This window comes from Cannabis sativa, chromosome 9, assembly GCF_029168945.1.
Source record: "Cannabis sativa cultivar Pink pepper isolate KNU-18-1 chromosome 9, ASM2916894v1, whole genome shotgun sequence".
Taxonomy (NCBI): Eukaryota; Viridiplantae; Streptophyta; class Magnoliopsida; order Rosales; family Cannabaceae; genus Cannabis; species Cannabis sativa.
The window spans coordinates 43338347-43410435 of NC_083609.1; the positions used below are offsets into that span (position 1 = coordinate 43338347).

At 33.4% G+C, this 72089-nt stretch overlaps 2 protein-coding genes and 1 pseudogene across 2 annotated transcripts in view; 2 read left to right on the forward strand and 1 right to left on the reverse strand.

Annotated features, from left to right (window-relative positions):
* Positions 1–16316: 16316 nt before the first annotated feature.
* Positions 16317–48360, reverse strand: LOC133031408 (thioredoxin Y2, chloroplastic-like). The gene is made up of 7 exons (XM_061104899.1): positions 48203–48360; positions 18682–18718; positions 18041–18091; positions 17074–17238; positions 16947–16955; positions 16437–16439; positions 16317–16325 (listed from the first exon to the last, which is right to left on the reverse strand). The coding sequence occupies exons 1-7, from the start codon at positions 48358–48360 to the stop codon at positions 16317–16319; spliced, it is 432 nt and encodes a 143-aa protein (XP_060960882.1).
* Positions 48361–65970: 17610 nt separating this feature from the next.
* Positions 65971–67758, forward strand: LOC115711541 (large ribosomal subunit protein uL30z-like; annotated as a pseudogene).
* Positions 67759–70693: 2935 nt separating this feature from the next.
* The window catches only part of LOC115710578 (uncharacterized), a 4149-nt gene continuing 2753 nt past the window's right edge, over positions 70694–72089 (forward strand). The window contains exons 1-2 of the mRNA XM_061103935.1: positions 70694–71092; positions 71982–72089. The exon at positions 71982–72089 is cut by the window's right edge and continues 170 nt beyond it. Of these exons, the coding sequence (XP_060959918.1) occupies positions 71987–72089 (103 nt within the window). The 5' untranslated portion in view covers positions 70694–71092; positions 71982–71986. The remainder of the gene's footprint in view (positions 71093–71981) is intronic.

Sequence of the window (72089 nt, forward strand, 5' to 3'; positions counted from 1 at the left end):
ATACAAAGTATCATAATTAACAAATATGCCCCTAAAACTCTTTCTTTACAATTTCGCCCTTACTTAGTGAAAAATTCACAAATAGACATAGTCTAATTTGAGAATTATAATTGATTAATCAAAACCAATTACATGAGTCTTACAAGCAATATTGTCTCAACTAGTGGGGGGACCATGGGTCTATATAATCGAGCTTCCAATAAGTAGATCAAGAATTTAGCACTAAAATTCACTAACTTATTAATTCTTCGTTGAATCCACGCATAGAACTTAGAATTGCACTCTCAGTATATAGAATGCTCTATATGTTCCACCATATAGACACATCATTAGTTATCCATTGTTATAATCCTAATGTGATCACTGATCCTCTATATGAATGATCTACACTGTAAAGGGATTAAATTACCGTTACACCCTACAATGTATTTATTCCTTAAAACACTTGACCCCGTATAAATGATATTTCAGCTTATGTGAAATGAGTACTCCACCATTTATGTTCGTTTGGTCAAGCTCGAAGGAGATCATCCTTTGCTTACTATTCGCCAGATAGAAGCTATAGATTCCATGTTTATGATAGCGCTCCCACTCAATTGCACTACCGTGTTCCCAAAAAGTACGTATCACCCTGACCAAAAGGTAGGCTTAACTAACAATTCAAGGAACACGAATAACCTTTCAAGATTGAGCCTAATCATAACAGGATTAAGATCATTTGATCTAGGATCAACTAGGCGATATTGACTTGAATAGATTTTACGGTAAGTTTAATTAAATCTAAGTCAAAGTTCAATATCGGTCCCTTCCGATGCATACTCCATGCATCCAACCTGAGCTTTACTTTAACCAATACTCTGGAAAGAACATAGCACTTCTCCAAATGCAAGTAAACTCTGTTGTAGATTATCATATCAGTAAAACCCTGTGTCTGATAAATCTAGGAAACTTTATTCACATAGTCATGTTTACTTTCCAATGTGTTGACGGCACAATAAACAGGATCAAGTATGTGAAAAGGGTTTCAGATGAATTTATACATTATGTACATATAATCATGAAATAAATCATGTGAACCATGCAACATTAAATGTTATTTCTGATCTATATTAATAAGTAAATCGTATTATATTGAAATGAGTTTTATTTAGGGCATAAAACCCAACAAACTCCCACTTGCACTAATATAAAACAAAAAGTGCGTTTCAAATAATCTCAACACCTTGATATACAAATCAAGTGTAGTAGTAGTAAACTCCTCGTAATAGGATCTGAAAGGTTGAATTAACCACAACCTTTTCTCCACCATTACTCTTCCTTAATCACAAAATCATGTGAAAATGTGAAATTCCTCTCTATATGTCTACTCTCTTGGGATACTGGATTCTATACCTTTGGCAACTACTTTTGGTTAATCAGGAAATTAACACTAGTAGTTTAAGGCAATTTGGAATGCTGCCAAAGATGTATAGAACTTTCCTTAGACTGAATAAGTACCTTTCCTGCAGCTTTAACATTCAGTCCCTTTCTGGTAGACCTAGAGACTTCAGATAGGTTTTTACGCTTCTCCAAAATCACTATTCCACCCCCAGAGTAACCACCATCTTATCAGAAAGATTTACTAGCACAAAGGCAAATTTCGAAATCTGATATGGTGTAGTCTAAGAGTTTCAAACACACCCTTATAGACTAACATATAGTTCCTCTTCTTTATCTTAAGATTTACTTGATTGCCTTCCAATGTTCTTCTCCTGGATCAATCTGATACCTACTCATTACTCCCACTCAACAGCAGGTGTCTGGTCTAAGGCATACAAAAGCATATCTAAGACCTCTCACTGTTGATATAAGAAATTCTTTCATTGCTTTATCTTTTCTGGAATAGTTAAGACTTTTCCTTAGATAAGTAAAATCTATACCTAAGAAGTTGTGAAGCTTCTATAGATTGCCATTAGAAAGAAAATGCTTCAGCATCTTACTAAAGTAAGTTGCTTGCATTAGAGTAAGTAATTACCAGGTATACCACAAGCCATAGGTTTAGATAAACTCAAACCTATAATACTAGGAACAGGAAGTTTTGTTAAGTCCATAGAATAGACTTATTAACGAAAATTTCCTTTTATGTCCTTGTAATAGAAAACTTTAGGTTATTCCATGTGAATGGATTAAACCATAGTTCTATTGGCTTTCTTCTTAGTTTCTTATCTTGACAATCCATTACTTGTTTAAACTCACAATGGATTTTAATCACTAGTGTCTCCCAAGTCATAAGAAGGTGAGTTCCTAGAAACTCTCCCACTACGACAAGGTACCGTGAATTATGTCAAAGAAAAACTAAATGGTATTGATCTCTTCGGTTGTGACAAGACAACAGAGGTAGTGGGATCATCATATGTTATATAAGATGATAGAACACTTTTGGAATCAAGAATTAAATATCTCCTTTATTTGCTACTTGTTTTCAGACTTAGTCATTTTCTTAGAAAAGTAGTATTTGTTTGAACAAACACTTTCTTATCTATTGACAATGGGATGGTCCACCCCTAATCACTTAGAATAGCTAAGAAAACATGGTTAACAGTTCTAGCTTTTCTTAAGATTTTGATTAGGTCATCCATGAATCTAGTAATGATTTACATTAAGTATACAACCATTACATCATTCTGAAATTGTATTACCATAGAAAGAATTAGGCAACGACTAGTAACTAATCATCAACATGCAACTCGAAATTTCTGGGGAGGTAAGTTTGGATATAATTCAAAAATCAATTTAATGATCTTTGAACTGCATATCAACTAACTATTTCTCCACCCCTATCAGTTCGCAAGATCTTTAACCACTTACCTTAATGGTTTTAACCATTGCTAGAAATTTAAGAAATTTTTCAAACATTTCAAATTTCTTTGCATAAGGTATAATCTAGAGTGATCGTTTTAAGAATACAACGAAAAACTCATATCCACCCCTGAATGTACATCCATCTGCGAATGAGATGAACTACTTTCAGTGGATATAGGCATATTAACTCTTTGCAGAGATTGATCTTGTCAAATCCACTATGAACAAGATACAAATGCCATAGATTGTAAAAAGATGTGGTAGAGTCTTTTGATGACATAGGTTTAGTTACATCAAAGAGTTCTTAGAATAGTGCAAGTGGATCCTGGTCACAGAATACCTAACTCATATTCCATACAGTTTGAATCCATTAATAAAAGATGGATATTAAACACTTGAGAAAGTGTAACTGTATTGTATTCTGGAATTAGAAATATAAGAAAATTTCAGTTTCGATTCTAAAATTAAAGTCAAAGACTTAAATTCAACCAAATATAATGAGTAATTCTTTCTTGGACCACCACTACTAATACAAACTCTAAGTCAGATTTACCCATACAAGTAGGAGATTTCTAAGATTGAGGATTTATATCAATTGGGAATAGAATTTCGGGATTATAATCATATACGTCATTTAATTTCTTAAGAGAAAATATAATGACATGAAATGATTTATAGACCATTCATCCAATGATATATTATGGAGCTAATTCGAAATGAATAAGCTAAGAGGAATTAGGATAATTTCGTTTAAAATAAGAATCCAACGATGCTTCGATTAGCGAAAGACAAAGTAATCTTATTTATGTAATCTTCTTGTTTCATATTGTAAAAATACTAGTCTAAGGTGTCATCAATTGATGAACAGTTAGATGTCGCATATACAATACTTATCTTTCGAGATCTTACACTATTATGTATGTCTAATGGTGAAAATCCACTAGGGATTTATCTCATTAGATAAACAAACATGTTAGACCAACAATGAAGATTCGAAATTAAACTACAACTTAATAACAGAAAATAACATGGTTCAATATAAATTCATACACAATTCAGAAATTATAAACATATAGCAAGTAGGAATGACTAGTGAAAATACTAAAACATACAATCCTAAATAATTTCCAAGGTTTTCAACAAACTGATACAGTGTCCCGGTAGGCGAGAGTCAAAGCATCATTTATTGAATAGAGTTGTCAGCTCATCTAAAATAGAAACCATTCTACCAACCTTTTATTCGATCAAAATAAGAATCCAACGTTGTCCCGGTAGGCGAGAGTCAAGGTTATTCTCATTTTATGAGCTTCCACCATTGTTTCATGTTTCATAAGTTTATCTCTAAGTAGTCACCGTAGGGGAGAGTCTAATAGAGACGAAAACTTACAAAACACTTATCAAATGAAATCTTACGGTGTTAAATGCGTTCAACGAATAACCATCCATAGGGGGACGAAGTCTAGCATCTCGAGGTTATATTGAAAACATTTAACTTTTGTAAGACCAACAATGGAGATCGAATATCTTAATAATAATCAAGCTCATTATTTAAAGTGAGTTGTATTTTCTTTGATTCTCTTTATTTAATTTATTTATTTTAAATATATATTTATTTAAAATTTCCAATTTAGAATGAAAAATTCTAAATATAAATTTTAATTTAATATTTATAAATTTTACTTAGATGAATTATTTCCATCTTAGTAATAATTTCCAATAAATATTTAGAAAAATATTCAATTTAAGTTGTTACAAAATTAATATAAATTAATTTACAACTCAAATTTAATTTTCTATAAATATATATTGCATTTCGAAAAATTAAAGTATTTAAGAATACAATTTTTGAAAATGCATGTTAAAATAAAAAATTAATCCTGGAAAAATTATTCTAATTTAATGTTGGCCCAAAATTAATTAATAAAATTAATTTACAACAAAAAATATAATTTTCCTATTTAATTAAATATATAAGAAAAATTTCAAATATTTAAGTATGATGATGAAAATCAACTTAAATATTAATTTTCTATTTAATTAAATACACTAGAAGAATACTTCAAGCAAAAATATCATCTATCTAGATTTTCCTTTGACTAATTAATTCAATTTCTAATAATATACTTTAATTCAATTTATTTTAAATTAATCAATAAATGAAAAAATCATTGATTTAAGTTGATCCAAGAATTAATTAAAATAATTAATTTACAACTTAAACTATTTTTCAAGATAAAATTCGAAATTCTAGCATTTAAGAAATGCAATTTCGAAAATTGATTAATAAAATAAAGAAAAAAAATATATTTTGAAAATTATTTAAATTTAGTTGAAAAATTAAATTTCAACTAAAAATAATTTTCTATTTAATTAAATGTCATGAAAAAGAAATATTTAAGTATGATGATAAAAATCAACTTAGATATTTAATTTTCAAATTAATTAAAAGTATTAAATTCAAGAAATAAATAATTAAGTGTAAAGAAGGCTTAATTATTAATTTATAGTTTAATACTAGGAAAAATATACTTAAAATAAATTGTACCAAAATTAATTAAATAATTAATTTCACAATTTATAATATTTTCCTATTTCATATTAGAAATAATAAGTAGTCTAGAAATAACTATCTAGAAAATATCTTATTTGACTAAGTATCCTTTCCACAAAATTTGAAAAAATATCTAATTTAAGTTGTATTAGAAAAAAAATCTAGAACTTAAATATTTTTCAAATTTAAATTTAATTAAATATCAAAAATTAAGTTGTAACCACTTAATTTGAAAATATTCCATTTTAAGTTAATATTCGAAAAGATATTAACTTAAAAAATATCTAAAGAATCTCAATAACCAATGCCTAAAATTCCTCAACTTAATTTTGAAATTTGAAATTCAAAAGATATTCAGATTTAAGTTGGTTAGTTGTAGATAACTAAATATCACCTTAAATAGGAATATTTAATGAAAAATTTAAATTAGGCTTCAGAAAGAATCTAGATGGTTATAATTCTATATTTAATTAAATACAAGAAAATACATATAGTTTAGCTTAGAATAAAGAATTCTTTAAACTATAATTTTCTTAAATTAATTTCAAAATAAATGAAATTAATTATGTTGCTAATCAATTTTATTAGGTTAAACTAGTTTAATTAACCTAGTACAGTTGTTCAAATCAGGCAAATGGGCCTTCACAATTGGGGTGGTTTGTGTGAGGGGGTGCTGGGTTCAGTATGTCGTACCCACTTCTATGGCTCCCAACTCTCACACAAGGCCCAAAAGAGAGGAATTTAACCTTAATAAGAACAACTGTTATTAATTGAATAGGCCCAAAAACTAAATGGGCCTAAATAAACTCTATCAATAACTATGATAATTTATTTTAGCAACAACAACCTATATGTATCTATAATAAAATTAAACACATAGGCTCACACAGGCACACTTTGGATGGGTCCTATCATGTTGCTAGGTCATACACAGATGAAAGAAGATTGTAAATATACCTGTTACAAATTATTAACTTGACCAAGGGAGCCATCAGATCATTAGATCTGGCAAAAAGTAACCATGGCTATTTGCAATCAAGTAATAATAGGTTTTGAAAACTTACACATAAGCTAAAACACATACTCCTGCAACCAGGTTAGTTAGATAGTTGGATGTAGGATTTATTTAATTTTAAATAAAAATTAAAAAAAAAATTCGAAAATTTTAAAAAAAATTTGAAAAAATTCGAAATTTTAAATAATAATTTAAAATTAAACCTACAATTTTTGAAAAATTAGGTTTCAACCAACCTAAATATCATTTCAAAAATTTGCTAACTACTTTTAAATTTTAAATGTTATTTTATAAATAAAAAATTTGAAAAAATAAATAAATATCTTTTTCAGATTTTAAATTTAATTTAAATAAATAAAATAACAAAATTTAAAAGTTAGCAAAATATCTTACATCTATTTAAAATTACATGATTATAAATATCTTATTTTAAATTTAAATAAGGTCAAAATATCTAAAAGGATTTTAAAAAAAAAAATCTTAAAAGATAAGATATAATTAAAAAATATCTTAAAAGATAAGATATCTTAAAAATATCTTAAAAGATTTTATAAATATTTTATAAAATCTGACCTTAAATTTAAAAAAATAAGATATAATAAAATTTAAAAATAAGATAGATTTTTAAGCAAGAAGATAGATACTAATTCTATTCAAATTCAAATTACACTAATATCTTGAATTAAATTTAAAAAATATTAAATTAATTCAAAATGATAATTAGAATTGAATTAGGAATAGTAATAGTATAAATACAAAACTATACAAAAAATTAGAAGTTAATTCCATAAAAAAGCATGAAAAATTGAAGAAAAACAAAAAATTTCGAAACTGTACGGACAGATTTGCGATCGCAGGAAAATATCAGCACAGCCCCGATTTTTTCAAATCTTCAAAAAATCATAACTAATTCAAATAAAATCCAAATTAAGTTCTGTAAAAGGTTAACTTGCTTAATTTTTTCCATACTATCCAATAAAAATAATTCCAGAGATAAAATCGCAATTATTTTTCACGAAAATTTCACAAACATCAATCAATCATCAAATAACACTCAATACAACATGATACCATCCAAAGAACATACAAACAATCGTTTTAAAGTCCAAATTTCTTACAAGTAAATCAATTACCATGGCTCTGAGGCCAGTTGTTGGAAATTATTTTACCAGGATCTTAGATCTACTCACAAGTATGTTTATTAACATCCTAAATAAGAACTTTCTAAAACGATAAATTAAACACATATAAAGTTTAAGAAACCTTACATTGGGTGCAGCAGAATAATATGACTCCTTCCGTTCAGATATCTAGCCCTTGATTCCTTTCTGTAGCAGAGCATTATCAATATCTGAACCTGGATCTCTTTCTCTGAATCTTTGATGCTGAAACTCCTTTTGCTGAATGTCTTTCTTCACGATCTTCCTCACTATGATTGAAGTATCACTTGCTGTGTGTGGGCACTACTCATACACTAAGGATTTCGAAATTCAAGAGGAAGAGAGAGAAGAAGTGGCAGCTAAAGATAGGGAGAGAGAAAGGCTCAGGTTTTTCTCTGAAGGAAAAATAGAAAATTTAAGTGTAATTTTCCTGAAGCCTTCACTATCTATTTATAGCATTCCACTAGGGTTAGGTTTGAATTATTTGGCATTAAAATAATGAAAATATCAGTTTAAATTGCCTACAAAAGTGGTTGGGCCATGCTTAGTGGATTTGGGCCTCACTTTTTGTAATTTTGCAGTTTTACCTTTTCTGCATCTGATTTTCTCAAAAACGACAATTTTCTAATTCAACCATTTAAATGCCAATTCTAACTATTTAATAACTATAAATAATTATTAAATAATATTGTCATTTATCATATTTATTAATTGAACCATACAAAGTATCATAATTAACAAATATGCCCCTAAAACTCTTTCTTTACAATTTCGCCCTTACTTAGTGAAAAATTCACAAATAGACATAGTCTAATTTGAGAATTATAATTGATTAATCAAAACCAATTACATGAGTCTTACAAGCAATATTATCTCAACTAGTGGGGGGACCATGGGTCTATATAACCGAGCTTCCAATAAGTAGATCAAGAATTTAGCACTAAAATTCACTAACTTATTAATTCTTCGTTGAATCCACGCATAGAACTTAGAATTGCACTCTCAGTATATAGAATGCTCTATATGTTCCACCATATAGACACATCATTAGTTATCCATTGTTATAATCCTAATGTGATCACTGATCCTCTATATGAATGATCTACACTGTAAAGGGATTACATTACCGTTACACCCTACAATGTATTTATTCCTTAAAACACTTGACCCCGTATAAATGATATTTCAGCTTATGTGAAATGAGTACTCCACCATTTATGTTCGTTTGGTCAAGCTCGAAGGAGATCATCCTTTGCTTACTATTCGCCAGATAGAAGCTATAGATTCCATGTTTATGATAGCGCTCCCACTCAATTGCACTACCGTGTTCCCAAAAAGTACGTATCACCCTGACCAAAAGGTAGGCTTAACTAACATTTCAAGGAACACGAATAACCTTTCAAGATTGAGCCTAATCATAACAGGATTAAGATCATTTGATCTAGGATCAACTAGGCGATATTGACTTGAATAGATTTTACGGTAAGTTTAATTAAATCTAAGTCAAAGTTCAATATCGGTCCCTTCCGATGCATACTCCATGCATCCAACCTGAGCTTTACTTTAACCAATGCTCTGGAAAGAACATAGCACTTCTCCAAATGCAAGTAAACTCTGTTGTAGATTATCATATCAGTAAAACCCTGTGTCTGATAAATCTAGGAAACTTTATTCACATAGTCATGTTTACTTTCCAATGTGTTGATGGCACAATAAACAGGATCAAGTATGTGAAAAGGGTTTCAGATGAATTTATACATTATGTACATATAATCATGAAATAAATCATGTGAACCATGCAACATTAAATGTTATTTCTGATCTATATTAATAAGTAAATCTGATTATATTGAAATGAGTTTTATTTAGGGCATAAAACCCAACACCCAACCCAAGCTTTACTTTAACCAATGCTCTGGAAAGAACATAGTATTTCTTCAAATGCGAGTAAACTCTGTTGTAGATTGTCATATCAGTAAAACTCCAGTGTTCTGATTAATCTAGGAATCTTTATTCACATAGTCATGTTTACTTTCCACTGTGTTGACAACACAATAAACAGGATCAAGTATGTGAGAAGGGTTTGGATGAATGTATAAATCAAATAGACAAGCAATTGATAAGATGAACCAAAACATACAAATGAATGAAAAATATTTCTGTTTCTTTATTGATATTGAATAAAATGGATTACATTAAAATGAAGTTTTATTTAGGGCATAAAATCCAACATTTATACTAAAATTTACAATAATATCTTTTTCAATGTATATTAACAAACAATAACTTAAAAATTATCTTCTACTTGTTAAATGTAGTTTCTACTTTAATGATAACTAAAAAATACCGCTATATGATAGCTATATAGAAACTTGAAGTGTATGTATAAGAGGTGTCACTTAAGACACTAATGGGAAAACTTATACTTAATTTTCTATATAAAAGATGGAGTAAAATTTCACGTGCAAATATATTTTAAGCTATATATATAAGTATATATGTTGATGTTGAAAAATAAATAATACAAACTCACTAGTTTGGTGAGATGAATAATGAATTTAAGTGAATAATATAAAGAGACACAAAATTAATAGTAGTTCACTCTCCATGTCGCGATGATAATATAGTTACATCTACTTTGAGTTTTTATTTCTCACAAAATTACAAAAAAACTTGCTAAGTATGGGACTCAAATTTCTAGAGTGAGAAAGTAAAGATAGATGCTCTAACCTTATAAGGATTTTAGAAGAATCTTCAAAATGAGCTGAAGGAGCTCTTCTTTTATAGAGAAAGATGTCCTATTAAAATAATAATTAAAAAAATACAAAAAATATGAAAAAATTATTTTGGGCTGATCTTGGCCATTGATGATGATTCATGATGATCCGATGGTGAAAATTTACTCTTGGTAAAAATCATCAATTTTTGAACTTTGAATCTTGTCCATCGGATTATTTTCGCGTTACCACAAATTTGTTGAGGACGAATTTTGGACCCAAAATATTCAGAATTTTGATGTGGGTGTAAGACATGACTTAAAAGATCTTTGAAATAGATTCACAATGCAAGCTGAATCACATCAATCGGATCAATATTGAGTGAGATATGATTGTTTTACTAAAGGTTATTTAGCACACTGCGGCCAGGTTGATATTTTGACGTCAACCTAGACGTCAGGTGAGTGTCAAAACATAACAGACTTGTATTTTTTGATGCCTAAGTGTTGTGTTGACACCACTTAGTCAGATTCGATGTTCCAGTAAAGTTGTTCACCAGTTCTCGAAGATGTCACTGTTTTGTAAAATCAAGAAGATTTGAAACTCCCTCATTTTGCCAATATCCCACCTTGTTGAAAGGGTAAAATATCAAAATGTGAATGTAATGACCGCATACTTAGAATTAGGGGTGTACATTGGTCGCTTTGGTTGGGTTATAGTATATTTTTACCAACCCAATATAAATGTCGGGTTGTAAATATCTAATTGTAATCCGTCCAATGAAAAATAAAAAAAGTGTAACCCGCCCAATGATTTTTGTCAGTTTGGTCGGGTTAACCTGTTTAAACCGATCTTTAGTTTTTTTTTTTTTTATTATTGTTGTTAGTTTTTTGTGTATAAATAAATAATTTGAAAAAATAAATGTATAGTATATGCCTTTCAAAATTAAAATAGTTATAGTTTAAATTAATGTTAAAAAATAAATATGAATTGAATAAACATTAAAGTATTAAAATATATTTTTCAAAAATAGAATAAAAAAATATACTTATATGTAAATTTTAAATTTCAACTTCAATATTCAAATACAATCAAAATTATCAACTATAAATTCTAAATTTTAAAATAAACACTATAAAATACAAACTTTAAATGTAAAATAGTTTAAATATTAAATGTAATTTATATATTATGTTATAAATAATTTTAGTAAAAAATATGTAAATTGATTTATTCAGTTTATTCGGGTTATTTGGGCGGGTTAGAATAATATTCAAGCGCCCAATATATTCATTGGGCGGTTCGAGTTTTTCGTAAAGTTATTCGGGTTGTATTTTTTGTCGGTTTATTCGGTTTAGTTTGGACGATTTATTTGGATTGGGCAGTTTGTTAATTTTTTTGTACAACCCTACTTAGAATATGGAATTATTAAGGCAATCAGTATTAATTAATTATATTAAATGATTAAATATGATTATTTTACAATGTATGTCATATTTTTAAAAAATAAGCATTAGAGTTATAATTTCTTAATTTTAGAGAAGTATCATATATGTGTTGGAATTTATTTTACTAGGATCTAGATTTACTTACATGTACGTTTCATTAACACCCTAAATATGAAATCTTCTAAAACAATGAAATTAAACACATAAGAGTTTAGAAAAACCTTACATTGATGCAGCAGAGTAATAATGACTCCTTCCGCTCAGATCTTTAACCCTTGTTCCTTTCTGTCCCAGAGTAATTATAAGATTTGAGCCTGGATCTCTTTCTTTTCTTCGGGTTGGTTACCACCGTCTTCCGCACTATGATTGAGTACTTGACTTGCTATGTGTGGGCATGTTACTCTATCACTATGGGTCGATTGATGAAGAACAATGATAAGGTGTGAAATTACTATAGAAAGGAGTCTCTCATCTACTAGTTGTCAGACATAGTTAGAAAACTAGATTTGGTAGGTTGAAAGGTTGGATGAGAATGAGAGCATCATGTTCCTTTTATAATATTTCAACTAGGGTTTAGGATTTAATAATATGGATTAAAAAAGAATAACATAATGGGCAAAAATACACTTAAGTGGTCGACCATTATGTGGGCCTCACTAGTTAGAATTTTGCCACTTTATTTCAACCACTTATCTTCTTTTAATAATACTATATTTTTTAATTTTAATCCTATAAATATCAAAACTATTTATATTAAAAATTCATTTTTTAATTCTTAGTTATAATTCTTGAATAATAAATTGATAATAGTCATCGTGGGATTGACCTGTATTTGTTGTTATATTGATGTAATTAGTAAATCTAAAAGAAAAATTATTTAGTAAATTCAGTATGGCTTATGACACGCATCAACGGCACCCACCTGAGCGTTTGTCGGGGGAGCTGGTGCACATCATCAACGGCAGCATTGTCACCACCATCATGAGCCATAGGCCTTGTAGTGGTGGGTTTGGTAGACCATGGTTGTTGATGTCAACTATGGTAAGTCTTTCTTCAAGCTCTCAATGAAAGTACCAAAATATTTACTGAGATTTTTAAAAACGGACTAATAAAGAAATTAAGCTTAAAGAAGAATAAATAGTAGATAATGTAACAAGGATTTATAGGTGGTTGGGGCATTAATAAGCCTTAGTCCACGAGTCAATATTATTAAAGCTCTTTGGCTATGGAATATTTTACACAAGTGTTCTTGCCAAATTTTTGTAGAGTTTCTAGCCAAAGTTCGTAACCCCTTGTGTTTAATGAGAATTTTAGAAATTGATTATAGTTATATCAAAGTTAAAGAAATAGATCAAAATAAAGAACAAGACAAGAGAATTTACATGGTTCAAGGATTAACGACCTCTAGTCCATGAGTCAATGTTATTTGGCTGGAAAAGCCTTTGAGTATTACACAAATGTTTGCTAAGTTTATGAATCCTAGAATTTGCCTTAGCTCTTAAGTATTGAGATTCTAACCTTTTGCATGAATGAGTTTTCTTATATTTATAGACTGAGGGTTCTTGTATGTAAACCTCACCCACTAATGAGGTAAATACAAATAACTTATTGACTTTGGGTCTATTTGGTTAGGAATGGAAAATGGGACAGGTCTGCCCCGACCCGCTACTAACCTGCCCCGACCTGACAAGCCATTGCCCTGCCCCGATTACCTCAAAAGTTTAATCGGGTCTGACTCGACTCGACTCGACCGGGTCGTATTTGACCCAACTTTTTTTTTTAACAAACACTCAACATTCAACAATAGTTTCATTACCCAAAAAAAATGACATAATAGAAAATTATAAAGTTTAGAGATTTCGTTTATTTTGTTCTTAATTTTTAAATAATTATCAAGGGCATAGGTTATTTGTTAATGTTTTATTATTAGTTATTACAATTTTACAAGGCAAAATTATTTAATACAAAACAAGATACAAGACATGCTTTTGGTATTTAATTACAAGACATGTTAAAATGTTAAAAGAGATTGACAAAATTCCTTTTACATCTCTTGGGTTTTATTTATTTATTTATTTATTTTAATGAGAAACATCTCTTGGTATTTTGCTTGCAAAATAATTAGACCAAATATGTTGGCTTCTAAAAGAATTTTTTTATTTAATTACTATTATCTATCTTAATCTAGTTGCTTGTTTTCCATGGATTCATTAAGACATGCTTAAAAATAAATTTCTAAGCGAGATTTTAAGTGACACAAATTTGTAAAGATGTTTATATTAAAATTAAACAATACCCAAAAAAAAATGAAGTTCTAAACAAATTTCCATTTATAATTTGAGTTGAGTTGAAATATCAATTACACTCATATTACTAATAACAAAGTATATTAATAATAAAAACTAACAATAAAACAACATATATTCTAATCATCAAGATCAACAACGTAAGGCTCCTGAAAAAAAAAAAACAAAGAAAAATATTAATAATAAAAATTAATAATTTAGTTGATAAATTACAAAAACTAAGCTAGTTACCATTATTGGATCAACATCAACATCTTCATCATTTATTGAAACTGTAAAAAAAAACAAAATCAATACTAATTATGAAACATATACATAAATATATATATAAATATTTATTTAATGATATTTACCTTTTTTTTCAGTTATCAACCAATTCTATGTGCACACTAATGCTTCTAATGTAGAAGGATCGAGTCTCGATCAATGAGGACTCACGTGTCTACCTCCAGTGCTGAATGTAGATTCTGAAGCAACAGTGCTATCAGGCACAGCAAACACATCCTTGGCAATCATACTCAATAAAGGGTATTTGAGGCCCATCACTTTCCAATAATTGCATATATCAAATGACTCTTCAGTCCTAGGTACCAAGTTCTCCTCCAAATATAAATCTAGTTCAGACTTCACATTTTCTACTCGATAGGAAGCTCTAACAAATTTGTCAAAGTTAGAAAGGGCATCCATTCGCCATGTCGTAGAAGATGATACATTATCTGCCTGAACCCTTCTCTCTCTCAAATGAGGAAACTTAGACCCATACTCCTCCAGTAACTCGCAACAAAGCTCACGAACATTTGCAATTTCAGTTACATATTGTTCATCTCCATAGATTATAGGAAAATAGTATTCGAGCAACATAAACTTGTACCTTGGGTCTAAAACAACCGCCACACACATAAGCTCGTGAATCTCTCCCCAATATTTTTGAAACTTAGACATCATTTGAATTGCCATGTCCTTAATAAAAGGCACATCTGATGACATCCACGAGTCAATGTTTGTCTTAACTTCACAAATTTTTTGGAAAAAAAATATTAGCGGTAGGGTGCTTTGTTCCAAAAAATAACTCTGTCACTTCATGAAACACATTTAACTTATCACATAACTGTTGAGCATTTTGTCAATCAATTTCCGAAGGGGCACACCTCAATCTCAACTCACGCAACCTTGTACGTTCAAATACTGTCTTATACGATAAAGTTGTGCTAAGCATTAGAAAAGTAGAATTTCACCTTGTTACACAATCAAGTGATATTTTTTTTGTGTATGGTACTCCAAGTTGACGAGCAGTGTCCTTAAATTTTTCATGTCTTTTTGGTGTGGCCGACCAATAAGCAACACTGTCTCAAATTTTGTCAACATTATCACCAATGACAGATAAGCCATCCTTGACAATTAGATTTAAAATATGTGCACAACAACACACATGTAGCAACTTTTCCTTCAAAATAAAACTATCAGGCTCAAATTGTCCTTTCAAAAGCTCAATCATGACATCATTTGCACTACAATTATCGAGAGTCACTGTACTGATCTTGTCTTCTATTTTCCATTCATTAAGATAAGATCTTAGTGCCTCAAGTAGTGCTGGAGCATCGTGAGGGCATGGAACATACTTAAAACTCAAAATCTGACTGTGCAAGTTCCAAGAATCATCAATAAAATGAGTTGTTACAGCCATATATCCCCTCTTCTGATGATTTGCAGTCCACATGTCACTGGTTATGGCTATTCTGCTCCTACTCTTTTCCAAACTTTGCCTACATTATTCTTTCTCAGCTTTATACATTTTCATGATGTCAGACCTAACTGTATTCCTTGACACCATTGGAAACGCGGGACACAAAGTACTTGAATATTCTATAAACTCGCTATGCTCCACCATGGACAATGGATAATCATGCTTAACGATCATTTGAGCCAATTTGATCCTTCCAAAATCAAGATCAAAATTGAAAGGAACTGAAGGACTTGTAGTTGGATTAGTAGCGACAAGTTGGGCCTTCCTGGCTGGCCACCTCTTTACATGAGCATTTAAAGGCGTAGTCCCCTGAGTACTTCCTCCCACCAACTTACGCCCGCAGTGATTGCAAACTACTTTAATTTTACCATCAATTTCTTGTCGAGTAAAATGGTCCCATGCACGAGAAGTTCTTTTTCTCCCTGTATTATGATTTTCATCTAATGTATCAGATTGTATTTCTTCAACATTAGTTGATGGCATAAAATCAACATCATCCTCAGAATTAGAACCGATTTGACCAGACATTATTCTTTAATTAACCTACAATAACATCATATTCTCATGTCTATCAATGCACGCAACTACTTAAAAAATATGATAAATATATTTAAAAAAAATCGGACAGTATTTTCCCTATTTTATTAACCTAACCATCTGTCAATTTCAATCACAAACAATCAGATAATACACAAGTTTTCATCCTTATAGCACCGCAGCACATAAATTTCACAGATCCTACTTCTCTATGGATGAATATATAAGATATTCAAACTCTTCTATTAAATTATGAGAAATACAATATTTTGAACATCAGTTTAAGAAAATATATGGATTTAATATCTAAAAATTCTTAAACAAAACAATGTTATATCATAGTAAAAGTACCTTAATCGCATCCACAAGCTCTTGAGGTGCAACCTTGGTGTTGAAAAACTCATCAACTTGTTTTATAGTTTACTTCCTATCCTGTCAACAAAACTAATTCAGCATGAATTATATGCTAATTTAAATAATACTGTATATTCTTTTATAGGGTGAGAAAATTACAAACCTTAGAATCATCAACAAAAGGAGCACAAATTAGAATGATTTTCATTTGATTTAAATAGACCTCTCCTTTAATCTGATTTAAATATGCCTTGTTTACATGAAATGGCTGACCTTTACAACCTGTTAATCAAAGCCAGACAACAAATGACAATTAGTAAAAACGACGTATTTAGAAAAAAAAAAAAAAAAAAAAAAAGAAGCTTAATTCAACTACCCTAACTAAGACTCAAGAGCAAACAATAACTTGAGCAAATGACTTGTGTTCATCAGCATCAAGAGCTGCCACACCAACCACACCCTTCAAGACAGTAGCTGCCCTCTCCCATATAGGTGTTAATGCTTGACAATGTCCGCACCACGGGGCAAAGAACTCAACCAGAACAACTTTATTGGAATTTAAAACCTGCCCGCCATTTAAATGTTTCAGTCTCTCCCCCCAACAAAATTCTAAATAACATACTTTGAATTGATGTCAATCTAATAATCAATGACAACAGATTTACTTTCTCAATCTCAACAACAAATTAAAGATATACAAACTCAGATTTGAAGACTATGCAGTTTATTTTCAAAAAAAATGAGTGAAAAAAGTAAGTGAAATCTGAAAATGGAATACCAAGTAATTTAAGGAACAACAAAAATGATCACTGCCCATTTGTGAAAATAAAGACAAATTTGATTAATTGATCCAAAAGATCAAATAAATGGGAAATGGGTATGGTGTTGGAACTTGTAAATATAGGCATATATATGATATACACACACACACACATATTTATACGGAAATTATACAAAGTATATTCCTGAAATGAATGAAGCAATATTATATCATGACACTGGAATAGAACACTACTATTCAACAAATAAATAAAATAAAACAGAATCGAAGGAGAGAAGCCACAAAATTATTTAGAAGGATAATGAAATCTCTATACAATTGAAAGATGAATACTAGTACGAATGATAGACCTGTAGTTTTCTATTCACTCCTTAGAATCCTCAAAACCTGTAACACCCTAACTAGCATAGGCGTGTTAACGTGATTTTCAACATACTGTGCAGCTCGTTGCTAATCAACGAGGTTATTAAACTTAAAATTTTCTAATCGTGATTAATTAAAATTTTCTTATTTAATTAAAAACTTAAAGTATTACATAGATGTCCCGAGGATCGTACGCTCCAGGCCTAACCGTCCCGACATGTACAATCTTCATCTGCTCGTCCTCATGATTCCTCAGCTTTAGCTTTGCCCTTACCTACACATGGAAATAGCATTGTGAGTCGACAGACTCAGCAAGAAAAGCATAACATAAACATACAACTAACCCAGGTTATAACCTGGCGCCCATACACCTGATCATAACCCTAATCCTTGTGTCCCACACGGTACTGAGTCTAGAACGTTCATAAGACAATACTATCGACCATAATGTCAGCCTATACTCAATATGCTAGTCATACTCTAGCCATATTAATGTGACAACATCGATCAGTATTCTAGCCAACATACATTTATCAATAATCAGTACAACTCTATGTATACTATTATTGCTATCAATGTAATCTAACAGGCAATAATACATGTACGCTAAACATGTAATAACATATGCATGATATTATACTAATCTTACCTTAATTCTGAATTCAGGTGTGCCGGTCAACCTAAGTGGAACAACTGCTCGTCGAATTATAGGCTCCTAAATCACATCGATATTAACACACATAAGTGACTCACTAAATCACAACCGGGACTAAGGTTTAAAACTAAAACCCTATTTACTGCAACTTAATATACTAATATCCCAAACTAGCAGGGAAAACAACAAATTAGAAACCTGAAACTGACACAAAACGATAAGCTGAAAAACCGATTTTCCTCCCTCCTGCAAAATCCAGGTAACCGATTTTACAAGCAGTGTAAAACCGGTTAGTCGGTTTTACCCAGAAAACCTACAAAAATCAAACCCCTAACCAAATCGTTTCCAAACTCAACCAAACTTTCCAGACCTACATATTATACCCCAATAAACATTTTCCAAGTGATAAAACAACTACCCATAAACAGAAACGAATTTCACCATTGATGAGCCAAGCTTGAGTTCAAAAACTCAAAGCTTGCTCATCCAACTAACTAACTATCAAAACCTGCCCAGATCACCTTATACAACCATAAATTAACTACTGAAAACAATAACAACAACTACAGCAACAACAACAACACCTCATGCAAAAAAAATTCATTTCTTTAAAACCAAAGAAAGTACAAGAGAAGGTTACTGTAACACCCTAACTAACATAGGCGTATTTCGTGATTTTGAAACATACTGTGCAGCTCGTTGCTAATCAACGAGGTTTATGGAAAAACGTGATTAATTAAAATTTTGCTTTTTAATTAAACTTATAAACAATATTACAAAAGACTCGGGATCCCGATTATAAAATCATTTACAAAAAGATTTGACTGTTTAACTGTTACATAAAATAAAAGTAGTCTAACGACCAGTTACAAAAATCAGCCTCGATGTCCCGATGATCATACGCTCCAGGCCTAACCGCCCCGACATGTACAATCTTCACAAGCTCGCTCACGGTCCATCAGCTTTAGCCTTGCCTTTACCTACACATAAACGTAGATCTGTGAGTCGACAGACTCAGTAAGAAAAGCATAATAATACTCATCTAACTGCCGTGTCCAACACGATACTAAGTCCCGCTACTGCCATGTCCAACATGGTACTGAGCCACTACTGCCATGTCCAACATGGTACTGAGTTCTGAACGTTCATAGGGACGGTACTATTGACACGTAAAAACCTGATCGGTCGAACCGGTCATACTCCGGCTGCTGGTCATACTCCAGCATGTACCGACGTGTTACTATACCCTCCTGATCGGTCAAACCGGTCATACTCTGGCTGCTGGTCATACTCCAGCCTATACCGACGGGATACGTCAATAGCACGGAACCACCAACCAAATGTCAGCCTGATTGGTCAAACCGGTCATACTCCGGCTGCTGGTCATACTCCAGCCTGTACCGACGTGACAGGGTTGGATGGTTCGAAGCCAACATACAACTAATGTAATCTAATAGGCTTCCTACATGCACGCTAAACATGTAATCTATATATGCATACTGTTATACTAATCTTACCTGGATTCCGAATTCAGGTGTGCCGGTCAACCTGACTGGAACTTTAGCTGAGCGGCGGATTACTGGCTCCTAAACCATAAAAATCACAACACTATAAGTGACACGCTAAATCACTTCCCGGGGACTTAAACTAGGAACTAAAAGTTTCCCTATCGATAAAAAGCATGGCAATACCCCCTAAAACATAAAAACGAGGAAAACTAGGATTTCTGAAAATTCCCCAACCGGTAGACTGGTTGCCCAACCGGAATTCCGGTTCTGGGAAATTCAGGACCCCCATCCGGAATTCCGGATGCACAACCGGAATTCCGGTTCCTCGCAGGCAGCAACATCAAATTTTCATAACTCAACCAATTCAACCCCAAATTGATTCAAACTTTCCAGACCTGTTCTATACCTTCCCTAGAACATATCCAAGGCATCAAAACAACCCAGAAACCTCAATCACGAAAAATGCCATTGGAGCTCAAGCTTTGAGTTCTAAACTCAAACTTGAGCAAAACCACCTAATCATGCATTTCCCTAGCTTAATTCTACTTAATCAAGCTTAACTAAGCCTCTGAAAACAATTAAAAACAATAACAACATCACAGAAACAGATTCACTATATTTCTTCAAAAATCACATATTTTGCTTAGAAAAATCATGGCTTTAAACAAGGTACTATACATGCATTAAAACCTAGATAATCCATTCATTTTAAACCTAATTAAGCTTCTGTAAACAACAATTAAACACAGCAACATACAGCCATACAAACTAACATGCAACCTACCATTTTCACCTCAAAAACATCAAGAACAAAAAGAAAGGTTGAGAACCACTTACTAGCAACTAAGGATCACAAAATCAACACAAGATGGGCTAGAATCACCAAGGAAAACTCCTCCTCCTTGCTGCTCAAAGAGGGCCGAAAAGAGAGAGGCTTGAGAGAGAGTTGAAAATTCTATTTTCCTAACTTAGTGTTTTTTTTTTGTAAAAATGAAGGGAATAACAAATAAAAGCCACTAATATCCTAAATCATTTCAGCCAATAATTAACTAATTAAACATTTATTTTTCAATTTAATCAATTCACTAAAAGACAAAAGTCATTGGGGCAAAAAGACCATTTTGCCCCTCCACACTAAAATCCCATAAATCATACTAAAGGGGTATTTTTGGGAAATTCTAAATTCCCGGCCATTCCCGACATTCCCAAAGTCTAATAAACCGTCCCAAACTAATAACATGCTAAGTTGTGATTTCTACTGAGCCAAACGTCGAGTTCCAAAATACCGGGCACCGGAAATGCAAAATATGAAAACTATTGAATAACATAACCATGCATTTCTGAATTCCATAAATAACAGTATAATAAATTATTTAAATAGCTATAAATAATTTCATAATTAATCACAATTAACTGATAATTTCCAAATTAACTAAGCGGGCTTTACAACTATCCCCCCCCCCCCTTAAAAGGATTTCGTCCCCGAAATCTAACCTGAATAACTCTGGATATTGAGCTCTCATATCTGACTCTAGCTCCCAGGTGGCTTCTTCCACCTTGCTGTTTCTCCAGAGAACCTTGACCAATGCTATGGTCTTATTCTGAAGGACTTTATTCTTTTTATCCAGGATCTGCACTGGCTGTTCCTCATGAGTCATGTCTGGCTGTAGCTCAAGGCTCTCATAACTGAGTATATGAGAGGGATCTGAAACGTATTTTCTCAACATCGAGACATGGAATACGTTGTGAACTGCTGATAAGGATGGAGGCAATGCTAACCGATATGCCACTTGACCTATCTTCTCGAGAATCTCGAAAGGTCCTGTAAATCTAGGGCATAACTTGCCTCTTTTCCCGAAACGTTTAATCCCCTTCATCGGAGATACCCGTAAAAACACATGGTCCCCTACTTGGAACTCAACATCTCTGCGTTTCGGATCTGCGTAACTCTTCTGTCTGCTCTGTGAGGCAAGCATTCTAGCTTTTATCTTCTCTATTGCCTCGTTGGTCCGCTGCACTGACTCTGGACCTAGATATTTCCTCTCCCCTGTCTCATCCCAGTGGATAGGGGATCTACATTTCCTACCGTATAACAGTTCATAGGGAGCCATCCCTATTGTACTCTGATAACTGTTGTTGTACGAAAATTCTATCAACGGTAGATATTTATTCCATGAGCCTTCAAAATCCATAACACAGGCTCTCAACATATCCTCCAATATCTGAATTGTCCTTTCGGACTGACCATCTGTCTGAGGATGGAATGCTGTACTAAATTTTAGCTTTGTACCCATTGCCCGTTGCAAACTTTGCCAAAATTTGGAGGTGAACTTCGGATTCCTGTCCGAAACTATAGACTTCGGTACCCCGTGAAGTCTTACTATCTCTCTGACATACAGTTCTGCCAACTGATCCACTGAAAATGTTGTTCTAACCGGCAGAAAGTGAGCAGATTTCGTAAATCGGTCCACCACTACCCAAATGGAATCAAATAAACACGTGGTCCTAGGTAACCCGACCACAAAATCCATCGTAATATCCTCCCATTTCCATTCTGGTAGGGTTAGAGGCTGCAACAACCCTGCTGGTCTCTGATGTTCAGCCTTAATCTGCTGACAAGTGAGGCATCTCGATACGAATTCTACCAAATTCTTCTTCATACCGCTCCACCAGAAGTACGGTTTCAAATCTTGGTACATCTTAGTGGTGCCGGGATGCAGAGAATACGGGGTAGAATGAGCCTCCTCAAAGATCTCATTCCTGAGTTCCACACTGTTCGGAACACAAACCCTGGCTTTATACAAAAGCATCCCACTGTCTGACACTGAAAAGTCCTTGGCTTGACCAGCCAACACCTCATCTCGGATTTTCACTAACTCCGGATCCGTCATCTGAGCGACTTTTATTCTTTCCAACAGATCAGATTGCAGCGTTAAGTTGTGAAGCTGACCTACCACAAGCTCAATGCTGGATCTAACCATATCCTCTGCTAGCTGAGGTGAGATCTGAACCATACTAGCTACTTGCCCGGGACCCTTTCTGCTCAGGGCATCGGCCACTACATTGGCTTTCCCGGGATGATAGAGGATCTCACAATTGTAATCCTTCACTAATTCCAACCAACGCCTTTGTCTCATATTCAAATCCTTCTGAGTAAAGAAATACTTGAGACTTTTATGGTCGGTATAGATCTCACACTTTTCCCCGTAAAGATAATGCCGCCAAATCTTCAGTGCAAAAACCACTGCGGCCAACTCTAGATCATGAGTCGGGTATCACTGTTCATAATCCTTTAACTGACGAGAGGCATAAGCGATGACCCGATCGGCTTGCATCAATACACATCCCAAACCCTGTTTGGATGCATCGCAATATACTACGAACTTCTCCTTGTCCGAAGGCAAAGCTAGCACTGGAGCTGTAATCAACCTCTGTTTTAGCTCCTGAAAACTAGCTTCGCACTTGTCTGACCAAATAAATCGCTGATTCTTCTTTGTAAGCTCGGTTAGGGGTATTGAAATTTTAGAGAACCCTTCGACGAACCTACGGTAGTACCCAGGTAAACCCAAGAAGCTTCTAATCTCTGTCACTGTCTTCGGTCTCGACCAATCCCTGACGGATTCGATCTTCCCGGGATCTACCTTGATCCCATCTTTACTCACAATGTGCCCTAGGAAGGACACCTGAGATAACCAGACCTCACATTTCTTGAACTTGGCATAAAGCTTATGTTCTCGAAGCCGTTGCAGTACCATCTGAAGATGTAACTCATGCTCCTCTTCTGATTGAGAGTACACGAGGATGTCGTCGATAAACACAATCACACAGATATCGAGGAAATCCTTGAATACTCTATTCATCAGGTCCATGAATGCTGCAGGAGCATTGGTTAGTCCGAATGACATAACCAGAAACTCGTAATGTCCATACCTAGTGCGGAAAGCCGTCTTTGGAATGTCCTCCTCTCAGATTTTCAACTGATGATAACCCGAACGGAGATCAATCTTAGAAAAGACTGTCTTCCCCTGAAGTTGATCGAACAAGTCATCGATCCTAGGTAATGGATATTTATTCTTCACCGTCAGCTTGTTCAATTCCCTGTAGTCGATCCACATCCTCATAGATCCATCCTTCTTCTTGACGAACAAAACCGGGGCTCCCCAGGGTGACACACTGGGCCGAATGAACCCTATGTCAAGCAACCCTTGGAGCTGAATCTTTAATTCCTTAAGTTCAGCTGGAGCCATTCTATACGGGGCTTTGGAAACCGGTTCCACCCCTGGTGCCAAGTCAATCACGAAATCAATCTCCCGCTGAGGTGGTAACCCTGGAAGTTCTTCGGGAAAAACATCCAAAAATTCCCGAACTACTTTAATGTCCTCTGGCCGAATGGTATCTGGCCGAGTGGTGTCCACCACCACGGCCAGAAACCCTAAGCAACCGCCGTGCAACAATTCTCTCGCTGACATAGCCGAGATCACCGGGATCCGAGATCCCTGAACTGAACCAACAAACACAAATGGTTCCTCACTTTCCGGTTGGAAGATCACCATCTTCCTTTTACAATCAATGCTCGCCGAATATTTAGATAGGAAATCCATTCCTAAAATAATATCGAATTCGACTAAACTCATCTCTATCAGATCAGCACTTAACTCTCTACCATCTATCCTGATCGGCATAGACCTAATCCACCTATAGGAGATAACCAATTCTCCGCCAGGTAATAGGGTTCCAAACCCTGATTCATATCTATCATACGGTCTACCCAATTTACTAAAGACTCTGGCCGCCACATAAGAATGCGTAGCCCCAGAATCAAACAGCACTGGATATAGCGAGTTGTTAATAGAAAGCTGACCTGTGACAACTGATGGGCTGGCATCTGCATCAGCCTGCGTGATAGCGAACACCCTGGCTGGAGTGGGTATCGCTGGAGCTCTCGGTGCCTCTTCGTGAAGTGTCCGGGCATGCCACAGTGAAAGCATCCCTGACCTTTGCACTCACCCCGATGGTGCCTCTTGCAGCTAGGGCACTCGGGATAGGAGAATCGGGTCTCAGTACCACCAGGACGACTCCCCTGTTCTGGTTCCCCCGGAACCTCTTGTTCTGACTCGAGCCACCGGAAGCAGTGGGTGCTCTCTTCCTCTGATCAATGGCCGAACCACTACTCCCCCTGCTATAGCCTGATGCAGGAGGGGTAGGAGCCCCGCCACTCACCGGAGTAGTGACTGATTCTGACATACACCCAATTGCGCCCTCAGCTCGCAGTGCCTTCTCCACCATCTGAGCATAGGTGGTGCTGTCGTCCGTGGTGATCATCAAGTCATGCCTGATCTTGGCATTCAACCCGTCCAGATACTTCTCCTTCTTGCTGAAGTCGGTCGGCACAATTCCCGAGGCTAACCTCGCCAACCGATCAAACTGAGTAGTATACTCAGTGACGCTCATGTTCTCACGCTGGGTCAGGTGAGCGAACTCTTTCCTCTTGGCGCTTCTGATCGCCTCGTTGTAGTACTTTGCATTAAAGAGTTCCTGGAACCTTTCCCAGGTCATGGTGCTGACGTCATGGATCTAAGACACCATGTCCCACCATACCATAGCGTCCTCCTGGAACTGGAATGTGGCGCACACCACTCTGTCGTTACCGGTGACACCCATGAAATTCAGTATCTTGGTGCTCACCGTCAGCCACTGCTCGGCTTTCATCACGTCCGGACCTCCCAGGAAAACCGGAGGTGCTTGCTTCCGGAACCGCTCATACAGAGGTTCCAATCTATGGGCTGCCACTATCTCGGCCTGGGCAGCAGGGCGGTGTGCCACCGGAACTACGGAGCACTGGGCTGCGGGAGCACCCCGCCGTCTCAACCTCTCGAATCTCGAGGTCTTGTTCTTCGATCCGGGCTTGCATCTCCGCAAACCGTAACTCCCACCCCGGGCTCCCTGATCGGCTGGGGGAGCCTGGGCAGCCTGTGGCGGGTTCTCATCACCCCGACCACGAGCCCTGCCTCGGGGACCTCTACCTCGGCCCCTAACAGGTGGGGGAAACTGAGCTCCCTGTCCTTGGTTCGACCCCACTGAATTGCCCTGACCCCTGGTGGTCCGCTTGGCGTCCATCTAGTTAGAACCGCCTGCGAAACCAAGAGTTGGCATATCAGGTCGTATTCAAGGAGAGCTTACTAATGCCGCTTAATTTGGAAATTAAAAACGAAACATGCACCTATTCTACTATCAGGCTACTAACATGCTTCCTAACAGGCTTTTCTTTTTCATAACTGAATAAAATAAACTACTAAAGCAATAAAGGCTTACTGAACCGTGAAACGAGCTAACTGCTGATGATGATTGTACATGTCGTGACGATCTTCGGAAGACAACCTGGCGGCTCTGATACCAAATTGTAACACCCTAACTAACATAGGCGTATTACGTGATTTTGAAACATACTATGCAGCTCGTTGCTAATCAACGAGGTTTATGGAAAAACGTGATTAATTAAAATTTTGCTTTTTAATTAAACTTATAAACAATATTACAAAAGACTCGGGATCCCGATTATAAAATCATTTACAAAAAGATTTGACTATTTAACTGTTACATAAAATAAAAGTTGTCTAACGACCAGTTACAAAAATCAGCCTCGATGTCCCGATGATCGTACGCTCCAGGCCTAACCGCCCCGACATGTACAATCTTCACAAGCTCGCTCACGGTCCATCAGCTTTAGCCTTGCCTTTACCTACACATAAACGTAGATCTGTGAGTCGACAGACTCAGTAAGAAAAGCATAATAATACTCATACATAATTCTAACTGCCGTGTCCAACACGATACTGAGTCCCGCTACTGCCATGTCCAACATGGTACTGAGCCACTACTGCCATGTCCAACATGGTACTGAGTTCTGAACGTTCATAGGGACGGTACTATTGACACGTAACAACCTGATCGGTCGAACCGGTCATACTCCGCCTGCCGGGTCATACTCCAAAGCATGTACCGACGTGTTACTATACCCTCCCCGGGATCGGCCAAACCGGCCATACTCCGTGCTGGTCATACTCCAGCTGTACCGACGGGATACGTCAATAGCACGGAACCACCAACCAAATGTCGGCTGATCGGTCAAGCCTGGGTCATACTCCGATCGGGTCATACTCCAAATTTCGTACCGACGTGACGGGGTTGGATGGTTCGAAGCCAACATACAACTAATGTAATCTAATAGGCTTCCTACATGCACGCTAAACATGTAATCTATATATGCATACTCGTTATACTAATCTTACCCGGATTCCGAATTGTGTGTGCCGTCAACCCGACCGGAACTTTAGCCGAGCGGATTACTGGCTCCTAAACCATAAAAATCACAACACTATAAGTGACACGCTAAATCACTTCCCGGGGACTTAAACTAGGAACTAAAAGTTTCCCTATCGATAAAAAGCATGGCAATACCCCCTAAAACATAAAAACGAGGAAAACTAGGATTTCTGAAAATTCCCCAACCGGTAGACTGGTTGCCCAACCGGAATTCCGGTTCGGGAAATTCAGACCCCCATCCGAATTCCGGATGCACAACCGGAATTCGGTTCCTCGCAGGCAGCAACATCAAATTTTCATAACTCAACCAATTCAACCCCAAATTGATTCAAACTTTCCAGACCTGTTCTATACCTTCCCTAGAACATATCCAAGGCATCAAAACAACCCAGAAACCTCAATCACGAAAAATGCCATTGGAGCTCAAGCTTTGAGTTCTAAACTCAAACTTGAGCAAAACCACCTAATCATGCATTTCCCTAGCTTAATTCTACTTAATCAAGCTTAACTAAGCCTCTGAAAACAATTAAAAACAATAACAACATCACAGAAACAGATTCACTATATTTCTTCAAAAATCACATATTTTGCTTAGAAAAATCATGGCTTTAAACAAGGTACTATACATGCATTAAAACCTAGATAATCCATTCATTTTAAACCTAATTAAGCTTCTGTAAACAACAATTAAACACAGCAACATACAGCCATACAAACTAACATGCAACCTACCATTTTCACCTCAAAAACATCAAGAACAAAAAGAAAGGTTGAGAACCACTTACTAGCAACTAAGGATCACAAAATCAACACAAGATGGGCTAGAATCACCAAGGAAAACTCCTCCTCCTTGCTGCTCAAAGAGGGCCGAAAAGAGAGAGGCTTGAGAGAGAGTTGAAAATTCTATTTTCCTAACTTAGTGTTTTTTTTTTTGTAAAAATGAAGGGAATAACAAATAAAAGCCACTAATATCCTAAATCATTTCAGCCAATAATTAACTAATTAAACATTTATTTTTCAATTTAATCAATTCACTAAAAGACAAAAGTCATTGGGGCAAAAAGACCATTTTGCCCCTCCACACTAAAATCCCATAAATCATACTAAAGGGGTATTTTTGGGAAATTCTAAATTCCCGGCCATTCCCGACATTCCCAAAGTCTAATAAACCGTCCCAAACTAATAACATGCTAAGTTGTGATTTCTACTGAGCCAAACGCCGAGTTCCAAAATACAAGGCACCAGAAATGCAAAATATGAAAACTACTGAATAACATAACCATGCATTTCTGAATTCCATAAATAACAGTATAATAAATTATTTAAATAGCTATAAATAATTTCATAATTAATCACAATTAACTGATAATTTCCAAATTAACTAAGCGGGCTTTACAGTTACTGAAGCTATACCTTCAAAAGATCCTCCAAGAATCACTCTAAATCAGTAAAAACCATCTGCAAATACACCAAGAAGCTGCCTTCCCCAAGGGATTCGAAGGAGAGAGAAAAGAGACCAAAAAAGCTTTCTTTGTTTTTCTAAATTTTTTTCTTTTTAGGAAAAAGAGTAAATAAATCTTGTTTTATTTAAAAACATCAGCCTATTAACCTAAAAAAACTGATTTAATTAACTTAATAATTTCACAAAAGACAAAAGGCCAAATGGGGCAAAATGACCATTTTGCCCCTCCCACATAAAATAACATAAAAAGGGTACTTAGGGGTAATTTGGGAAACTCTAAAATCCTGTCTATTCCCGACATTCCAAGTGTCTAACTATTGTCCCGCTATACTAAAACAGTACTAATATGTGATTCAAAAAGCCATATTCCGCATTCCAATGTTGCCGGGCACCAAAATATGCAAAATTATAAAATTTCTATATGTGACATAAAAATGCATTCTGAATTCAAATAAATCATCATAAATAATTAATTCAATATTAATAAATAATTTTCATAATAAAGCCCTACCCTAATTAACCGCTAATTTCTAAATTAAAGCTAAGAGGTCTTTACAACTATCCCCCCTTAAAAGGATTTCGTCCTCGAAATCTAACCTGAACAACTCTGGATAATGAGCTCTCATGTCTGATTCTAGCTCCCAGGTGGCTTCCTCCACCTTGCTATTTCTCCGGAGTACTTTGACCAGAGCTATGGTCTTGTTCCGAAGAACCTTATCCTTTCTGTCAAGGATCTAAACTGGTTGTTCCTCATAGGACATATCTGGTTGCAGCTCAAGATTCTCATAACTAAGTACATGAGCTGGGTTTGAAACGTATTTTCTCAACATCGAGACATGGAATACGTTGTGAACTGCTGAAAGAGCTGGAGGCAAAGCTAATCGATATGCCACTTGTCCAACCTTCTCGAGAATCTCAAAAGGTCCAATAAATCTAGGGCATAACTTGCCTCTTTTCCCGAAACGCTTGATCCCCTTCATAGGAGACACCCGTAGGAACACATGAGCCCCTACTTGAAATTCTACATCTCTGCGTTTCGAATCTGCATAACTCTTTTGCCTGCTTTGAGAAGCAAGCATTCTGGCTTTAATCTTTTCAATTGCTTCATTAGTTCGTTGCACTGATTCCGGACCTAGATATTTCTTTTCCCCAGTCTCATCCTAATGGATGGGAGATCTACACTTTCTGCCATACAACAGTTCATAGGGATCATCCCTATTGTACTTTGGTAACTGTTATTGTATGAAAATTCTATCAACGGTAGGTACTTACTCCAGGAGCCTTCGAAATCCATAACACAGGCTCGTAACATATCTTCCAATATCTGAATCGTCCTTTTGGACTGTCCATCAGTCTGAGGATGGAAGGTTGTACTGAATTTCAGTTTGGTACCCATAGCCCGTTGTAAACTTTGCCAAAACTTCGAAGTAAACTTCGGATCTCTATCTGAAACTATGGATTTTGGCACACCATGTAACCTTACTATTTCCTTAACGTACAAATCTGCATATTGATCCACTGAAAAGGCTGTTTTAACTGGTAAAAAGTGTGCAGACTTCGTAAACCGATCCACCACAACCCAAATAGAATCAAACAAACCCGTGGTTTTAGGTAACCCAACCACAAAGTCCATCGTGATATCTTCCCATTTCCAATCAGGTAGGGTTAACGGCTGCAACAACCCTGCTGGTCTCTGATGTTCAATCTTAATCTGCTGACAAGTTAGGCATCTCGATACGAATTCTACCACATTCTTCTTCATTCTGCTCTACCAGAAGTAGGGTTTCAAATCTTGATACATCTTGGTGGTGCCGGGATGCAGAGAATAGGGAGTGATATGAGCTTCTTCGAGAATCTCGTTTCTAAGTTCCACACTATTAGGAACACAAACTCTGGCTTTAAACAATATCATTCCATTGTCCGACACGGTAAAATCCCTGGCTTGACCAGCTGAAACCTCTTCTCTGATTTTTACTAACTCTGGATCGGTCATCTGAGCGACTTTAATTCGTTATAGCAAATCAGATTGCGGCGTCAAGTTGTGAAGCTTGCCTACAAAAAACTCAATGCTAGCCCTGACCATCTCCTCTGCTAACTGAGGTGAGATCTGAATCATACTAGCTACTTGCTCGGGACCCTTCCTGCTCAGGGCATCAGCCACTACATTGGCCTTCCCCGGATGATATAGGATCTCACAATCATAATCTTTGACTAACTCCAACCAACGCCTTTGTCTCATATTCAAATCTTTCGGAGTAAAGAAATATTTGAGACTTTTATGGTCGATATATATTTCACATTTCTCTCCATAGAGATAATGCCGCCAAATTTTCAAAGCAAACACTACTGCGGCAAGTTCTAAGTCATGAGTCGGGTATCGCTATTCGTAATCTTTCAACTGACAAGAGGCATAGGCAATAAACCGATCGGCTTGCATCAGAACACACCCCAGACCCTGTCTGGATGCATCACAATAAACCACAAATTTCTCTTTATCAGAAGACAGAGCTAACACTGGAGCTTTTATTAACCTCTGCTTCAGCTCCCGAAAGCTTGATTCACATTTATCTGTCCATACGAAGCGCTGATTTTTTTTTGTGAGCTCGGTTAAGGGTGTTGAAATTTTAGAAAACCCTTCAACGAACAGACGATAGTAGCCAGCCAGACCCAAGAAACTTCTAACTTTTGTCACTGTTTTCGGTCTTGGCCAATCTCTGACGGATTCTATCTTTCCCGGATCCACTTTGATCCCTTCTTTGCTAACAATGTGTCCAAAAAAAGACACCTGTGACAACCAAAATTCACACTTCTTGAATTTGGCATATAACTTATGTTCCCGAAGTCGCTGTAGAACCATCCTAAGATGTTGCTCATCCTCCTCTTCTGACTGAGAGTACACAAGGATGTCATCGATAAATACAATAACGCAAATATCGAGGAAATCCGTGAATACCCTATTCATCAAGTCCATAAAAGCTGCAGGAGCATTGGTCAGTCCAAAAGACATAACCAAAAATTCATAATGTACATACCTAGTACGAAAAGCTGTCTTTGGTATATCCTCCTCTCGGATTCTCAACTAATGATAGCCTGATCGGAGATCAATCTTTGAAAAGACAGTTTTCCCCTGAAGTTGATCAAAACGATCATCAATCCTAGGTAAAGGATATTTATTCTTGATTGTTAGCTTATGTTGGGTTTTATGCCCTAAATAAAACTCTATTTCAATGTAATCCATTTTATTCAACTTCAATAAAGAAACAGAAGTATTTTTCATTCATTTGTGTATGTTTTGGTTCACCTTATCAATTGCTTGTCTATTTGATTTATAAATTCATCTGAAACCCTTTTCACATACTTGATCCTGTTTATTGTGTTGTCAACACTTTGGAAAGTAAACATGACTATGTGAATAAAGTTTCCTAGATTTATCAGACACAAGGTTTTACTGATATGATCATCTACAACAGAGTTTACTTGCATTTGGAGAAATGTTATGTTCTTTCCAAAGCATTGGTTAAAGTAAAGCTCAGGTTGGATGCATGGAGTATGCATCGGAAGGGACCGATATTGAACTTTGACTTATATTTATTAAACTTACCGTAATATCTGTTCAAGTCAATATCGCCTAGTTGATCCTAGATCAAATGATCTTAATCCTGTTATGATTAGGCTCAATCTCAAGAGGTTATTCGTGTTCTTTGATTTGTTAGTTAAGCATACTTTTGGGTCAGGGTGATACGTACATTTTGGGAACACGGTAATGCAATTGAGTGGGAGCGCTAACATAAACATGGAATCTATAGCTTCTATCTAGCGAATAGTAAGTAAAGGATGATCTACTTCGAGCTTGACCAAACGAAAAATAAATGGTGGAGTACTCATTTCACATAGGCTGAAATATCATTTATACGGGGTTAAGTGTTTTAAGGATAAAATACATTGTAGGGTGTAACGGTAATCTAATCCCTTTACAGTGTAGATCATTCATATAGAGGATCATTGATCAAATTAGGATTATAACAATGGATAACTAATGATGTGTCTATATGGTGGAACATATAGAGCATTCTATATACTGAGAGTGCAATTCTAAGTTCTATGTGTGGATTCAACGAAGAATTAATAAGTCAGTGAATTTAGGTTATAAATTCTTGATCTACTTATTGGAAGCTCGGTTATATAGACCCATGGTCCCCCCCATTAGTTGAGATAATATTGCTTGTAAGACTCATATAATTGGTTTTGATTAATCAATTATAATTCTCAATTTAGACTATGTCTATTTGTGAATTTTTCACTAAGTAAGGGCGAAATTGTAAAGAAAGAGTTTTAGGGGCATATTTGTTAATTATGATACTTTGTATGGTTCAATTAATAAATATGATAAATGACAATATTATTTAATAATTATTTATAGTTATTAAATAGTTAGAATTGGCATTTAAATGGTTGAATTAGAAAATTGACGTTTTTGAGAAAATGAGATGCAGAAATGATAAAACTGCAAAATTGCAAAAAGTGAGGCCCAAATCCACATTGTATAGGGCCGGCCACTTTTATAGGTTTTTTCATCTGATATTTTCATTATTTTAATGCAAATAATTGTTGGGTTTTATGCCCTAAATAAAACTCATTTCAATATAATCAGATTTACTTATTAATATAGATCAGAAATAACATTTAATGTTGCATGGTTCACATGATTTATTTCATGATTATATGTACATAATGTATCAATTCATCTGAAACCCTTTTCACATATTTGATCATGTTTAGTATGCCGTCAACACATTGGAAAGTAAACATGACTATGTGAATAAAGTTTCCTAGATTTATCAGACATAGGGTTTTACTGATATGATAATCTACAACAGAGTTTACTTGCATTTGGAGAAGTGCTATGTTCTTTCCAGAGCATTGGTTAAAGTAAAGCTCAGGTTGGATGCATGGAGTATGCATCAGAAGGGACCGATATTGAACTTTGACTTAGATTTATTAAACTTACCGTAATATCTATTCAACGAAGAATTAATAAGTTAGTGAATTTTAATAATAAATTCTTGATCTACTTATTGGAAGCTCGGTTATATAGACCCATGGTCCCCGCACTAGTTTAGATAATATTGCTTGTAAGACTAATATAATTTGTTTTGATTAATCAATTATAATTCTCAAATTAGACTATGTCTATTTGTAAATTTTTTCACTAAGTAAGGGCGAAATTGTAAACAAAGAGTTTTAGGGGCATATTTGTTAATTATGATACTTTGTATGGTTCAATTAATAAATATGATAAATGACAATATTATTTAATAATTATTTATAGTTATTAAATAGTTAGAATTGACATTTAAATAATTGAATTTGAAAATTGGTATTTTTGAAAAAATCAGATGCAGAAAAGATAAAACTGCAAAATTTTAAAAAGTGAGGCCCAAATCCACTTGTATAGGGCCGGCCACTTTTGTAGGGAATTTAAACTGATATTTTCATTATTTTAATGCCAAATAATTCAAACCTAACCCTAGCGGAATGCTATAAATAGATACTAAAGGCTTCAGGAAAATTACACTTCTGATTCAGGAAAAACTGAGCCTCTCTCTCTCCCTATCTTTAGCCGCCACTTCCCTCTTCTTTTCTTCTTCAATATTTCGAAATTCTTAGTGTATGAGTAGTGCCCACACACAGCAAGTGATACATCAATCATAGTGAGGAAGATCGTGAAGAAAGACTTTCAGCAAGAAGAAGTTTTCAGCATCAAAGATTCAGAGAAAGAGATCCAGGTTCAGATATTGATAATGCTCTGCTACAAAAAGGAATCAAGGGCTAGATATCTGAACGGAATGAGTCATTATGTTCCGCTGCACCCAATGTAAGGTTTCCTAAACTTTATATGTGTTTATTTTACCGTTTTAGAAAGTTCATATTTAGGGTGTTAATAAACATACTTGTGAGTAGATCTAAGATCCTGGTAAAATAAATTCCAACAACTGGCCTCAGAGCCATGGTAATTGATTTACTTGCAAGAAATTTGGACTTTAAAACGATTGTTTGATGTTTTTGGATGGTATCATGTTGTATTGAGTGTTATTTGATCATTGATTGATGTTTGTGAATTTTCGTGAAAAATAATTGAATATCTGTTTCTGGAATTATTTTTATTGGATAGTATGGAAAAAATTAAGCAAGTTACTTTTTTACAGAACTCAATTTCGATTTAATTTGAATTAGTTATGATTTTTTGAAGTTTCGAAAAAATCGGGTTGTGTCGCTGCACCACGTGCTCGCGCGGAGGGGCTGCAAGCAGTCTCCTGTGCCTACGTTTCACGCCCACGCAGCCCCAAGTGCGCCCATGGACAGTATGCTTGGCATACTGTCCGTACAGCTTGCAATTTTTTCGTTTTTCTTCGTTTTTTCATGCTTTTTCATCATTCTAATTATCATATTGAATTAATTTAATATTTTTTAAATTTAATTCAAGATATTAGTGTAATTTGAATTTAAAAATAGTTAGTATCTATCTTTTTTGCTTAATAATCTATCTTATTTTTAAATTTGATTATATCTTATCTTATTTTTAAATTTAAGGTCAAATTTTAAATTTTTAAATTAAATCTTTTTTTTTTAAATAATTTGACCTTATTTAAATTTAAAATAAGATAACTATAATCATGTAATTTTAAATGGATGTAAGATATTTTGCTAACTTTTAAATTTTGTTATTTTATTTATTTAAATTACATTTAAAATCTGAAAAAGATATTCATTTATCTTTTTTAATTTTTTATATGATTTTTATTTGTAAAATAACATTTAAATTTTAAAAGTAGTTAGCAAATTTTGAAATGATATTTAGGTTGGTTGAAACCTAATTTTTCAAAATTGTAGGTTTAATTTTAAATTTAAATTTTTTTTAAATTTTCGAATTTTTCATTTTTTTTAAAATTTTTGAAAATAAATATTTTATTTAATTAATTAATTATTTATTTCGAAATTAATTATTTAATTTAAAATTAAATAAATCCTACATCCAACTATCCGGCTAACCTTGTTGCAGGAGTATGTGTTTTAGTTTATGTGTAAGTTTTCAAAACCTATTATTGCTTGATTGCAAATAGCCATGGTTAACTTGTTGACAGATCCAATGATCTGATTTTAACTCATGGCTCCCTTGGTCAAGTTCATAATTTGTAACAGGTATATTTACAATCTTCTTTCATCTGTGTATGACCTAGCAACATGATAGGACCCATCCAAAGTGTGCCTGTGTGAGCCTATGTGTTTAATTTCATTATAGATGCATATAGGTTGTTGTTGCTAAATAAAATGTCATAGTTCTTGATAGATTTTATTTAGGCCCATTTAGTTTTTGGGCTTAGTCAATTAATAACAGTTGTTCATTTTAAGGTTAAATTCCTCTCTTTTTTGGGCCTTGTGAGAGAGTTGGGAGCCATAGTAGTGGGTACGACATACTGAACCCAGCACCCCCTCACATGAACCACCCCAATTGTGAAGGCCCATTTGTCTGATTTGAATAACTATACTAGGTTAATTAAACTAGTTTAACCCAATAAAATTGATTAGCAACATAATTAATTTCATTTATTTTGAAATTAATTTAAGAAAATTATAGTTTAAAGAATTTTTTATTCTAAGCTAAACTATATGTATTTTCTTGTATTTAATTAAATATAGAATTATAACCATCTAGATTCTTTCTGAAGCTTAATTTAAATTTTTCATTAAATATTCCTATTTAAGTTGATATTTAATTATCTACAACTAACCAACTTAAATCTAAATATCTTTTGGATTTAAAATTTCAAAATTAAGTTGAGGAATTTTAGGCATTGGTTATTAAGATTCTTTAGATATTTTTTAAGTTAATATCTTTTCGAATATTAACTTAAAATGGAATATTTTAGATATTTTTTAAGTTAATATCTTTTCGAATATTAACTTAAAATGGAATATTTTTAAATTAAGTGGTTACAACTTAATTTCTGATATTTAATTAAATTTAAATTTAAAAATATTTAAGTTCTAGATTTTTTCTAATACAACTTAAATTAGATATTTTTTCAAATTTTGTGGAAAAGATACTTAGTCAAATAAGATATTTTCAAGATTGTTATTTCTAGACTACTTATTATTTCTAATATTAAATAAGAAAATATTATACATTGTGAAATTAATTATTTAAATAATTAATTTTGGTACAATTTATTTTAAGTATATTTTTTCCTAGTATTAAACTAGAGATTAATAATTAAGCCTTCTCTACACTTAATTATTTATTTCTTGAATTTAATACATTTAATTAATTTGAAAATTAAATATCTAAGTTGATTTTCATCATGATACTTAAATATTTCTTTTTCATGACACTTAATTAAATAGAAAATTATTTTTAGTTGAAATTTATTTTTTCAACTAAATTTAAATAATTTTCAAAGTATATTTTTTATTTATTTTATTAATCAAATTTCGAAATTGCATTTCTTAAATGCTGGAATTTCGAATTTTATTTGAAAAATAGATTAAAGTTGTAAATTATTTATTTTAATTTTGGACCAACTTAAATCAATGATTTTTTCATTTAATGATTAATTAAAATAAATGAAGTAAAATATATTTTTCTTTATTTTATTAATCAATTTTCGAAATTGCATTTCATAATGAAAGATGATTTTGAATTTATCTTGAAAAATAGATTAAGTTGTAAATTAATTATTTATTTTAATTAATTCTTGGATCAACTTAAATCAATGATTTTTTCATTTATTGATTAATTTAAAATAAATTGAATTAAAGTATATTATTAGAAATTGAATTAATTAGTCAAAGGAAAATCTAGATAGATAATATTTTTGCTTGAAGTATTTTTCTAGTGTATTTAATTAAATAGAAAATTAATATTTAAGTTGATTTTCGTCATCATACTTAAATATTTGAAATTTTTCTTATATATTTAATTAAATAGGAAAATTAGATTTTTTGTTGTAAATTAATTTTATTAATTTTGGGCCAACATTAAATTAGAATAATTTTTCCAGGATTAATTTTTTTTTTATTTTAACATGCATTTTCGAAAATTGTGTCCTTGGATACTTTAATTTTTTGAAATGCAATATATATTTATAGAAAATTAAATTTGAGTTGTAAATTAATTTAAATTAATTTTGTAACAACTTAAATTGAATATTTTTCTAAATATTTATTGGAAATTATTACTAAGATGGAAATAATTCATGTTATTTTCATATCCATCTAAGTAAAATTTATAAATATTAAATTAAAATTTATATTTAGAATTTTTCATTCTAAATTGAAAATTTTAATTAAATAAATATATATTTAAAATAAATAGATTAAATAAAGAGAATCAAAGAAAATACAAATGTCTTTAAATAATGAGCTTTATTATTAAGATATTCGATTTCCATTGTTGGTTTTACATCGCGTTTGTTAGTGAGTAATCATCCCTAATGGAGGAACGTTCATTAGCAATTTCGCACCGTTTAATCTCGAAAGATAAGTAGTTTGTAAGTTTTTTATATGGTATGGATCACCCTAATGGTGGCGACCATATTTGACTTGCAAATTGCGAAACAATGGTGGAAGCTCATAAGATAGAATTGCCTTGACTCTCGCCTAAACGGGACAACGCTGAATTCCAATCTTGATCGAATAAAAGGTTGCTAGAATGTTTAACATTTTAGATGAGCTGACAACTCTATTCAATGGATGGTAGCTTTGACTCTTGCCTAAACGGGACACTGATATCAGTTTGTTGAAAACCTTGGAAATTATTTAGTATTGTATGTTTTAGTATTTTCACTTGTCATTCCTACTTGCTATATGCTTATAATTTCTGAATTGTGTATGAATTTATATTGAACCATGTTATTTTCTGTTATTAAGTTGTAGTTTAATTTCGAATCTTCATTGTTGGTCTAACTTGGCTTGTTTATCTAATGAGATAAATCCCTAGTGGATTTTCACCATTAGACATACATAATAGTGTTAGATCTCGAAAGATAAATATTGTATATGCGACATCTAGCTGTTCATCAATTGATGACACCTTAGACTAGTATTTTTACGATATGAAACAAGAAGATTGTATAAATAATATTACTTTGACATTCGCTAATCGAAGCATCGTTCACTACAACAAAAGGGACCTTTTATCCCACTTTTTACATTTGATAAAATAAAAAGTGGGATAAAAACTTTTGATCCCACTTTTACATTTGCAACCTTAAACAAATGTTAGGAACAAGGGCCTTGTTTAGCAATCAGACAAAAAAGAATGTTGGAAATGAGATTTTTAAGCATTTGCCAAACGCAACCTTAGCATTTTAAGTGGGACTTTTTATCCCGGTTTTTATGTAAAAACCGGGATAAAAAGTCCCACCCTATTTTTTTTTACAGCTACACATATATAAGACACATTTAGGTTTAGGGTTTCATTATATGGGTTCTCTTCCGCCGCTCTCTCTCTCTTTCTCAAGATTGTAAGCTTCTCTCTCTCACTCCATGTTCTCTCTCTGCCGCTCTCTCTCCATGTTCTCTCTTCCGCCAAATGAAGGACCAACCCGACCGGCCACCTTTATCCGACCACATATGACCCAACGGAGGGCGAATCTGAGCCCCATACCCTCCAAAACCTCCAGGTATTATTTCATCTTGTTCTTATTTTTTTTTTTTTTGCTAAAACTCGATCATCATTCGGGATCTCTCTCATTCTTTCTTTTCTCAGGTTGACAGAGCTGTTCTGTGGCCATTCGTCGGTCACAGTACTTCTAGGTTCTTGGCGTTTCGTGGTGCACGAAGCTTCGTTATTGGTGGTCCTTGATGGGTTTTTTTTTTTTTATGTTGTGAACCCTTGATGATGTATTAATTTGTACATTATGATATAAATTTTTGAAATCTGATTGTAAAAACTGTTTCAAGGAGCTAATATAATTTTTTTTGGGTTTTATTTTTTTTAATTATAATTATGGCTTTTAATCCTAGTTATTTCATAAAAACTGAGATAAAAAAGGATTAATTGTAAAAACTATTTCAAGGAACTAATATAATTTTTTTTTGGGTTTTATTTTTTTATTATAATTTTGGCTTTTAATCCCGGTTATTTCATAAAAACCGGGATAAAAAAGGACTTTTTATCCCGGTTTTTCTGTAATAACCGGGATTAAAAGTAGCTTTTTATCCCAGTTTTTATGTAATAACCGGGATAAAAAGTCTCTCTTTTATCCCGGTTTTTCAAATACTTTTTATCCCACTGGCATATATCCCGATTTTTTATTTTAGCGAAAACTGGGATAAAAAGCCTTAAAAACCGGGATTAAAGGCCTTTGTTTGTAGTAGTGGTTGGATTCCTATTTATAAACGAAATTATCCTAATTCCTCTTAGCTTATTCATTTCGAATTAGCTTCATAATATATCATTGGATGAATGGTCTATAAATCATTTCATGTCATTCTACATTTTCTCTTAAGAAATTAAATGACGCATATGATTATAATCCCGAAATTCTATTCCCAATTGATATAAATCCTCAATCTTAGAAATCTCCTGCTTGTATGGGCAAATCAGACTTAGAATTAAATTAGTAGTGGTGGTCCAAGATAGAATTACTCATTATATTTGGTATAAATTTTAAGTCTTTGACTTTAATTTTAGATTCCAAATAGAAATTTTCTTATATTTCTAATTCCAGATACAATACAGTTACACTTTCTCAGGTGTTTAATATCCATCTTTTATTAATGGATTCAAACTTTATGGAATATGAGTTAGGTATTCTGTGACCAGGATCCACTTGCAGTATTCTAAGAATTCTTTTATAAATCTAAGTCATCAAAAGACACTACCACATTTTTTTTAATCTATGGCATTTGTATCTTGTTGATAGTGGATTTGACAAGATCAATCTCTGCAAAGAGTTAATATGCATATATCAACTGAAAGTAGTTCATCTCAATCGCAGATGGATGTACATTCAGGGGTGGATATGAGTTTTTCGTTGTATTCTTAAAACGTAACTCTAGATTATACCTTATGCAAAGAAATTTGAAATGTTTAAAAAATTTCATAAATTTCCAGCAATGGTTAAAACCATTAAGGTAAGTGGTTAAAGATCTTGTGAACTGATAGGGGTGGAGAAATAGTTAGTAGATATGCAGTTCAAAGATCATTAAATTGATTTTTGAATTATATCCAAACTTACCTCCCCAGAAATTTTGAGTTGCATGTTGATGATTAGTTACTAGTCGTTGCCTAATTCCTTCTATGGTAATACAATTTCAGAATGATGTAATGGTTGTATACTTAATGTAAATCATTACTAGATTCATGGATAACCTTATCAAAATCTTAAGAAAAGCTAGAACTGTTAACCATGGTTTGTTAGCTGTTCTAAGTGATTAGGGGTGGACCATCCCATTGTCAATATATAAGAAAGTGTTTGTTCAAACAAATACTACTTTTCTAAGATAATGACTAAGTCTGAAAACAAGTAGCAAATAAAGGAGATTTTTTTCTTGATTCCAAAAGTGTTCTATGATCTTATATAACATATGATGATCCCACTGCCTCTGTTGTCTTGTCACAACCGAAGAGATCAATACCATTTAGTTTTCTTCGACATAATTCACGGTACCTTGTCGTAGTAAGAGAGTTTCTAGGAACTCACCTTCTTATTACTTGGGAGACACTAGTGATTAAAATCCATTGTGAGTTTAAACAAGTAATGGATTGTCAAGATAAGAAACTAAGAAGAAAGCCAATAGAACTATGGTTTAATCCATTCACATGGAGTAACTTAAAGTTTTCTATTACAAGGACATAAAAGGAAATTTTCGTTTATAACTCTATTCAATGGACTTAACAAACTTCCTGTTCCTAGTATTATAGGTTTGAGTTTATCTAAACCTATGGCTTGTGGTATACCTGGTAATTACTTACTCTAATGCAAGCAACGTACTTTAGTAAGATGCTGAAGCATTTTCTTTCTAATGGCAATCTATAGAAGCTTCACAACTTCTTAGACATAGATTATATTTATCTAAGGAAAAGTCTCAACTATTCCAGAAAAGATAAAGCCATGAAAGAATTTCTTATATCAACAGCGAGAGGTCTTAGATATGCTTTTGTATGCCTTAGATCAGACACCTGCTGTTGAGTGGGAGTAATTAGTAGGTATCAGATTAATCCAGGAGAAGAACATTGGAACACAATCAAGTAAATCTTAAGATTAAGAAGAGGAACTATATGTTAGTCTATAAGGGTGTGTTTAACACTCTTAGACTACACCATATCAGATTTCGAAATTTGCCTTTGTGCTAGAAAATCTTTCTGATAAGATGGTGATTACTCTGGGGGTGGAATAGTGATTTTGGAGAAGTGTAAAAACCTATCTGAAGTCTCTAGGTCTACCAGAGAGGGACTGAATGTTAAGGTTGCAGGAAAGGTACTTATTCAGTCTAAGGAAAGTTCTATACATTTTTGGCATCATTCCAAATTGCCTTAAAGTACTAGTGTTAATTTCTTGATTAACCAAAAGTAGTTGCCAAAGATATAGAATCCAGTATCCCAAGAGAGTAGACATATAGAGAGGAATTTCATATTATCAATGATTTTGTGATTAAAGGAAGAGTAATGGTGGAGAAAAGGTTGTGTTTAATTCAACCTTTCAGATCCTATTACGAGGAGTTTACTACTACTACACTTGATTTGTATATCAAGGTGTTGAGATTATTTGAATCGCACTTTTTGTTTTATATTAGTGCAAGGGAGAGTTTGTTGGGTTTTATGCCCTAAATAAAACTCATTTCAATATAAACACATATAAAGTATTAGAAACCTTACATTGGGTGCAACGGAATAATATGACTCCTTCCGTTCAGATCTCTAACCCTTGTATCCTTTCTGTCGCAGAGTATTATCAAGATCTGAACCTGGATCTCTTTCTCTCTTTCTTTAGTGCTGAAACTCCTTCTTGTTGAATGTCTTTCTTCACGATCTTCCTCACTATGATTAAGGTATCACTTGCTGTGTGTGGGAACTACTCTAATCACTAAGAGGTTTTGAAATTTCAAGGAAGAAGAAAGAGTAAGAAGGTGGTGGCTAGGTATAGAGAGAGAAGGCTCAGGTTTTTCTCTAAAGGAAAAGTGTGAAAGTTAAGTGTAAATTTCTTGAAGCCTTCACTATCTATTTATAGCATTCCACTAGGGTTAGGTTTGAATTATTGTTGGAATTTATTTTACCAGGATCTTAGATCTACTCACAAGTATGTTTATTAACACCCTAAATATGAACTTTCTAAAACGATGAAATAAACACATATAAAGTTTAGGAAACCTTACATTGGGTGCAGCGAAACATAATGACTCCTTCCGTTCAGATATCTAGCCCTTGATTCCTTTCTGTAGCAGAGCATTATCAATATCTGAACCTGGATCTCTTTCTCTGAATCTTTGATGCTGAAAACTTCTACTTGCTGAAAGTCTTTCTTCACGATCTTCCTCAATATGATTGAGGTATCACTTGTTGTGTGTGGGCACTACTCATACACTAAGAATTTTGAAATATTGAAGAAGAAAAGAAGAGGGAAGTGGCGGCTAAAGATAGGGAGAGAGAGAGAGGCTCAGTTTTTCCTGAATCAGAAGTGTAATTTTCCTGAAGCCTTCACTATCTATTTATAGCATTCCACTAGGGTTAGGTTTGAATTATTTGGCATTAAAATAATGAAAATATCAGTTTAAATTCCCTACAAAAGTGGTCGGCCCTATACAAGTGGATTTGGGCCTCACTTTTTGCAATTTTGCATATTTATCTTTTCTGCATCTGATTTTCTCAAAAACGCCAATTTTCAAATTCAACCATTTAAATGTCAATTCTAACTATTTAATAACTATAAATAATTATTAAATAAAATTGTCATTTATCATATTTATTAATTGAACCATACAAAGTATCATAATTTACAAATATGCCCTTAAAACTCTTTTTTTATAATTTCACCCTTACTTAGTGAAAAAATTCACAAATAGACATAGTCTAATTTGAGAATTATAATTGATTAATCAAACCAATTATATGAGTCTTACAAGCAATATTATCTCAACTAGTGCGGGGACCATGGGTCTATATAACCGAGCTTCTAATAAGTAGATCAATAATTTATTACTAAAATTCACTAACTTATTAATTCTTCGTTGAATCCACGCATAGAACTTAGAATTGCACTCTCAGTTATATAGAATGCTCTATATGTTCCACCATATAGACACATCATTAGTTATCCATTGTTATAATCCTAATTTGATCAATGATCCTCTATATGAATGATCTACACTGTAAAGGGATTAGATTACTGTTACACCTTACAATGTATTTTATCCTTAAAACCTTTGACCCCGTATAAATGATATTTCAGCTTATGTGAAATGAGTACTCCACCATTTATGTTCGTTTGGTGAAGCTCGAAGGAGATCATCCTTTGCTTACTATTCGCCAGATAGAAGCGATAGATTCGATGTTTATGTTAGCGCTCCCACTCAATTGCACTACCGTGTTCCCAAAATGTACGTATCACCCTAACCTAAAAGTAGGCTTAACTAACAAATCAAAGAACACAAATAGCCTTTCAAGATTGAGCCTAATCATAACAGGATTAAGATCATTTGATCTAGGATCAACTAGGCGATATTGACTTGAATAGATATTACGGTAAGTTTAATAAATCTAAGTCAAAGTTCAATATCGGTCCTTTCCGATGCATACTCCATGCATCCAACCTGAGCTTTACTTTAACCAATGCTCTGGAAAGAACATAGCACTTCTCCAAATGCAAGTAAACTCTGTTGTAGATTATCATATCAGTAAAACCCTATGTCTGATAAATCTAGGAAACTTTATTCACATAGTCATGTTTACTTTCCAATGTGTTGACGGCACAATAAACATGATCAAGTATGTGAAAAGGGTTTCAGATGATCTACATTATTTCTGATCTGTATTAATAATTTATTTGAAACCCTTTTCACATACTTGATCCTGTTTATTGTGTTGTCAACACTTTGGAAAGTAAACATGACTATGTGAATAAAGTTTCCTAGATTTATCAGACACAGGGTTTTACTGATATGATAATCTACAACAGAGTTTACTTTGATTTTGAGAAATTATATGTTCTTTCCAAAGCATTGGTTAAAGTAAAGCTCAGGTTGGATGCATAGAGTATGCATCGGAAGGGACCGATATTGAACTTTGACTAAGATTTATTAAACTTACCGTAATATCTATTCAAGTCAATATCGCCTAGTTGATCCTAGATCAATTGATCTTAATCCTGTTATGATTAGGCTCAATCTCAAGAGGTTATTCGTGCTCTTTGATTTGTTAGTTAAGCCTACTTTTGGGTCAGGGTGATACGTACATTTTGGGAACACGGTAATGCAATTGAGTGGGAGCGCTAACATAAACATGGAATCTATAGCTTCTATCTGGCGAATAGTAAGTAAAGGATGATCTCCTTCGAGCTTGACCAAACAAAAATAAATGGTGGAGTACTCATTTCGCATAAGCTGAAATATCATTTATACGGGGTTAAGTGTTTTAAGGATAAAATACATTGTAGGGTGTAACGGTAATCTAATCCCTTTACAGTGTAGATCATTCATATAGAGGATCATTGATCAAATTAGGATTATAACAATGGATAACTAATGATGTGTCCATATGGTGGAACATATAGAGCATTCAATATACTGAGAGTGCAATTCTAAGTTTTATGCGTGGATTCAACAAAGAATTAATAAGTCAGTGAATGTAGGTTATAAATTCTTGATCTACTTATTGGAAGCTTGGTTATATAGACCCATGGTTCCCCTACTAGTTGAGATAATATTGCTTGTAGGACTCATATAATTGGCTTTGATTAATCAATTATAATTCTCAATTTAGACTATGTCTATTTGTGAATTTTTCACTAAGTAAGGGCGAAATTGTAAAGAAAGAGTTTTAGGGGCATATTTGTTAATTATGATACTTTGTATGGTTCAATTAATAAATATGATAAATGACAATATTATTTAATAATTATTTATAGTTATTAAATAGTTAGAATTGGCATTTAAATGGTTGAATTAGAAAATTGACGTTTTTGAGAAAATTAGATGCAGAAATGATAAAACTGCAAAATTGCAAAAAGTGAGGCCCAAATCCACATTGTATAGGGCCGGACACTTTTATAGGTTTTTTCATATGATAGTTTCATTATTTTAATGCCAAATAACTCAAACCTAACCCTAGTGGAATGCTATAAATAGATAGTGAAGGCTTCAGGAAATTTACACTTAACTTTCACACTTTTCCTTAAGAGAAAAACCTGAGCCTTCTCTCTCTATACCTAGCCGCCACCTTCTTACTCTTTCTCCTTCCTTGAAATTTCGAAACCCCTTAGTGATTAGAGTAGTGCCCACACACAGCAAGTGATACCTCAATCATAGTGAGGAAGATCGTGAAGAAAGACATTCAACAAGAAGGAGTTTCAGCACTAAAGAAAGAGAGAAAGAGATCCAGGTTCAGATCTTGATAATACTCTGCTACAGAAAGGATACAATGGTTAGAGATCTGAACGGAAGGAGTCATATTATTCCGCTGCACCCAATGTAAGGTTTCTAATACTTTATATGTGTTTATTTCATAATCATTTTAGAAGTTCATATTTAGGGTGTTAATCAACATACTTGTGAGTAGATCTAAGATCCTGGTAAAATAATTTCCAACAGCTTATTCAATTCCCGGTAGTCAATGCACATCCGCAAAGATCCATCTTTCTTCTTAACAAACAGTACCGGAGCTCCCCAGGGTGACACACTGGGTCCGGTAAACCCTATGTTAAGCAACCCCTAAAGTTGAATTTTTAACTCTTTAAGTTCTGCTGGAGCCATCCTGTATGGGGCTTTAGAGACCGGTTCTGCTCCAGATGCCAAATCAATTATGAAATCAATTTCCCGCTGAGGTGGTAAACCCGGAAGTTCTTCAGGAAAAACATCTAGAAATTCTTGAACCCTAGACATCCAGCACACAGCAATTCTTTAGCTGATAAGGCCGAAATCACCGGGATCCGAGATCCCTGAACTGAACTGACAAAAACAAACGGTTCTTCACCTTCAGGTTGGAAGATTACCATCTTCCTCTTACATTCGATACTGGCTGAGTACTTGGACAAGAAATCCATTCCGAGAATGATATCAAAATCCACTAAATTCATCTTTATCAAATCAGCACTCAACTCTCTATCTTCTATTCTGATCGGCATAAACCTAATCCACCTTTTGGAGATAACTAACTCTCCGCCAGGCAGTAGGGTTCCAAACCCTAATTCATAACTATCATGCGGTCTATCCAATTTACTAAAAATTCTGGCTGCCACATAAGAATGAGTGGCCCCAGAGTCAAATAACACAGAGAAATAAGAGTTGTTGACCGAGAGCTGACCTGTTACCACAGAGGGGCTGGCTTCTGCATCAGACTGAGTAATGGCGAACACCCTTGCTAGAGTGGGTTTCGCTGGAGCCTTTGGTGCTTCGGTTCTGAGTTGAGGGCAATCCCTCTTGTAATGCCCTGGCATGCCACACTAAAAGCACCCTTGTCCTCTACACTCCCCCAGATGGTGCCTTTTACAACTGGGGCACTCTGGGTTAGTGTATCAGGTCTCAGAACTACCCTGACGACTGCCTCAACCCTGGTTCCCCCGGAACCTCTTGTTCTGACCCGAGCCACTGGTTGTAGTGGATGCCTTTCTTTTCTGGTCCATGGCCGAACCACTACCTCCCCTGCTAAAACCTGATGCAGGAGGGGTAGGAGTCCCGCCAACCACCGGAGTCCCACCAGACTCTATCATGCACCCTACTGCGCCCTCAGCTCGCAGTGCCTTATCCACCATTTCTGCATAGGTGGTTCCATCGTCAGTAGTAATCATCAGGTCATGTCTGATCTTTGCATTTAATCCATCCAGATATTTTTCTTTCTTGCTGAAGTTAGTTGGCACAATTCCCGAGGCCAACCTCGCCAATCGGTCAAATTGCGTTGTATACTCAGTAACACTCATATTTTCTTTCTGAGTCAAATGAGTGAATCCCTTTCTCTTAGCACTCCTAACTGCTTCATTGTAATATTTTACATTAAAAAGTTTCTGGAACTTTTCCCAGGTCATTGTCGTGACATCATGTATCATAGACACCATGTCCCACCAAACCAGTGCATCTTCTTGAAACTGGAAAGTGGCACAGACCACCCTGTCATTTCTGGTGACGCCCATAAAGTTTAGGATTCTAGTAATCACTGATAGCCATTGCTTGGCTTTCATGACATCAGGACCTCCCAAAAAAACTGGAGGTGCTTGCTTGCGGAACCTTTCATGCAGGGGTTCCATCCGATTTACTGCCACCACTGGTTCGGCCTGGACAGCAGAGGCAAGTGCCACTGGAATTTCTGGAGCAGGCATTGCAGGATCACCCTGCTGACATAACTGTTGAATCTCTTTATCCTGTTCCTCAATTCGGGCTTGCATTGCTGCAAACCTATTTTCCCAATTTTGGGCATCCTAAGCATCTTGAGCAGCTTGGGCAACCAGTGGCGGGTTAACATCACCCCGACCATGTGCCCTGCCCCTGAGACCTCTACCTCGGCCACGGACATTTGGGGGATTCTGGGCTCCCTGACCAGCATTAGATCCAACCGAATTGCCCTAGCTCCTGGTATTTCGCCTGGCGTCCATACTAATTTGAACAGCCTGCGTAACCAAGAGCTAGTCTGGTCAGATTGTGATCAAAGAGAAACTTACTAATGCCGCTTATTTGAAAATTAAAAACATGCGCCTATTCTACTATCAGGCTACTAACATGCTTCCTAACAGACTTTTCTTAAATCATACTTATTAAAATAAGCTACTAAAGCAATAAAAGCTTACTGAACCGTGGAACGAGCTAACTGCTGATGATGATTGTACATGTCGTGACGATCTTCGAAAGACAACCTGGCAGCTCTGATACCAAATTGTAACACCCTAACTAGCATAGGCGTGTTAATGTGATTTTAAACATACTGTGCAGCTTGTTGCTAATCAACGAGGTTATTGAAAATCGTGATTAATTAAAATTTTCTTATTTAATTAAAAACTTAAAGTATTACATAGATAATATTTCGGGATCCCGTTTACAAAACACATTACAAAAGTTTGTTATACATATTATTAAAAGTTTTTCGCCCAGCGACTAATCAACAAAAGCTCAGATGTCCCGAGGATCGTACGCTCCAGGCCTAACCGCCCCGACATGTACAATCTTCATCTGCTCGTCTTCACGACTCCTCAGCTTTAGCTTTGCCCTTACCTACACATGGAAATAGCACTGTGAGTCGACAGACTCAGCAAGAAAAGCATAACATAAACATACAACTAACCCAGGTTATAACCTGGCGCACATACACCTGATCATAACCCTAATCCCCGTGTCCCACACGGTACTGAGTCTAGAACGTTCATAAGACAATACTATCGACCATAATGTCAGCCTATACTCAATATGCTAGTCATACTCTAGCCATATTAATGTGACAGCATCGATCAGTATTCTAGCCAACATACATTTATCAATAATCAGTACAACTTTATGTATACTATTATTGCTATCAATGTAATCTAACAGGCAATAACACATGTACGCTAAACATGTAATAACAAATGCATGATATATACTAATCTTACCTCAATTCCGAATTCAGGTGTGTCGGTCAACCTGAGTGGAACAACTACTCAGCGAATTATAGGCTCCTAAATCACATCGATATTAACACACATAAGTGACTCGCTAAATCACAACCGGGACTAAGGTTTAAAACCAAAACCCTATCTACTGCAACTTAATATACTAATATCCCAAACTAGCAGGGAAAACAACTAATTAGAAACCTGAAACTGACACGAAACGATAAGCTAAAAAACCGGTTTTCCTCCTTGCTGCAAAATCCGGGTAATCGGTTTTACAAGCAGTGTAAAACCGGTTAGTCGGTTTTACCCAGAAAACCTACAAAAATCAAACCCCTAACCAAATCGTTTCCAAACTCAACCAAACTTTCCAGACCTGCATATTGTACCCCAATAAACATTTCCAAGTGATAAAATAACTACCCATAAACAGAAACGAATTTCACCATTGATGAGCCAAGCTTGAGTTCAAAAACTCAAAGCTTGCTCATCCAACTAAATAACTATCAAAACTTGCCCAAATCACCTGATACAACCATAAATTAACTACTGAAAACAATAACAAACAACTACAGCAACAACAACAACACCTCATGCAAAAAAAAATCATTTCTTTAAAACCAAAGAAAGTACAAGAGAAGGTTACTAAAGCTATACCTTCAAAAGATCCTCCAAGAATCACTCTAAATTAGTAAAAACCAGCTGCAAATATACCAAGAAGCTGCCTTCCCCAAGGGTTTCGAAGGAGAGAGAAAAGAGACCAAAAAAGCTTTCTTTGTTTTTTTTCAATTTTTTTCTTTTTAAGAAAATGAGTAAATAAATCTTGTTTTATTTAAAAACATCAGTCTATTAACCTAAAAAAACTGATTTAATTAACTTAATAATTTCACAAAAGATAAAAGGCCAAATGGGGCAAAATGACCATTTTGCCCCTCCCACATAAAATAACATAAAAAGGGTACTTAGGCGTAATTTGGAAAATTCTAAAATCCCGTCTATTCCCGACATTCCAAATGTCTAACTATTGTCCTACTATACTAAAACAATACTAAGATGTGCTTCAAAAAGCCATACACCGCTTTCCAATGTTGTCGGGCACCAAAATATGCAAAATTATAAAATTTCTCTATGTGACATAAAAATGCATTCTGAATTCAAATAAATCATCATAAATAATTAATTCAATATTAATAAAATAATTTTCATAATAAAGCCCTAATTAACTGCTAATTTCTAAATTAAAGCTAAGCGATCTCTACAAAACCACACCCGTAAGAAAATCCAATTTATATTATATACACAGGAACGAAGAAAAAATACGACGAGTCAGATACATATTTTTCTGCAACCAACCCTCACAAGTAGTGCCCAAAATTCATACATGTGAGTGAAGTAATGATTGTTTATCAGCGCATATGGTGATGAACCCAAGTTCGATAACCCAACGACCTATGCTTTGATGGAAGGAGCTACCACAAGGGAAGGACGTCAATGAAAGCTTCGTCGTCAACTGGGCTCTGACCGAGGGGATTAGAAGGAGACGAGGGAGTCGGGGCTTCTTTGAATTTCCAATTTAGGGATTTAGAGATTTAGGAATTGAAATTTGATTTTTTTTAAGTTAATGTATTATCAAATCGGGTCAGCCCCAACCCAAAAAAAATTTAACCGGGGCGGGGCGAAGACCCGATAAGAGACCCGATTGTCCTGGGGCGGGACTGGCCCCGACCCGATCTGCGAAAAAGCCCTAATTTTCCATTCCTACATCTGGTGAAGCTCGAACCATGAGGTTGATCTTCTTTGATGTGGATTTCACGTCATGTTGATAGTTGTTAAAGCATGTCCTACTATTGTGGAACATCAATGCTTGATTAATAATTACTTCATTTTCTTATTTGGAAAATCTTATTCTCGAACATGATCTTGGAAATAAAGCCCTGATATCGTGAAGTTTAATAATAAATGAGAGAGATACTATGCTCGTCATTTATAATCTCATTAATTACTCTTCCGAAAGCGTTGCTTGATGCTATCCAAAGACTTATTGTACTGGATGTTTATCTCGTCTGGATGAGTCATTTGTCTATCATCCAACTGGCTTAACTTCGTTAATGTATTCGGTTCATTATCTTGGTTGGGCCTACGTTTGGGCCTGTAGTGGCTGAACTAAATAATCTTAGAATTACATGTGTTCTCTTTTTGGAAACACGGGTAACACCTTACATGAAGAGATAAAACCCTATTTATAAGACAAACCCAAGTTCTTAGGTAAAAACCCAGACCCGATAGGATTTGATACATAGAAATAAGGCCACTGATAGAGTAAAATACAATATAATATTGACTTTCGGGCTTGGTAAGTGAGGCCCAATTGAGATGTAATTGTTCTCCGTATAATATAGTATTTTTTTATGTTGACAAGTGGCCATGCGCCGTCGATCATGTATAATACTGGTTAGAGCAGTGGACTTTGGACAAAAAGTAGGTTACTTTTTGTGCTAGGCGTATTTCCCAAGCTTGATGTGAGGGACAAGCCCCTAATTCTGTGGAATTTTGTGTCACATAGGCCACGTCAAAAAATTCCTAAAAAGTTGGTTTGGCGACAACCCTAGGAAGTTGGCTTCCGCAACACCCTTCGGACTACCCTTCCGGGATACTTGTGGGGTATCTGTTTGTGTCTTATCAAACAATTGGTAATTCGGTCGAATCTGCTCTCCGGGTTTGTCAGCCCAAATTTTCCCTCGGTCAAGTCTTAACCGAATATGGACTGTCTGTTATTTGGCCAATCACTATCCATTTGGGCCGTGAGAATAGGCCAAAAATTGACTTGGGAACACTAAGCGCACACGTGTTGTTTGTCCGAAAATGTGAAGAACACAAGCCAATCCAAGCACATTAAGGACAAGATGGGATTGCATGTATATACAATCTATCTTGAGGGAGGAGTATTAAGATTATGAGTTTAGTATATCAGTTAGTTAGCTAAAGTGTTTGATTGATTAAGAGCTATTATGTTAGTTATAAGTTAGTTGTTAGCTTTTGGTGAAGTGATACAGTTACTTAGTTTGTTACCTCTTTGTATATAAACCAGACTCTGTATCATTTTTGCTCAAATGAATCAATAAAAAGCGATTTGTTTTTCTTTTAGTTTAATTATTCATGATTGTCGAATTTTACTTTCTTCCTTGAATAATGTTGGTTTATATTTTGTTAGACGATCACCAAATCGAGTAGCATATTTTGTTGCCAAAAATTCTCAATATTACTCTGGTCATAGTATTTTCGAGCATAATGCTCCTGTTGAACTTAGTACTATTTTGTATTCGAAATGTTAAATTGTAATGAAGTTGATCTTTCAGGAAAAAAAAAAAACTAAAAAATAACAAACACATAAAGAAACCAAAAAAAAAATTACTCTCTAAACATGAAATCTCTTTTATAAGAAAATGTCAACAAATAAAATTTGGTATTACAAGAAATGATTACAAAAATATGGCAAAATAATCCCATCAAAACGTTTCAATAAATAAATAAAATTGTCCAAAAATTAAAATTCTTATATTTGTCAAAGTTTTTCTTTTTACCAATATTTGACATAATTTCCTCAATTCATTTTCTTTTTTTTGAGAAAAATTTCTTTTTATTCTTTCAATAATGCGGTGTAAATTGTTGGAGGCGCTAAAAATATTATATCAGGGGCAAAACAGTATACCAAACTAGGGCTGTGCATTTAACCCGGTGGGCCGACCAACCCGGCCAACCCAACCCGAAAATGGGCCGAAAAACCCAACCCATATGAGGCCGAAGTCCAATCGGTGAATAATATGCCAACCCGTCATTTATTGGGTCGGAATGGGGTTTAAATTTATTTGGGCCGATGAACCCAACCCAGACCGAAGCCCAATCATAAATAAAAAAATATTTTACTTTTTTATGTACACTTATCACCCTACATATAAAAGGAAACTTTACATTTTCTTCTTACCCTAACCCTAAATTCTCTCTACTAGCTCAAAAACTCAGAGGCGCTCTTCTCCTTCTCTTACTCTCTCAATCGTTCTTTTCAAATTGAAAAAAAAAATGGTCTCTTAACCTCCTCTCTCATATCATCTCTCACACTCGTAGGCAGCCTTCTATGCGGGATAAAGCTAAGTCAAAGGTGGTGAGGTAATCTATCTTTTATAATATCTCGGAGTCGATCAATGTAGTCTTTTTCTTTTTCTTCTTGAGTAGTTTTTGCTTTACTCAGATGATTTTCTCGAGAAATCCCATTAATGAAGTTGGAGAAAAATAAAAATGCTTATTTAGTTACTTAATCTGAAAAAAGATTGCATTTTTCTTTACATATCTATGTTGAGTAAATTTTTGATGAAACACGTTTTGAACAATGGACTTTGTAAGAATTTGATTTTGAGTGTGAGAAGTTTCTTTTTTCAATTTTGGGTTCTTACCAGAATTTTGATTGTAGTGTTAGAGAAAATTATTGATGATTCAAAAATAGTTTGTTATGTGACCTGCCATATATAGTCAAGCCAAAGTTTTAACTAAAGATTTAATTTTTAGATTAATATTTGTTGTTTCTCAAGTTTAGTCTCTTTTTTATACATTTATGAAATAGAACAATGTAATGATCCCACAAGCTTGTTGAAAGTAATTTTGATATTTCCTTTTTTTATTGTTATTTTCATTAGATAAGAAAATCAGATTAAATAGAGTAAAGTGTTTTCACTTTTTTATTATATTGAGTTAAATGAGTATGTGGTTTGTAGTCTAATATTTGTAAATAAATTTGGTGATATTGTTTTTGTTATTTTAGAAAATAATTAGATTATTTCTATTGTTTATATTATTTTTTCAAAAAGCTTTAGATGTTTTTCTTATTTATATTTTTTATGTTGTTTATTAACATGAGATATATTTATTCGTGATATAGTTTTTGCTAGGGGTGAGCATTTAACCCGTTGGGCCGACCAAACCGGCCAACCCAACCCGTTTTTGGGCTGAAACAATCCTTTATTTATTGGGCCGAAATTAAATGGGTTATAAAAGTCCCAACCTGTGATCATTGGGTTGGTTACGGGCTGCCTTAAGTGTAACCCATTCAACCCAACCCGAACCGGCCCAATAAACAATTTAAAGTATATATATATATATACTATTACACATTTCTAACCCTAAGTCCCTAACAACCGCCTGCTTTCTCTTCATCATTCATTCTTACCAAAACAAAACCCTAGCATAGGAGAACAGCTGGCCCTTCCTTCATTCTTACAAAAAAAAAAAATACAAGCAGCTGAAGTTCTTCGTTCGCACGCACGGGTACCACCGTAGTACCTCCGCGCCTCTGCCATCTCCGTTGCCTTGCCGGAGGCAGAGCCTGAGATAACACCGCATGTAAGTTCTCTTATCTTCTCTAATCCTCTTGTTCTTTTCTCTTTTTTCTTCTTTGCTGAAACAAGAATGAGTCTTTTTTTTTTCTATTCTGTGTTGCTTGAAGTATCTAAGCCGATGCAAGAGTTTGTTGTTCAGGTGGCCATTGAATCGTCGATCGTCATAGAGCCTACTCAGTACTACAAACTCAGGTCTTGATCTAAACTTTCTTCACCTTATTTTTATTTTCTAATGAACAAAATAATATGATCTGGATGTTTATTGTTCAGGTCTTAATGTTTGTTGTTTGTTGTTCAGGTCTTCATATTTATTTCTGATTAAAAACTGTGTTGGAATATAATTTTTTTTTGTTATTGAGTTTGTTTTATTTTATTTAGTTATGATCAGGTTATTTTTTGTAGATAATTTTAAGCTAGGAACTAAAATGTATTGCTGATTTTTTTTAATCTTTGTAATGTTTGATTAATATAGTAGTGTATATTAATATTGTTTTTGATGTTGGTACTGGAAACTGATTTAATTTTATTTATAATCTGACTTTTTTATGTATTATTTGACATTTGATTATCTTTTGTACTAATTTTTTTTTTTTTGTTTGAGTTGTGTATTTATTTATTTATTTATTATTTGTAATCTTCTCTTTTTTAGAATTATAATTGTTTTGCTAACTTGGTAGAGACATTAGTTTCTAACTCAAACTTGGGTGCTTCAGAGGATTCAAATGAGTTAGTATTTGGATGAAATTCAAATTTATGATAATTTTCTTCATGAATATTGAACATAGTCATTTATTATGTCATGGTTATTTGTTTATAATAACTTTACTATTTTTTTTTATAATTGTAGAAAATAAACTCAAGGTGAAGGAATCATTCCCAAAAGCAAAAATTATTGACGTTGAGACTTGAGATTGTTGATTAAGGTTGATGTAAAAATTGATTTAGTTTTGTTTAAGTTTGTTATGGACAATTTTAATAGTTTTTAAGACTTTGGATCACTCTAATATTTGATCCTTGATATTATGTTACTTTGGATGAATTAGTTTACATTTGAAATTTTAATTTTTTTCAGTATGCATTTGGTTACATTTAAATCTGATTTAAGTTTGTGTTGAAATAAGGGTTATAACCCAACCCATGTTGGGTTTTATGCCCTAAATAAAACTCATTTCAATATAATCAGATTTACTTATTAATATAGATCAGAAATAACATTTAATGTTGCATGGTTCACATGATTTATTTCATGATTATATGTACATAATGTATAGATTCATCTGAAACCCTTTTCACATACTTGATCCTGTTTATTGTGCCGTCAACACATTGGAAAGTAAACATGACTATGTGAATAAAGTTTCCTAGATTTATCAGACACAGGGTTTTACTGATATGATAATCTACAACAAGAGTTTACTTGTATTTGGAGAAATACTATGTTCTTTCCAGAACATTGGTTAAAGTAAAGCTCAGGTTGGATGCATGGAGTATGCATCGGAAGGGACCGATATTGAACTTTGACTTAGATTTATTAAACTTACCGTAAAATCTATTCAAGTCAATATCGCCAAGTTGATCCTAGATCAAATGATCTTAATCCTGTTATGATTAGGCTCAATCTTGAAAGGCTATTCGTGTTCTTTGATTAGTTAGTTAAGCCTACTTTTAAGTCAGGGTGATACGTACTTTTTGGGAACACGGTAGTGCAATTGAGTGGGAGCGCTAGCATAAACATGGAATCTATAGCTTCTATCTGGCGAATAGTAAGCAAAGGATGATTTCCTTCGAGCTTGACCAAACGAAAATAAATGGTGGAGATCTCATTTCACATAAGCTGAAATATCATTTATACGGGGTCAAGTGTTTTAAGGATAAAATACATAGTAGGGTGTTACGGTAATTTAATCCCTTTACTGTGTAGATCATTCATATAGAGGATCATTGATCACATTAGGATTATAACAATGGATAACTAATGATGTGTCTATATGGTGGAACATATAGAGCATTCTATATACTGAGAGTGCAATTCTAAGTTCTATGCGTGGATTCAACGAAGAATTAATAAGTCAGTGAATTTTAGTCCTAAATTCTTGATCTACTTATTGGAAGCTCGGTTATATAGACCCATGGTCCACCCACTAGTTGAGATAATAATACTTGTAAGACTCATGTAATTGGTTTTGATTAATCAATTATAATTCTCAAATTAGACTATGTCTATTTGTGAATTTTTCACTAAGTAAGGGCGAAATTGTAAAGAAAGAGTTTATAGGGGCATATTTGTTAATTATGATACTTTGTATGGTTCAATTAATAAATATGATAAATGACAATATTATTTAATAATTATTTACAGTTATTAAATAGTTAGAATTGGCATTTAAATGGTTGAATTAGAAAATTGGCATTTTTGAGAAAATCAGATGCAGAAAAGATAAAACTGCAAAATTGCAAAAAGTGAGGCCCAAATCCACTTGTATAAGGCCAGCCACTTTTGTAGGAAATTTAAACTGATTTTTTCATTATTTTAATGCCAAATAATTCAAACCTAACCCTAGTGGAATGCTATAAATAGATAGTGAAGGCTTCAGGAAAATTACACTTAAATTTTCTATTTTTCCTTCAGAGAAAAACCCGAGCCTTTCTCTCTCCCTATCTTTAGCTGCCACTTCTTCTTTCTCTTCCCTCTGAAATTTCGAAATTTCTTAGTGTATGAGTAGTGCCCACACACATCAAGTGATACCTCAATCATAGTGAGGAAGATCGTGAAGAAAGATCATCAGCAAAGGAGATTCAGCATCAAGGATTCAGAGAAAGAGATCCAAGTTCAAATATTGATAATGCTCTGCTACAGAAAGTAATCAAGGGCTAGATATCTGAACGGAAGGAGTCATTTAATTCCGCTGCACCCAATGTAAGGTTTCTTTAACTTTATATGTGTTTAATTTATCGTTTTAGAAAGTTCATATTTAGGATGTTAATAAACATACTTGTGAGTAGATATTTTGACCTTATTTAAATTTAAAATAAGATATTTATAATCATGTAATTTTAAATAGATGTAAGATATTTTGCTAACTTTTAAATTTTGTTATTTTATTTATTTAAATTAAATTTAAAATCTGAAAAGATATTTCATTTATCTTTTCTAATTTTTATTTAATTTTTATTTATAAAATAACATTTAAAATTTAAAAGTAGTTAGCAATTTTTTTTGAAATGAAATTTAGGTTGGTTGAAACCTAATTTTTCAAAAATTGTAGGTTTAATTTTAAATTTAAATTTTTTAAATTTTCGAATTTTTTTTTTAAATTTTTGGAAAATAAATATTTTATTTATTTAATTAATTATTTCGAAATTAATTATTTAATTTAAAATTAAATAAATCCTACATCCAACTATCCAGCTAACCTTGTTGCAGGAGTATGTGTTTTAGCTTATGTGTAAGTTTTTAAAACCTATTATTACTTGATTGCAAATAGCCATGGTTACCTTTTGCCAGATCTAATGATCTGATGGCTCCCTTGGTCAAGATAATAATTTGTAACAGGTATATTTACAATCTTCTTTCATCTGTGCATGACCTAGCAACATGATAGGACCCATCCAAAGTGTGCCTGTGTGAGCCTATGTGTTTAATTTGATTATAGATACATATAGGTTGATGTTGCTAAAATAAATTATCATAGTTTTTGATAGAATTTATTTAGGCCCATTTAGTTTTTTGGGCCTATTCAATTAATAACAGTTGTTCTTATTAAGGTTAAATTCCTCTCTTTTGGGCCTTGTGTGAGAGTTGGGAGCCATAGAAGTGGGTACGACATACTGAACCCAGCACCCCCTCACACAAACCACCCCAATTGTGAAGGCCCATTTGCCTGATTTGAATGACTGTACTAGGTTAATTACACTAGTTTAACCTAATAAAATTGATTAGCAACATAATTAATTTCATTTATTTTGAAATTAATTTAAGAAAATTATAGTTTCAAGAATTTTTTATTCTAAGCTAAACTATATGTATTTTCTTGTATTTAATTAAATATAGAATTATAACCATCTAGATTCTTTCTGGAACTTAATTTAAATTTTTCATTAAATATTCTTATTTAAGTTGATATTTAGTTATCTACAACTAACCAACTTAAATCTGAATATCTTTTGAATTTCAAATTTTAAAATTAAGTTGAGGAATTTTAGGCATCGGTTATTAAGATTCTTTATATATTTTTTAAGTTAATATCTTTTCGAATATTAACTTAAAATGGAATATTTTCAAATTAAGTGGTTACAACTTTATTTTTGATATTTAATTACATTTAAATTTGAAAAATATTTAAGTTCTAGATTTTTTCTAATACAACTTAAATTAGATATTTTTTCAAATTTTGTGGAAAAGATACTTAGTCAAATAAGATATTTTCTAGATAGTTATTTCTAGACTACTTATTATTTCTAATATTAAATAGGAAAATATTATAAATTGTGAAATTAATTATTTAATTAATTTTGGTACAATTTATTTTAAGTATATTTTTCCTAGTATTAAACTAGAAATTAATAATTAAGCCTTCTCTACACTTAATTATTTATTTCTTGAATTTAATACATTTAATTAATTTGAAAATTAAATATCTAAGTTGATTTTTATCATCATACTTAAATATTTTTTTTTCATGACATTTAATTAAATAGAAAATTATTTTAGTTGAAATTTATTTTTTCAACTAAATTTAAATAATTTTCAAAATATATTTTTTTATTTTATTAATCAATTTTCGAAATTGCATTACTTAAATGCTAGAATTTCGAATTTTATTTTGAAAAATAGATTAAGTTGTAAATTAATTATTTATTTTAATTAATTCTTGGATCAACTTAAATCAATGATTTTTTTCATTTATTGATTAATTTAAAATAAATTGAATTAAAGTATATTATTAGAAATTGAATTAATTAGTCAAAGGAAGATCTAGATAGATGATATTTTTGCTTGAAGTATTTTTCTAGTGTATTTAATTAAATAGAAAATTAATATTTAAGTTGATTTTCATCATCATACTTAAATATTTGAAATTTTTCTTATATATTTAATTAAATAGGAAAATTATATTTTTTGTTGTAAATTAATTTTATTAATTAATTTTGGGCCAACATTAAATTAGAATAATTTTTCCAGGATTAATTTTTTATTTTAACATGCATTTTCGAAAATTGTACTCTTAAATACTTTAATTTTTCGAAATGCAATATATATTTATAGAAAATAAAATTTGAGTTGTAAATTAATTTAAATTAATTTTGTAACAACTTAAATTGAATATTTTTCTAAATATTTATTGGAAATTATTACTAAGATGGAAATAATTCATGTTATTTTTATATCCATCTAAGTAAAATTTATAAATATTAAATTAAAATTTATATTTAGAATTTTTCATTCTAAATTGGAAATTTTAAATAAATATATATTTAAAATAAATAAATTAAATAAAGAGAATCAAAGAAAATACAACTCACTTTAAATAATGAGCTTGATTATTATTATGATATTCGATCTCCATTGTTGGTCTTACAAAAGTTAAATGCTTTCAATATAACCTCGAGACGCTAGACTTCGTCCCCCTATGGATGGTTATTCGTTGAACGCATTTAACACCGTAAGATTTCATTTGATAAGTGTTTTGTAAGTTTTCGTCTCTATTAGACTCTCCCCTACGGTGACTACTTAGAGATAAACTTATGAAACATGAAACAATGGTGGAAGCTCATAAAATGAGAATAACCTTGACTCTCGCCTACCGGGACAACGTTGGATTCTTATTTTGATCGAATAAAAGGTTGCTAGAATGGTTTCTATTTTAGATGAGCTGACAACTCTATTCAATAAATGATGCTTTGACTCTCGCCTACCGGGACACTGTATCAGTCTGTTGAAAACCTTGGAAATTATTTAGGATTGTATGTTTTAGTATTTTCACTAGTCATTCCTACTTGCTATATGTTTATAATTTCTGAATTGTGCATGAATTTATATTGAACCATGTTATTTTCTGTTATTAAGTTGTAGTTTAATTTCGAATCTTCATTGTTGGTCTAACATGTTTGTTTTTCTAATGAGATAAATCCCTAATGGATTTTCACCATTAGACATACATAACAGTGTAAGATCTCGAAAGATAAGTATTGTATATGTGACATCTAACTGTTCATCAATTGATGACACCTTAGACTAGTATTTTAACAATATGAAACAAGAAGATTACATAAATAAGATTACTTTGTCTTTCGCTAATAGAAGCATCATTGGATTCTTATTTTAAACGAAATTATCCTAATTCCTCTTAGCTTATTCATTTCGAATTAGCTCAATAATATATCATTGGATGAATGGTCTATAAATCATTTCATGTCATTCTATATTTTCTCTTAAGAAATTAAATGATGCATATAATTATAATCCCGAAATTCTAGTCCCAATTGATATAAATCCTCAATCTTAGAAATCTCCTACTTGAATGGGCAAATCTGACTTAGAGTTTAAATAGTAGTGGTGGTCCAAGAAAGAATTACTCATTACATTTGGTTGAATTTAAGTCTTTGACTTTAATTTTAGAATCCAAACCAAATTTTCTTATATTTCTAATTCCATATACAATACAGTTACACTTTCTCAAGTGTTTAATATCCATCTTCTATTAATGGATTAAAACTGTATGGAATATGAGTTAGGTATTCTATGACCAGGATCCACTTGCACTATTCTAAGAATTCTTTTATAAACCTAAGTCATCAAAAGACACTACCACATTTTTTTTAATCTATGGCATTTGTATCTTGTTCATAGTGGATTTGACAAGATCAATCTCTGCAAAGAGTTAATATGCCTATATCCACTGAAAGTAGTTCATCTCATTCGTAGATGGATGTACATTCAGGGGTGGATATGAGTTTTTCGTTGTATTCTTAAGACGATAACTCTAGATTATACCTTATGCAAAGAAATTTGAAATGTTTAAAAATTTCATTAATTTCTAGCAATGGTTAAAACCATTAAGGTAAGTGGTTAAAGATCTTGCGAACTGATAGGGGTGGAGAAATAGTTAGTAGATATGCAGTTCAAAGATCATTAAATTGATTTTTGAATTATATCCAAACTTACCTCCCCAGAAATTTCGAGTTGCATATTGATGATTAGTTACTAGTCGTTGCCTAAATCCTTCTATGGTAATACAATTTCAGAATGATGTAATGGTTGGGTACTTAATGTAAATCATTACTAGATTCATGGATGACCTAATCAAAATCTTAAGAAAAGCTAGAACTGTTAACCATGGTTTGTTAGCTATTCTAAGTGATTAGGGGTGGACCATCCCATTGTCAATAGATAAGAAAGTGTTTGTTCAAACAAATACTACTTTTCTAAGAAAATGACTAAGTCTGAAAAACAAGTAGCAAATAAAGGAGATATTTAATTCTTGATTCCAAAAGTGTTCTATCATCTTATATAACATATGATGATCTCACTGCCTCTGTTGTCTTGTCACAACTGAAGAGATCAATACCATTTAGTTTTCTTCGACATAATTCACGGTACCTTGTCGTAGTGGGAGAGTTTCTAGGAACTCACCTTCTTATGACTTGGGAGACACTAGTGATTAAAATCCATTGTGAGTTTAAACAAGTAATGGATTGTCAAGATAAGAAACTAAGAAGAAAGCCAATAGAACTATGGTTTAATCCATTCACATGGAGTAACCTAAAGTTTTCTATTACAAGGACATAAAAGGAAATTTTCGTTTATAAGTCTATTCAATGGACTTAACAAAACTTCCTGTTCCTAGGTTTGAGTTTATCTAAACCTATGGCTTGTGGTATACCTGGAAATTACTTACTCTAATGCAAGCAACTTACTTTAGTAAGATGCTGAAGCTTTTTCTTTCTAATGGCAATCTATAGAAGCTTCACAACTTCTTAGGTATAGATTTTATTTATCTAAGGAAAAGTCTTAACTATTCCAGAAAAGATAAAGCCATGAAAGAATTTCTTACATCAACAGTGAGAGGTCTTAGATATGCTTTTGTATGCCTTAGACCAGACACCTGCTGTTGAGTGGGAGTAATGAGTAGGTATCAGATTAATCCAGGAGAAGAACATTGGAAGACAATCAAGTAAATCTTAAGATAAAGAAGAGGAACTATATGTTAGTCTATAAGAGTGTGTTTAAAACTCTTAGACTACACCATATCAGATTTCGAAATTTGCCTTAGTGCTAGAAAATATTTCTGATAAGATGGTGGTTACTCTGGGGTGTAATAGTGATTTTGGAGAAGTGTAAAAACCTATATGAAGTCTCTAGGTCTACCAGAGAGGGACTGAATGTTAAGGTTGCAGGAAAGGTACTTATTCAGTCTAAGGAAAGTTCTATACATTTTTGGCATCATTCCAAATTGCCTTAAACTACTAGTGTTCATTTCCTGATTAACCAAAAGTAGTTGCCAAAGATATAGAATCCAGTATCCCAAGAGAGTAGACATATAGAGAGGAATTTCACATTATCAATGATTTTGTGATTAAGGAAGAGTAATAGTGGAGAAAAGGTTGTGGTTAATTCAACCTTTCAGATCCTATTACGAGGAGTTTACTACTACTACACTTGATTTGTATATCAAGGTGTTGAGATTATTTGAAACGCACTTTTTGTTTTATATTAGTGCAAGTGGGAGTTTGTTGGGTTTTATGCCCTAAATAAAACTCATTTCAATATAATCAGATTTACTTATTAATATAGATCAGAAATAACATTTAATGTTGCATGGTTCACATGATTTATTTCATGATTATATGTACATAATGTATAGATTCATCTGAAACCCTTTTCACATACTTGATCCTGTTTATTGTGCCGTCAACACATTGGAAAGTAAACATGACTATGTGAATAAAGTTTCCTAGATTTATCAGACACAGGGTTTTACTGATATGATAATCTACAACAAGAGTTTACTTGTATTTGGAGAAATACTATGTTCTTTCCAGAACATTGGTTAAAGTAAAGCTCAGGTTGGATGCATGGAGTATGCATCGGAAGGGACCGATATTGAACTTTGACTTAGATTTATTAAACTTACCGTAAAATCTATTCAAGTCAATATCGCCAAGTTGATCCTAGATCAAATGATCTTAATCCTGTTATGATTAGGCTCAATCTTGAAAGGCTATTCGTGTTCTTTGATTAGTTAGTTAAGCCTACTTTTAAGTCAGGGTGATACGTACTTTTTGGGAACACGGTAGTGCAATTGAGTGGGAGCGCTAGCATAAACATGGAATCTATAGCTTCTATCTGGCGAATAGTAAGCAAAGGATGATTTCCTTCGAGCTTGACCAAACGAAAATAAATGGTGGAGATCTCATTTCACATAAGCTGAAATATCATTTATACGGGGTCAAGTGTTTTAAGGATAAAATACATAGTAGGGTGTTACGGTAATTTAATCCCTTTACTGTGTAGATCATTCATATAGAGGATCATTGATCACATTAGGATTATAACAATGGATAACTAATGATGTGTCTATATGGTGGAACATATAGAGCATTCTATATACTGAGAGTGCAATTCTAAGTTCTATGCGTGGATTCAACGAAGAATTAATAAGTCAGTGAATTTTAGTCCTAAATTCTTGATCTACTTATTGGAAGCTCGGTTATATAGACCCTTGGTCCCCCCACTAGTTGAGATAATATTGCTTGTAAGACTCATGTAATTGGTTTTGATTAATCAATTATAATTCTCAAATTAGACTATGTCTATTTGTGAATTTTTCACTAAGTAAGGGCGAAATTGTAAAGAAAGAGTTTATAGGGGCATATTTGTTAATTATGATACTTTGTATGGTTCAATTAATAAATATGATAAATGACAATATTATTTAATAATTATTTACAGTTATTAAATAGTTAGAATTGGCATTTAAATTGTTGAATTAGAAAATTGGCGTTTTTGAGAAAATGAGATGCAGAAAAGATAAATCTGCAAAATTGCAAAAAGTGAGGCCCAAATCCACTTGTATAAGGCCAGCCACTTTTGTAGGAAATTTAAACTGATTTTTTCATTATTTTAATGCCAAATAATTCAAACCTAACCCTAGTGGAATGCTATAAATAGATAGTGAAGGCTTCAGGAAAATTACACTTAAATTTTCTATTTTTCCTTCAGAGAAAAACCTGAGCCTTTCTCTCTCCCTATCTTTAGCTGCCACTTCTTCTTTCTCTTCCCTCTGAAATTTCGAAATTTCTTAGTGTATGAGTAGTGCCCACACACATCAAGTGATACCTCAATCATAGTGAGGAAGATCGTGAAGAAAGATCATCAGCAAAGGAGATTCAACATCAAGGATTCAGAGAAAGAGATCCAAGTTCAGATATTGATAATGCTCTGCTACAGAAAGGAATCAAGGGCTAGATATCTGAACGGAAGGAGTCATTTAATTCCGCTGCACTCAATGTAAGGTTTCTTTAACTTTATATGTGTTTAATTTATCGTTTTAGAAAGTTCATATTTAGGATGTTAATAAACATACTTGTGAGTAGATCTAAGATCCTGGTAAAATAATTTCCAACAACCCAAACCAACCCAACCCAACCCATAAAAGAAAAAATGGGTTGGGTTAGATAAATTTCAGTATGTGAATGGGTTATAAATTTCAAGGCCGATATTATTGGGTTGGGTCATTGAAATACCTTCAACCTGGCCAACCCAACCCATGCTCAGCCCTATACCAAACCAAAAAAATCTAAACCCTAAAAGCCCTCACCCTCACCCTCGACTCTCTCCCTTCTCTCTTTCTCTCTCTCTTCTTGTGCTAACTCTCCTACCGAGCTCCGCAGTCAATCTCTGCTACTTTCTCTTTATTCGCAGTATAGTTCTACCGACGCTATTCTCTCATTGTTTGCGACTATGGCTACTGCCTTTCACGAATATATTATATGCCTTGATGTTATCTTGGTAATGTTGTCGATTTCATTATGTTAATATTTGTTGTATAGGGAGAAAAATGGCGGAAGAGGAGGCAAAGGCTTTATCCTACATACCAGAAACAATATTGAAGAAGAGGAAAACCAATGAAGAAGTAGCCCTTAGGAGGAAAGCCCAATTGGAGCTCAGGAAACACGCTAGTAAGAAAGATAAGAAGGAGTATATCAAAAAGCCCGAGGAATTTGTCAAAGAATTTCGCTATAGGGTAGGCAACATTAATATATATATATTTGTACTTGTATAAAGATGTTCTAATTGCAAGCGTAGTTGTTTAGATTGATATGTATTCCGAAAAACATATTGTTTGTTCGAGATTTAGATGGAAAATGCTTAAAAGTTATGAATTTGGTTTTTTCTATGTATTTCGAAACACTTGTGTTTTATTTGGGATGAGAATCATTGTTAAACTTGCTCTGGTGTCTTTAAATTATCAAACTTTATTAAGGTATAATACACATCCAGGTTTTGTTAGTTGCTGTCTGATTCAGTTAGCTCTTTATATCCAAAAACAGCTACACTTATGTACTTTAAGCATCATTTTTCTTTTTAATCAGTTTTGAACCATCTATTTCTACTGCACGAGTGATAACCAGAGGGATGCAAATTATATTTTAGGTGTGTCTTTTGCTGTGTACCAAGCTGTAGGTGGGTTTTTTCCCCAAAAATGGATCATGGAAATAGAATGACCTATAACAGCTACAATACATTAGAATTGTTGATGACCTAGATCATGAAATGACTTTTCTTGCTTGATTGGCTTATTGAGTAATATTCTTACATGCTATTTCTATTTAGGAGGTGGACCTTGTCAGGATGAGACACAGGTTAAAGAAAAAGAGGCCAGAGTTGGCGACTCCAAAGTCGAAGCTCCTTTTCATCATCCGCATACAAGGGTAGGTTTTCAACATATTTGTATGAATTTCTTGTCTGGCTTTCTATTGACTGTTGTCTTCTGTTTATATCATTTGTCTTTGTCTAGAACAAATGACATGCATCCAGCAGTTAGGAAGACCCTTTACAACCTGAGGTTGAGGAAAGTGTTCAGTGTTGTCTTTGTGAAAGTGAATGCTTCAGTAATTGAAAAATTATAAATGGTGGAACCCTATGTTACTTATGGGTATGTGACTAGACTTCTTCATTGCTATTTGGTTGTATTATTTTTGATGTTAAACTATGCTGCAATCTCTGTTTACTGTTTCAATGATACTTTTTGCACCTTTGAAGGTATCCTAACCTCAAGAATGTGAAGGAACTGATTCACAAGAAAGGCTTTGGAAACGTAGCCAAGCAGAGGGTACCTCTTACGGATAACAATGTTATTGAGCAGGTATTCAATTGCTTAATATTTATAAATATATGTTGGATCATCTACATTAAAACACAATTTCTAACTTTCACCATATCTTCTTATTTGGCAGGCACTTGGGCAACATGGAATTCTTTGCATAGAAGATCTTGTGCATGAAATTGCTAATGTTGGTCCTCATTTTAAGGAGGTTGCTCATTTTCTATACCCCTTTATGCTCAACAAGCCACAAGGGGGTTTAAAAGGGATAAAGAAAGTCTACAAGGACGGAGGAGAATCTGGCAATCGTGAGGATCACATCAATGAGCTAATAGACAAGATGAATTAGAATGCAGAGAACATTATGGAAATATTTTTGTACCTTTCGGCTAGATGGTCCATTTTATTTTCTTTTTTATGCTAAGAATGTCACTAGTATTGTAATTTTCCTTGAAACTATTTAAAGTAGTAAAATCGTGGTGTTACTCGTACGTATAATTCTGTTGTTCACACGAAGTTTTGATCAAGTTGTGTTCGTTTCATATGTGCACGCATTTACTTTTTCTTTTCCATGGTACCCTAATAACCATGTAGTTCTGCAGAACAATCTGACATATACGTGTGATCATGACTCATTCACTGTATATTGACAATAAAAGAGAAATAATATTACCAAAGTTTGGAAGTTGTATTTTGGTGGGAAAAGAAAATGTAGGTAAAAAATTAAATGTGGAGAATAAAAAATAAAATCATTTTTTCCTATTTGTATGAAATTTTTTGTTTTTTTTTTTGAGTACATATGAAACTTTTTGTTGATTTTTTTTTCATATTTTTTCTTACATTTTTTTAACATTTTTTCTTTCACCACTAAAATCTAACTTCCAAATATTAGTGGGTCTTTTTTTACTGATTTATAACACATTATACCTAGCTTTTACGCTACTCGTGTTGTACATTTATAAAATCATTAAATATTATGATTTTTTCTTTATAAATAAATACAAAATTGAAATGGTATGACAATCTTAATTTCGTGTTTTATAGTATATTATACTTTTATTTAAGAAAAGAAGTCCTAAAAGTTACAAATTTGATGGGTTTTTATACCATTTCTGTAAAAATATAGCTTTTTTTCAAAATAATTATTTTATGAGAAAAATTTAAGAAAAAGTTGAAAAATATAAGAAAACCAAATAAAGTAACCTTAAGGTAACTAGATGGGTAACTAATTACTTTATACTATTTTTCTCATATTTTATAATTTCTTTTTAAATTTTCCTATAAAATAACTTAACTCTTTTGAAAAAGAAAGACATATTTTTACAAACTTATAACTAGGGCTGTGCATTTAACCCGGTGGGCCGACCAACCCGGCCAACCCAACCCGAAAATGGGCCGAAAAACCCAACCCATATGAGGCCGAAGTCCAATCGGTGAATAATATGCCAACCCGTCATTTATTGGGTCGGAATGGGGTTTAAATTTATTTGGTCCGATGAACCCAACCCAGACCGAAGCCCAATCATAAATAAAAAGATATTTTACTTTTTTATATACACTTATCACCCTACATATAAAAGGAAACTTTACATTTTCTTCTTACCCTAACCCTAAATTCTCTCTACCCATTTCAAAAACTCAGAGGCGCTCTTCTCCTTCTCTTACTCTCTCAATCGTTCTTTTCAAATTGAAAAAAAAAATGGTCTCTTAACCTCCTCTCTCATATCATCTCTCACACTCGTAGGCAGCCTTCTATGCGGGATAAAGCTAAGTCAAAGGTGGTGAGGTAATCTATCTTTTATAATATCTCGGAGTCGATCAATGTAGTCTTTTTCTTTTTCTTCTTGAGTAGTTTTTGCTTTACCCAGATGATTTTCTCGAGAAATCCCATTAATGAAGTTGGAGAAAAATAAAAATGCTTATTTAGTTACTTAATCTGAAAAAAGATTGCATTTTTCTTTACATATCTATGTTGAGTAAATTTTTGATGAAACACGTTTTGAACAATGGACTTTGTAAGAATTTGATTTTGAGTGTGAGAAGTTTCTTTTTTCAATTTTGGGTTCTTACCAGAATTTTGATTGTAGTGTTAGAGAAAATTATTGATGATTCAAAAATAGTTTGTTATGTGACCTGCCATATATAGTCAAGCCAAAGTTTTAACTAAAGATTTAATTTTTAGATTAATATTTGTTGTTTCTCAAGTTTAGTCTCTTTTTTATACATTTATGAAATAGAACAATGTAATGATCCCACATAGGGGTGAGCATTTAACCCGTTGGGCCGACCAAACCGGCCAACCCAACCCGTTTTTGGGCCGAAACAATCCTTTATTTATTGGGCCGAAATTAAATGGGTTATAAAAGTCTCAACCCGTGGTCATTGGGTTGGTTACGGGCTGCCTTAAGTGTAACCCATTCAACCCAACCCGAACCGGCCCAATAAGCAATTTAAAGTATATATATATATGCTATTACACATTTCTAACCCTAAGTCCCTAACAGCCGCCTGCCTTCTCTTCATCATTCATTCTTACCAAAACAAAACCCTAGCATAGGAGAACAGCTGCCCCTTCCTTCATTCTTACAAAAAAAAAAAAAAATACAAGCAGCTGAAGTTCTTCGTTCGCACGCACGAGTACCACCGTAGTACCTCCGCACCTCTACCATCGTCGTTGCCTTGCCGGAAGCCATGCCTGAGATAACACCGCATGTAAGTTCTCTTATCTTCTCTAATCCTCTTGTTCTTTTCTTTTTTTTCTTCTTTGCTGAAACAGTAATGAGCCTTATTTTTTTTTCTATTCTGTGTTGCTTGAAGTATCTCAATCGATGGCCATTGAATCGTAGATCGTCGTAGAGCCTACTCAATACTACAAACTCAGGTCTTGATCTAAACTTTCTTCACCTTATTTTTATTTTCTAATAAATAAAATAATATGATCTGGATGTTTATTGTTCAGGTCTTAATGTTTGTTATTTGTTGTTTAGGTCTTCATATTTATTTGTGATTAAAAACTGTGTTGGAATATAATTTTTTTTTTTTTGTTATTGAGTTTGTTTTATTTTATTTAGTTATGATCAGGTTATTTTTTGTAGATAATTTTAGGCTAGGAACTAAAATGTATTGCTGATTTATTTTAATCTTTGTAATGTTTGAGTACTATAGTAGTGTATATTAATATTATTTTAAATGTTGGTACTGGAAACTGATTTAATTTTATTTATAATCTGACTTTTTTATATGTATTATTTGACATTTGATTATCTTTTGTACTAATTTTTTTATTTTTGTTTGAGTTGTGTATTTAATTATTTATTTATTATTTGTAATCTTCTCTTTTTTAGAATTATAATTGTTTTGCTAATTTGGTAGAGACATTAGTTTCTAACTCAAACTTGGGTGCTTCAGAGGATTCAAATTAGTATTTGGATGAAATTTAATTTAAGTTATAAAAACCATGAAAATAGGTTCCCCTCGCATTTATTTGAGTTAGCCCATACGAGGCCCAGTTACAAAACCGAAGGTGTGTTTCAGACATAATTCTCTTCATCCTTCCAAAGAGTCTTTTTTTCTTTATTTTATTTTATTTTATTGATTATTGATACGCACATCCTTCCAAAGTCGTAGCACAACTCCTTGGCTCTCTCTCCGTTACTCAATCTCGCCTTTCTATCTCCCCTTTCTCTCCCTAACTCATCAGCTCTACCCTAGATAAATTATCAACCTCGTTCACAACTCATCGGGGACCGGAGATCGGAGATCGTAGATTAGGAATTCCTTTTCAATCATTGGCCGCCGGATAAACAATTACTGCACTCACAACAGGTACTGTAAGTAATTACGGTTTTGTTGAGGCTGCTAATGAGGATTAAATACAAAGAGTCGATGGAAAATGTGTTTGTTTTTTTGAGTATTCTCAAGTTATTATATCTGATTTGTATAGAGTTCTACTTGGGCATTCTACAGGGATATGATTTAGCTTTTATCCAATTCTCTTTTCTTTTTTTTTTCTTCTTTTTAATAGTAGTTAGGTTTTATGATGTTTAGTTGTAAGATTTAGAAATTGAGTATATTATTACCATTTAAAACGTTACAATACGAATATATGTTTATAATCATAAGATATTTTGTTCTAATCTTGATGTTTCCGAGATTTTGTCCTCATTCTTTGGATTTGAAACTTAAGGGCCAGGGCCAGTGAAACTTTCATAATTTTCTGATTTTGGTTCAATAATTTTTATTTTCTGTTTCTTTCATGTGAATCCCTTGTGTATGGTATTTGTTCCTGCATATATTTTATTTCAGTAGTGTGTTTAAGTTTGGGATAATTCTATATCTTGATGTTGATCATGAAGTGTTTGGTGACATTGAGAAACTTCTCTCCAAATAAAATCTAATTTATGGTGTTTCTAGGCGAATTGTAATTATTTTAGCAACTCACAGTGACAAATAAGTTGCCTGAACAATGTTGTGTTGTTGATTGGAGAGATATTTTGTAGTTATTCCAAATTTTATCCTGTATTTTAATAGGAGAAGAAAAATAGGCAATGCTTCATTGAAGAGTTACCATTTAATAACCTGTAGAAGTTTTGAACCAAAATGGACAATGCTTAATTGAATAGCCACCAAATAATGTTTAGAGAAGTTATGAACAATAATTGTTTATTCATATGCATCTCTTCAGCATTGTTGTTTGGTCAATATGTGTATACAGATCAAATGGCGTTGCAAGACAAGTTGGACAGGTTCAAGAGGCAGCAAGAGAAGTGCCAATCAACCCTCACCAGTATTGCAGCATCTTCTAAACCTAAACCAGCTCAGA

Excerpts from the sequence above, each read along its gene's own strand:
- LOC133031408 (XM_061104899.1), bottom strand. The coding sequence starts at position 48,360 with ATGCAAGCCCGAATTGAGGAACAGGATAAAGAGATTCAACAGTTATGT. Across the intron at positions 18,719-48,202 it reads ATGGAACCCCTGCATGAAAG|GAGGGAGGAAAATCGGTTTT; the intron begins GTTCCGCAAGCA and ends TGGATTTTGCAG. Across the intron at positions 18,092-18,681 it reads TTTTCAGCTTATCGTTTTGT|GTAAGGGCAAAGCTAAAGCT; the intron begins GTCAGTTTCAGG and ends TTCCATGTGTAG.